At 36.7% G+C, this 72,089-nt stretch overlaps 2 pseudogenes; one reads left to right on the top strand and one right to left on the bottom strand.

Annotated features, from left to right (window-relative positions):
• Positions 1-25,646: 25,646 nt before the first annotated feature.
• On the top strand, positions 25,647-26,786 carry LOC124556504 (annotated as a pseudogene).
• An 88-nt stretch (positions 26,787-26,874) lies between these two features.
• LOC124556003 lies at positions 26,875-28,163 on the bottom strand (annotated as a pseudogene).
• Between the last annotated feature and the right edge of the window lie 43,926 nt (positions 28,164-72,089).

Genomic DNA, 72,089 nt, shown 5'->3' with positions numbered 1-72,089 from the left:
AATCTGTACTCGGGGCTTGTTTGTCGTGCGCCATCTTATATTATTTCACTGCCATCAGCCACGTAAAGCTACAGTTGGCTAAACGAGAGATTTTGCAGAATCACGAAACTTAAAAGTGTGTTAGAATTCTGTTATGAATAAGAACTCTGTACTCCAGAGCGGAGGCAACTGGCCCCTCTTGGAGCCTTCCACCTTCAGTCACCTATGATACAAATTTTCAATTTTTCGTAAGAACCGTATATCAAGCACAAACAAACGGTGAACGAGTGAAACAGAACGGTTCCCCAAAAAGAGTGATCACCAGTGAATTAGTTCCCAAGGATGAACGAGTTTGCCCATCTCTAATGTGAACCACCTATAAACGAAGAGGAATTAATGGATCGAATTCAACATGCCTCCAATCACATCAGGGCAATGCCAGGACTCTTTGAAAGAGTTAGACAAAACACCGTTCGACGTTACCAAGCTGGTGTCACGTCAGAGGGTAGCCAGTTCGAGCATCTGCTTTAAGTAAACAGCCCTTTTCAGGGCCGGCGCAATTTGTAAAAGACTTTCTGTACGCGAATTAACAGCTGTTGACGGGTTTGTTCCCAGTTCGTCTTATCATGAAACTACAATGGACGTATCGGGCCCCGGCGGATTAGCCCCCAGGCCCACAAAGTGGTAGGTTGGCGCGCTACCACCGAGCGTGCGGGCCGCATAGGATACATCGCTATCTCCGGCATGCGCGTCTAGAGCGTCCGGCAATAGGGCAATCCCACGGCGGCTGCCGACCTCTTAGGCTGTTGTTCTGCACCTGTTAACATTCTTCCCTACTAAGGTAAAGCACATAGATCTGAAATGTGTCTCGTGGTGCTGCCTGCACGCTTCTTGTACTGCATAAAGCAACTTCACGTCTCTATTAACTTTGCTTTTTCCCACCTACGTTCACTGACAGAAACTAATGAGCCGCACTTTGACTGATAAAACTCTCCGAGAAAGAAATTTCTGATCAATTCTTCTGGGATTTCGGTAGACCAGTACTTTTGCAAAAATTTTTCCTGAAATTCCTTTACAGATTTACAGGCATTTGTAATACCGTTCGCCGATAGAACGGCATCTTCTCGTAAGTATCCAATAATAAAATTGTTCATTTACTTTCCAAGGTTTTGGTAAAGCATTATCAGAACTTTGAACAAATACTTTTGGATGCACATTTCCCTTAGGAACAAGTAATCAAATTTTCTACATGTAATTAATGCCACGTCTCCGGATCCAGAAGTTGAATTATGCTCAACTTTATGAGAGAGTCTACCAACTTCCTCAGAAAGATCTGAGATGTGCTGATCTATCATTACATTGTGAGCTACCTGTGGGGCCTGAAACGATTCCCAGGTTTGGCGCTCCTTATCAGTCACGCGATTCGTTTCCGACGCTGCCCCCTTAAGCATTTTAGCACATTCTTTCGACATTGCAGTATGCGAAATTACTAATTTACCCTCAACAACTTGCCCATGGGCAGCTTGTTCAGATATAATTAATTGCTGAAATTCATCACATTCTTTTTTATGTGTACTAAAACCTTTCTGCACTGCCGATGTGGAAGCTGCAACCAGTTGTTCAAATCCCTCACTCTTACCTCTCCTCGTAAATCTTCACCAATTTCCGAAAATATTTACTCTTATTCTGTTTTCATTTGTTTAGAACGTTCTACAGAACGTTAATCTAAATCGATTCTTAAATTAACCATTTTACTTGAATGTTGGATTTCTACCTTTTCTCAACTCTGCCTTTATTGAGGCTTTAACAGATTCCACTTTTGACCCTACACCTGAATATACAAACTGTATTTTTGACTCTACGTTTGAAATTACAACTTCGACATTAGAAATTACTGACTTAATACTACTATTTGCGGCCAGTGTACTCAGAAATGACATAAGCTGGTTATTTCTATCCCCAGCAAACATTTGGTCCGAAAACTTAGGTTGTTCAGGCTATTGTAGAATTCCAGTACTTTCAGCTTGATAATATCCTGAATCATCTATTCTATATCTACATGGATACTCTGCAAATCACATTTAAGTGTCTGGCAGAAAGTTTATCGAACCATGTTCACAATTCTCTATTATTCCAATCTCGCATAGCGCGCGGAAAGAACGAACAGCTATACCTTTGCGTACGAGCTCCGATTTCCCTTATTTTATTACGATAATCGTTTCTCCCTATGTAGGTCGGTGTCAACAAAATATTTTCCCATTAGGAGGAGAAAACTGGTTGGTGGAATTTCGTGAGAAGATTGCTCCGCAACGAAAAACGCCTATGTTTTAATGATGTCCATCCCAAATCCAGTATCATTTCAGTGACACTATCTCCCCTCTTTCGCGATAATACTAAACGTGCTGCCCTTCTTCTAATTTTTTCGATGTACTCCGTCAATCCAATCTGGTAAGGACTCGACACGATGTAGCAGTATTCTAAGAGAGGATGGACAAGCGTAGTGTAGGCGGTCCCCTTAGTAGATCTGATACATTTTCTTAGTGTCCTGCCAATGAAACACAGTCTTTGGTTAGCCCTCCCCACAAAATTTTCTGTGTGTTCGTTCCAATTTAAGTTGTTCGTAATTGTATTTGCTAGGTATTTAGTTGAATTTATGGCCCTTAGATTTGACTAATTTTACGTGTAACCGAAGTTTAACGGATTCCTTTTAGCTCTCATGTGGATGACCTCACACTTTTTGTTATTTAGGGTCAACTGCCAATTTTCGCATCACACAGATATCTTTCGTAAATCATTTTTCAATTTGTTTTGATCTTCTGATTACTTTCCTACTCGATAAACGACAGCGTTATTTGCAAAGAACTTGAAATCGGTAATATACATAAGGAACAGCAAAGGGCCTATAACACAACCTTGGGGAACACCAGAAATCACTTCTGTTTTACTGGATGAGTTTCCGCCAATTACTACGAACTGTGACCTCTCTGACAGGAAATTATGAATTCAATCACATAGCTGGGCCGATATTCGATAAGCACGCAATTTCACTATAAGCCGCTTGTGTGGTATTGTGTCAAAAGCCTTCCGTAAATCCAGAAATACGGAATCAATTTGAAATTTCTTGTCAATAGCACTCAATACTTCATGCGAGTAAATAGCTAGTTGTGTTTCACATGAACGAAAAATAAGTGTGTTTTCACAAGAACCCGTGCTGACTGTGTGTCAGTAGACCATTTTCGTTGAGGTGATTCATAACGTTCGAACACAATATATGTTCCAAAATACTGTTGCATATCGGAAATGATATGGGCCTATAATTTAGTGGATTACTCCTACTACCTTTCGTGAATATTGGTGTGGCCTGTGCAACTTTCCAGTCTTTGGGTAAGGATCTTTCGTCCAACGAACAGTTGTATATGATTGTTTAGTATGGAGCTATTGCATCAGTATGCTCTGAAAGGAACCTAATTGGTGTACAGTCTGGATCTGAAGACGTGATTTTATTAAGTAATATAAGTTGCTTCACTACTCTGAGGGTATATATTTCTACGTTACTCATGTTGGCAGTTGTTCTTGATTCGAATTCTGGAGTATTTACTTCGTCTTCTTTTGTGAAGGCATTTCGGAAGGCTGTGTTTAGTACCTCTGATTTGGCAGCACTGTCTTCGATAGTATCTCCATTGTTATCGTGGAGAGAAGGCACTGATTGTATTTTGCCGCTAGCATACTTCACATACGACCAGAATCTCTTTGCATTTTCTGCCAGGTTTCCAGACAAAGTTTCGTTGTGGAAACTATTATAAGCATCTCGCATTGAAGTTCGCGCTAAACTTCGAGCTTCTGTAAAAGATCGCCAATCTCAGAGATTTTATGTTTGTTAAATTTAGCATGTCTTTTTCGTTGTTTCTGCAACAGTGTTCTGAACCGTTCTGTATACCAAGGGGGATCAGCACCGTCGTTTGCTGATTTATTTGGTATAAAACTCTCAATTGCTGCCGATACTATTTCTTTGAATTCAAGCCACGTCTGGTCTACACTTACATTGTTAATTTGGAAGAACTGGAGATTGTCTCTCAGGAAGGTGTCAAGTGAATTTTTATCTGCTTTATTGAATAGGTATATTTTCTCTTTATTTTTGGAGGATTAGGTGGTTACAATATCCAATATCACTATGGAAACCCTGTAATCACTAAATGCTGTATCTGTTTTGATGCTCGTTATTAGGTCAGGCTTATTTGTTGCTAAGTGGTCAAGTGTGTTTTCACAACCGTTTACTATTCGCGTGGGCTCATGAAATAACTGCTCGAAATAATTTTCAGAGACTGCGTTTAGCACAACTTCGGGTGATATTTTATGCGTACCTCCGGAATTAAACATGTATTTTCGCCAACATATCGAGGGTAAATTAAAGTCCCCAGCAACTAAAATCGTACGAGTTGTGTACGTGTTTGAAAACAAACTCAACTTTTCTTTGAATCAATCAGCAATTGTATCATCTGAATTGGGAGGTCGGTAAAAGGATCCAACGATTATTTTATTCCTGTTGCCAACAATGTCCTGCCGGCCGGTGTGGCCGTGCGGTTCTAGGCGGTGAGTCCGGAACCGCGCGACTGCTACGGTCGCAGGTTCGAATCCTGCCTGGGGCATGGATGTGTGTGATGTCCTTAGGTTAGTTAGGTTTAAGTAGTTCTAAGTTCTAGGGGACTGATGACCTCAGATGTTAAGTCCCATAGTGCTCAGAGCCATTTGAACCATTTTTGAACAATGTCCTCTACCCATACTAACTCACAGGAACTATCAACTTCAATTTCGCCTCAAGATAACTACTTCTAACAGCCACAAACACGTTACCGCTAACCTTGTTTAACCAATCCTTTCGGAACACCGGTACGTTCTTAAGAAAAATTTCGGCTGAGCTTACCTCCGGTTTTAGCCAGCTTTCAGCGCTTATAACAATTTCAGCAGCAGTGCTTTCTATTATCGCTTGGGGCTCTGGTACCTTCCCAACACAGCTACGACAATTTACAACTGTTATACCGAAAGTTCCTGTATCTACGTTCTTCCAGCGTTCAGCCTGCACCCATTGCGACTGAAGCCCTTTTTGTGTTTTCCCAAGACACTCTAACCTTAAAAGAACGCCCATTCTTCAATTCCTTCCTTCTTAATTTTTGTACTGGTGTCACCTATGCATACTCTCTCCATTTTTGCCGCACGATCTACACTACTGTCAAGCGGCTCTTGCTTAATCTTAATATTACTAAAACTATTGGAGGGTTCACATGACTCATCAAGAGCTGGAAATCTTTCCCTGTCTACTTGTTCAGCATTTTTCTATTCTTTACTAAGACAGATTTCAGGAAGCAAATCAGTTTTCCATCACTTAATTTTTTGTTGCATCGCCTCAAAAGCGATATGGTGGAGTGGCGTGTCGGTCGCCGTGTCTGTGCGCGTAGCTCGCACCACTCGACCTATTATGTGACATACATTAAATGAATTCGCAGTTGCGAATGAGAACAACCATCAGCTTTAGAATGGAATGACAACAGTCAAAATTTGAGCCCGACCAGGTATCGAACCCAGAAATCCCTCTTATCGCGAGCAGTCCCCTTACCATTTGGCTATCCGGGTTCAAGTGCCAGTCTAACACAAATTTTCACTGTCGTCATTCCATTCTACAGTTGATGGTTGTCATTCGCAATTGCGAACTCAAATGGCTCTAAGCAGAGTGAGACTTAAAATCTGAGGTCATCAGTCCCCTAGACTTAGAACTACTTAAACCTAACTAACCTAAGGACATCACACACATCCATGTCCGAGGCAGGATTCGAACCTGCGGCCATAGTAGCAGCGTGATTCCGTACTGAAGCTCCTAGAACAGCTCGGACACAGCGGCCGGCTAATTACGAATTCATTTAATGTATTTCATAACGGCTGTAGTCACCACAGTGCCTGTTCTTTTGGACATGCACGCATGTCCAAAGGGACTTTGCATCGTAATCAGAATAACAGAGGCACTGCAATATCATATTAGGTGACAGGAGGCTGGCTGCTCTGCTGCTGCTCTCTGCTGGTGACGGTGAGGTGAAGAACTGCTGGCTACCCGGTTTCACGCCGAACTTCGTAAGCCTCTGTTCTGCCCTCTGCTGGTCATCGTCGATGTGCTCCGCTACCGGCTGGCGATCGATGTTTTACGCTGACGGCTCCTGCTCAGTATTACGTCACACTATAGAATAATGATTCCACGCATTGGCTCGCACTGCGGAATTCTGATGCTTGTCTTTTCCTAATTACCGATAATTGCCATCAATGTTCCTTGTCTAACGTTAACCTATCTTTTTCGTACTTGAATCTATAATACGGGCTCTAATTTCCGCATATTGTTTTCCGACACGGCAAGTTGTACCATTCTGGAGCGTTTTCCCTACCGAATCCAGCATTTTAGAACTTAGCAGTCACGCTATAGGATTCTAAAATGCATTAATCAATCCCACATGACTAAGGGATTGATACTTACAGTAGTGGTTGGCACCTATTGTTTAAGCAGAGAGGACACGAAAGACAGCGGTGTTAGGCAATCGTCTTCCCTGAAGTGCCTTATATGATACCTCGATTGGTCATGTTAAATATAATTCTCCTCACAATTCAAGTATTCTCGACAAAGAGAAACTTTATCCACGGTTGCCATTCTTAGAACTCCAGAAACCAATCTCAAGCACTTAGTAATTTAACATAGTTACAACACGGAAAAACAGTATATCAAAAACTTTCACAAGCATTAATCAATTTTGAACTGCCACGTTGATCTTTAAGTAATGATTCTAAGCTGTACGCTTGCTCGTCTGCACACAATAAACAGAACAAAGAATCTAGCTTCAATACTTTCATCACGCGACAAGTAGGCCATTTGCGTGATTAAACCTTGAAGACACAAACATCAGAAATCTCACCAGTACCAAGTCATGAGGCGAAATCACCGTCCCATTATGTTGAGACAGCATAACGATTTGAGGACGTGGTCCTCTAATTATCGTCACAGTTGCAAATGATACTAGTAAACAATTCAAAGTCACTTCCTACTTGTAAACGTTACTGCGTGTATTATTAGCGGGATAACCTGTCGCTAATCACATACTATTTCGGACACTCGGAGCAGTGTCTGAAAAACGATGGTACTCCGGAAGTACTATATTACATCAGAAATGGTCATTTCTGCCGAATGTTCATCTACGTGTCCAGCTTCTCAGACAGCCCGCTAGCAACATAGGGTTTCGAAAATCAAAACACTTTAGCTGGTGGCCCCTCCACTGAACCTACGCTTCCGCACTCGTGAGTCGCAATAATGTATTCGCTTTTGAAAAATGGTTCAAATGGCTCTGAGCACTATGGGACTTAACTTCTGAGGTCATCAGTCCCCTACAACTTAGAACTACTTAAACCTAACTAACCTAAGGACATCACACACTTCCATGCCCGAGGCAGGATTCGAATCTGCGACCGTAGCAGTCGCGCAGTTCCAGACTGTAGCGTTTAGAACCGCTTGGCCACCCGGCCGCCTTCGCTTTTGAAAATTAATCTAAAAGTAGCTACTGAAACCGAGGAATCTGACCCATTAGTTATTTTCCTCAATTACCTTCTTTAGATATCAATTAAAATAAATAGTTCTTAACCTTCTTATATCTATATGCGATATCTCGATCTATTATTTAGCAGACCAGTGCAGGGATTACCTAATGGCATAGCCATTCCGAGCTCTTTTAAGCCTACGGAATGGTCTCCCTGCACGAAGATCCTTCTAGAACAATCGAGACGTTTTCTGTGTTCCCATATAAACGTCACGCCCATATATCTTCAGTCTACTTCACTCTCACTTTCTTGCTCCAAGCAACTCACTGCCTTCCGAACGCAGCTTACAGTCGTCCTCCGCCTAGTGTCATTTCAAGTGCTCCATCTTACTTTAATTAGAATGTGAAGTAAATAGTTTATTTCACATCGTTTTATGGCTACCGTGAAATTCTTGTCTTTAAATTAGTTATAACCATTATTATCAAATATACATAAGAAGAAAAATAGAGGAAACTATATTTATGCATTGGTACAATATGTAGGTGCTACATTACAATCCGACAGCGATAGCTTTGACACTACAGACCAGAATTCGGAGCGGGGCGCCGCTAATCCCACCACTGGTACCATCCAGCGCGGAGACAGCACGGTTAGCAATAGAAGCGGAGTGGTGGAGGGGGCTACAGCCAGCAAATATTGGACAACGGCAGGAGCGGAGCACCTGATAATCGCAACAAATCTGTTTGCTGAAATATTGTGGAGTAATTATGATGTGATCCGGCCGGACTCACGAGAATTCTACAAGTTAGAGAAACGTCGGGAAAACATCGGAACGCATTAACATTCTACCAACTTTATTCTTAATGTCTACGTATTTGCAGCCCTTGCCACAAGAGGTCTGTAGTGAGTAACATGACGGTGTGTGACGTAACTATGTTGGTGCATGAGAAACAGTGTGGTGTAATTGAGCTTCAGATTCGAAGAGTTCGTCCACACATGGAGGATCCTCTCCTTAGCACATGAGCGCTACGACATCAGCAACAGTCAAACATTTTAGATTCACTGTTATCGATCATCCTCCATACAGTTCCGACTTGGACCAATCCGATTTCCATTAGTTTCCAAATCTTTAAGAACACTTTCGAGGACTTTGCACTTTGACACTAATGAAGCGGTGCAAACAGGGATGAGGCTGTGGCTCCTTCAACAAAGTCAAACATTCTACAGTAGCAGTATCAACAAAGTGAACTCTCGTCGGGGAATGTATTCGTCGACAGCGCTACTATATTGAGAAATAAATATGTAAACGTGAATAATAAAGTTGTAGTATGTTAATAACATTTGTTTTCTTTGAAGATAATGTGTGTGTGAATTCCTTAGGGACCAAACTGCTGAGGTCATCGGTCCCTAGACTTACACACTACTTAAACTAACTTATGTTAAGAACGATACACACACACCTGCCGGAGTGTCTTGTGTGGATGGGAGTAGCCCTACTGAAAAATGGCACCACAATACTGTCACAGGATTTCAGTGGCGTACTAGCGTGTAATCAGGATTTCCTCAATCACTGCCAGCCATGACCTAAAGGAACACCCAATGGCTCTCTACACCATGACACCAGGAGTAACATTGCTTTGACTCTCCAAAACGTTGGAAGAGTCAGTTCTCTCCTCAGGTTGTCTCGATACCAAACAAAAACGTGCATCGGGTGTAGTGCAGAACTACGATTCATCACTGAATTCATTGTGATTCCATTGATTAGCAGTTCATGGTTCCCAGTCATCTGACTACAGCTAGTCTCTGACCAATGTTGTGGTATGACAAATTCTGTAAGGAGTTCTCAGATGGCACACACAGATGTAAAGGGGTTATGATGCACTTGGTGCCCAATACAGGTGTTTCTTCCTTGTGGCGATCAGAAGGAGACACGAGATGAACTCACGCTTTTAACAGTACAAGTCTATTTATTTTGTTGTTATGCAGTTTAATGCGGTGTATGCAGCACTGATAAACTGTATGAGCCTATGAATATTCTGAGATGTAGCAAAGTCAATTATTTCTGTGAGTGCATGAGATTTAATTAACAAGATAATACAGTTCATCACTTACACTTACAAAATGTTATGAAATCGCATTTGATATTCCTTATGGTGACAGTTGCACTTACATTCTAGCTATAGTGTAAAATTTTTGTAGGGTAGTTATTCTGTAGATTTCCTTGAAATGTAAATCATTTTATGAAAATGGCAGATCTGTATCAAGCAAGGTCGCTAGTCATTTTCAGCATAGTAGCAGTTTTTATAATTAGCACAGTAGAGCCTATAAGTCGTTGTAGCACAGATAAACACCCTGATTGACTAAACTAGTATTTCACCCAAGAGATATGGCCAGATATCAATTTAACTTGGTAAACATACACATCATCAGCTGGTATGTAAATGACTAGAGTTGGTAAATTTTCTGTGGCTTGTAGAATGGCCAGCAGAGTGCATTAGTGATGTTAACAAGCCTGGTAGGGTATAAGCGGTGCATGAACTGCAACAGATGTTGAGTGCTCACTGTGAAGGACACAGAAAGTACTGGTGGCAGCATCTCAATATGCTTCTCAGTGAGAAGTCTGAGTTGGAATAACAACACTATGTAAAGAATAGATTTCTATTCAACACACAGAGAAAATGTTGCAATTCAGACAGGGAAAACGAGAAAAAATACTGAATGTACTTCATCTTCTGGACAAAGTCCTTTAAATGTAGAAAACACACACACATTCACACAACCATAAATTATAAATGCGTGGCCATTGTCTCTGGACCTTAGGAGGCAGAGGCAGTGTCTGTGTGTGTGTCAGTTGTGCTTATGTAATTTGTGAAGAAGGACTTAGTCTAAAAGCCCACATATTTATAGTACTCTTTTTCACATTGTGTGTTTGTGGTTTAATGCCTTTCTTCTTCTTTTGTGTAACTGTTGATGAAACATGGAATTTGAAGTGAATCTGAAAGGAGACATAAATAACCTTTCACTGCATGACATGAATCTTTTTTGGCATCGAAAATGTTACTATGGTTATCTTTCTTTTCAGGTCAGGCATTGGAAACAGTAACGAAGAACTTGGGTCGGGTTGTTTGCGGGGGGGGGGGGGGGAGGGAGGGGAGGGGAGAAGAGACCAAACAGAGAGGTCATCGATCTCATCGGATTAGGGAGGGACGGGGAAGGAAGTCATAAACTGGGACATGATGACAAAAAAGTAAATTTTGCGAAGTACCTTTGGACCATCTGTTTAATGCGTTAATTGTAAGTAGTTTTGATTTCTATAGTTATTACTGTATCAAATGAATGTGATTATTTTACTCTGGAGTCTGTCTCAGAAACAGTGGTTTCATTAATTTTTTATTTCACTTATTCTCATTTGTCCCCCTAACAGGGAATCAATAAGTTATCAAGAGAACTGATAACTCACATCATCCCAACATATACCACAGGGATTTGATAAAACGTCCGTGGATCGCCGCGCAGATTGGCCATGCGGTTAGAGGCGCCATGTGACGGATTGTGTAGCCTCTCCTACCGGAGGATCAAATCCTCCCTCGGGCATGGGTGTGTGTGTTGTTCTTAGCAGAAGTTAGTAGAAGTAGTATGTAAGTCTAGGAACCAATGACCTCAGCAATTTGCTGCCCTAGGCATTCACACACATTTGAACATTTTTTGTCCATGGATCTGAATGTATTAACCACGTCTCAAATCATATTGATTACTTATGGAATTCTATTTAGAGGAACATGTACTATATTTTACTCATCTGGTTGTATACAGTCAGTGGAAGATTTATATCTATGATAATTATAGTGCCAAAGATAACTTCTTACATACAAGATTTCTCTCAGGAACAGAATACTAATTAACTCTCCTGCTGGCCTACAGTTAGAAGATAACTTCTAGTGACTGATTGTCTTCATAAGTGATATGACCTGATAGTTCACACTGGTACTAAAAAGTGATGCCTGGTTTCCTAACTATAATGAAGGTTTCTTGTGGAACAGAAAGAATTCACCAGTAAATAGTAAACACAGTCTTCTCACCCCCAGATATTTTAGTATGACTTATTTTCCATAGTATCTGACTGATACTGTTGTCAAATATTACTGGTACCCTTCTTGTTGTGTGTTTTTTTCTGTAGTAATTTTTGTCATTTTCAGGGAAAATGCAGTTATAAGCATCTTTGCCATTCTAGTTGCTGTGTCATATGGTTTAAATATAGGGATACAATACATTCTTGGGTGTAGCCCATCTACTTACTTCTACATCTACATTTATACTCAGCAAACCACTATGAATTGTGTAAAAGAGGGTACTTCCTTTTGAACCATGTATTAAGATTTTCCCGTGTTCCATTTTTGTGTCAAGAGCAGAAAGAATGAGTGCTTAAGTGCCTCTCTATGTGTTGTTATAAGTATAATATTGCCTTTGCAACCCCTGCGGTAGTGATATATTGGGCATTGACATATGTCCCTATATCCCTCAGTAAATACTGATTCTTGGAACACATAGGTTGGCTTCATGGTATAGTGGTATCTGCCATGAGATGTTTGTCAAAACCATAATTTGCAGACCACTTACATGACACAAAACTGGAACATATAACCCAGGCTTTCACAGCCTGCATTGTAGGCTATCTGTGATGGCTTTGGTTTTATGGGAATTAAGGTGTGGAAGTGTGGTATAAGGCCTCTTTCTGTGCCTAATGTTTTTTCACCTACCATGGGAGATATTTTCAGATGATACATAGACATATTTAGTTAAATTTTGACAAATTTGGCTGACAAAACATGTTTACATTACAAAATTAACTAACTACATCTTTATAGGTTCTTGGCCTGTAAGTCTTAGTAAGAGATGAAATGTTTGCCACAAAAACACTCTTTAGACCATGACCTAAATCCCACAAAGCAAATGTCACCAAGAATTTAAAACAAGTTGTCTTGTCTAGCAATTTCTCTTACTCTGAAATGAGGGGAGACCTGCTGGCAGTTACTTTTTTTTCGCTCTTATGTTTATATACAGTGTTACATGTGGATCACTACAATTATTATAAGACTTCACCACTCATTTTAGTACAGGATGACTTGTATGAGATCTCTAACTCATACTTGTTGTCACACAAACTCTATGATGCTTAATATTACTAGGACTTCCACCGAATCTCCAGTTTATTGCAGTGTCATACTCAAGATACCCGAATCTGAAGGATAAAGGAAGATGCAGCATGCTACCAATGAGATGCCTCCATTTTGTAAATATAGTAGAGGAAAGTACCCAAAAGCGGACCTCCATTTCGTTTTTATTTTTTTTAATGTATAATACCTCAAATTTACGCTTTATGAGCATTCTATATATACTTCATTTAGTTGTCAACTTGTTTAAGTGACATTTTTAACAGCTTGAAATCATTTTCTTACTCTAAAAAAAACACAAGTAAAGCTTACATTTTTTCTTTTTGGAAAATTGGTGCCTAATTCGGACCTCCTTTTAAGTATTTTAAATAGCAATGAAAATGAGTCACAGAGATGTCACAGAGATGTCACAGTGAAATAAAACACAATTAAGGTTAGATGTATTGCTTTAGTGAAACCAAGTACGTATTTTGAAGTAGAAAAAATTACTAAATGAAACAAAAATCGAACAGTTTATGAATACGTTGCCTTTAGCTGCAGAAGTCACAAATCTGTCTTTTTCAGCCTCTGCACACTCTGTATGTGCCCTCAAGCTACACATCAGGCACATGACCCACAACTCTCCTTTTGTTGTCTCTGAAAACTTCCTGGAACAGAAGATGCACTCAGCATCTTCATCATCTTGGAAAGACATAACTCCTGGAATGACTTCTAATTCAGACGTTCCACTAGGTATGCTGGCATGTTCGTCTTTATTGCTGTATTTATCGTCTCCTTTCTTGATATGAAGTCGCTTTTTTACTGGTGCTTTTCCTTTCCCTGAAGACCTGACTGATACAGAACTGTGACCATGACCACGTCTGCCTTTTTGTCCTTGACCACGTCTCTGTTGCTTTGTGGCTTGTGCTTCTTCTTTAGGTTTCTGAGTTTCCACGATTGTGTTTTGTAGGGCGAGGGAGTGATCGCAGTAGAACTATAGCCTTTTCGTCCCCTAGTAGAGGTCCGCGTTTTAAAACCACTGATAGCAATTTGAGCTGTTAGACGTTTGTCATAAGCTCTGCCAAATAGCTCCATGAAGTCATAAGCACAGGGAGTCCATTGATTTTGTCTCAGCCACTGCCTGACTTCTTCGCTGTTGTAGACTTTCAAAGGACTCATAAACGCCCTATCCAATGGCTGCAATTTATGCGAGCTATGAGGAGGCAATGACACTATGGTAACGTGGTTTGCTCTCACCAGATCATTTAAATCAATGTTCTGCGTATGGCTAAAGTGCCCATTCACGATTAGTAGCACAGGCTATTCCTTCGTAGTATTGATGTTTTCAATGAAGCGTTGGAACCATTCAGTGAATAGATTGGTTTGGATCCAAACAGAAGGATGCATTGCAAATATTGTGCCTGGGAGTGCCCCTTTCCTCAGTTGGTCACTCATACTTTTTTGCAGAAAAATTGCCAGAAGACGTACAAATGAACCAGCAGCATTCATACAGCAGATTATAGTTATAAGAGCTCTTCTTTCTGCTGATGTTAAAACAGCTATTTGTTTTTTCCCCTTCAGTCTGATTACTTTCGCTACTTTGGATTATATGACAGTGATTCCACTTTCGTCTACATTATAGATTTGATCTGGGGTGAACTTTCCTTTATCGTAAATTTCCTCTACAAGTTGATAGAACTTCTGTGTATTTTCTTTGGTGAAACCAAGGGCCCTGCTGTAAGATGTTCCAGAAGATTTTCTTTGTGATAATTTAGCATGACAACGTTTTAAAAAACGTCTAACTCACTTTCCTCCAGCGATGTCATTATTGAAAGGATCTTCAAGGCCATTGTTTTCTGCCAACTGAACAGTCATTCTACTGAGGTTACTACGAGTAATCCCGAAAAACGAAGCCTCCATTGCAAGACAATAATTGACAAGCTCCTTTTCAAAGGTACAGCAAAAAACTGTACGTCTGCCTCTTTTAACATTCGCTGTTTCCTCTGGAGTGCCGTATTTCATGTTAGATAATCTCATTAGTATAGTTCGTCCGCCCCCAATAGCTGGGTGGTCAGCGTGACTGAATGTCAATCCTAAGGGCCCAGGTTCGATTCCCGGCTGGGTCGGAGATTCTCTCCTTTCAGCGGCTGGGTGTTGTGTTGTCCTATTCATCATCATTTCTTCCCCATCGACGCGCGCAAGTAGCCGAAGTAGTGTCAAATCGAAAGACAAGCACCTGATAAATGGTCTATCCGAGGGGAGGCCCTAGTCACACGACATTTACATTAGCGTAGTTTTCGGGACATTATACTGCTTACTTGCTTTTTACCAGCCCATCATTTCACTTCCAATAGCATCTATAGCCACTTTAGGTTTGATTGGACTCCACCCCTTCTGCTTCGTTTTCACCATTTTATTCCCTTGGATTCTGGAGCAGAAATCCAAAAGAGTACATTAAAAAATAAGGGGTCCGATTTGGGAACCAGAAGGGGATCCGATTTGAGGCACCCATACTATCAGAGTTGTAATTAAATAACTTTTTAGATAAACGTTAAAATAACATAACTTGGATATAGACATGACTCCCAATCCTTCCCATTATAGAATGTGTATCGATATTATTGATCAACTTCCAGCATCCTAACGAAAAGTGGCAATAAGTAGCACTGTCTCAGTACTCAGATTTCATGAAAAACACGTGTTGTCATCTGACAAGCGGCAGCTTGAGCGGATGACGCGAGCGCTCCACTACATAGTGGCACAGGCCTAAACTAATGTTTAGAGGGATTTCCACCAGGGTTCAGCACAATGCAGAGTCTGGAGCCCTAGGGGTCCGCTTTTGGGCCGGGGTTCGGATTTAGATAATTTACTCTATTAATTAAAAAGAAAAAATTGAGCTACAAGTCCTGGTAGCAATAAAATGCGGGTAGAGCAGGGGTGTTTGTAATGACCTGCGCCATGTAAATTATACTACACCTCAATATTATAAATGTGAAAAGTATGACATTAAATTGTAACTCAGGGCCGGCCAGAAATTCTGCACGCGTGCTGTGCTCCTGCACATGTGCAACTTCCGGGTCACAGCGTGCACGCCGCAGCCGTCAGCGTTCATGAAGTGCATGTCTCTACGCACAGATGTCGCTTTATCCACTTGCTGGGATACTCTGTACCGGCACATTCTAGTGCTCTTTCCACAGCTCGCAAGCCAACCATGGGAAGGTATTTCGCGTATTAAACATTTAAAATACTGTCACAGTCTACTCATTGAGACATCTACTTTTATGTTAACAGTTTAACCCAGTAAGACAAGTAATACAGTTTACAACCGTGGGTTTTTATGAAGGCAGCTTGACTGATGGCACGTAAATACGCGTAATGTTTTTGATCTAGTATTTAAGAAAGAGAGCCCTTAGCGACTTCCAACGAACCTTATTCATGATTTCAAATAACTTTAAACTAATGCAAGATTTCCTGTAACTAATTCTCGGTGCCCTCAGTTACACCCACATAATTTCTGTCTCACTTACTTCTGAACAGAATGATAACCGCAGACCTCTCGATGATCACTTGTTATTTCAATACCATTATTGCTATATCTTTCATCAGTTCCGTCTGAAATCTGCATAATAACCGACAATTAGATGAATGTTATGTTTTATCGACTTCAGCTGGGTGTAGCCCTTCACACATTAAGAAAAACCCTAAATGTGAGAATACATTGGAACAATCGGTTTAATAACCAATTTTCCTGATAATAATGTAACATGGAGCAGAATGAGGCAATAATGCACAGTTAGTACACAATAATTTTTAATTATGAAAGGAATAAATCCAAACACGTCTATCACTGGTCATGAAAAATGATATAGTAAATACCGGGCACAAAAGCAAGGCTCCTTGATAAACGCAAGCAGTTGCGAAGATTTTCATCACTTATGCTTGATCGAAACCTTGATTTATTCATTTTCATCACCAAGAAAAATCTTTCACAAACATATGTCGACCCGAACATGGACATTCGCGGCTTCTCGGTGCAGGCGTGGATATTCTTGTTGTGAAAAATTTTCGTAGAATTCTTTTGTACTTCGCACTGCAAAGAACTTGTCCTCCAGTCTTGTATTGCACTGGAGGTCGATCAGTTCCATCTGCAGATCATCCGGAGCATCTTCAACTGACGAAGAGAACGGTCGAGCAAATAGGAGAATGACAGAAGACTAACTCGTAACATCTGCAAATCGTGCTCGAAATTGTTCCTTAATTTTTACAATTATTGACACGTATTCTTGAAATCTAGCACTTTCATGGACCAGTCCAAAAATCGGGAAATTTGCAGTGTTTTCTGTCAATAGCTGGCTCTCCCAAAGCGCAAGCTTCCTTTCAAAGGCATTTACTTTTTCCAACATGTCAGAAATTAAATTATTTTCACCTTGCTAGCTGTCGTTCAGGCTATTCATGTGAGACATAATGTCCACGAGAAATGTCCGATTTGGGAACCAGAAGGGGATCCGATTTGAGGCACCCATACTATCAGAGTTGTAATTAAATAACTTTTTAGATAAACGTTAAAATAACATAACTTGGATATAGACATGACTCCCAACCCTTTTTATGAAGGCAACTTGACTGACGGCACGTAAATACGCGTAATTGGTGTATTTGGTAATTGACTCGTACCATTAATAATTGGTGCACCAGATATAGCGTTCCCACGAATAAATAATATAAGTTTTTGATTACTGCCGCCTTCACTAACCCTTCTTCTTACATCTTCTATAGTAGATAACGGTGCTGGTACAGGATGAACAGTTTACCCTCCTCTTTCAGGAGCTATCGCACATGGAGGGGCATCTGTAGACCTAGCTATTTTTTCACTTCACTTAGCAGGTGTATCATCTATTCTTGGTGCAGTAAACTTCATTACAACAGCAATTAATATACGATCAGAAAGTATAACTCTAGATCAAACACCTTTATTTGTATGATCTGTAGCTATTACAGCCCTTCTCCTCCTTTTATCGCTTCCAGTATTAGCAGGGGCTATTACTATACTATTAACAGATCGAAATTTAAATACATCATTCTTTGACCCTGCAGGAGGAGGTGACCCAATTCTATATCAACACCTATTTTGATTCTTTGGGCACCCAGAAGTTTACATTTTAATTCTGCCAGGATTTGGAATTATTTCTCACATTGTATGTCAAGAAAGAGGAAAAATTGAATCATTTGGAACATTAGGTATAATTTATGCTATATTATCAATTGGACTAATAGGATTTATTGTATGAGCACATCACATATTTGCAGTAGGAATAGATGTTGACACACGAGCATACTTTATATCAACAACAATAATTATTGCTGTACCTACAGGAATTAAGGTATTCAGATGATTAGCTACACTATATGGAACTAAATTCAAATTCAATCCACCACTATTATGAGCTTTAGGATTTATTTTTCCATTCACAATTGGTGGGCTAACAGGACTGGTATTAGCAAATTCATCACTTGACATCGTATTACATGATACATATTATGTAGTAGCTCACTTCCATTATGTATTATCCATAGGAGCAGTATTTGCAATCATAGGAGGTGTTATTCAATGATACCCATTATTTACAGGATTAACTATAAATAATACATTAAAATTGACGCAACGCCAGGTCGACTAAACCAAGGAACATTTACAATAAACCGACCTGGACTGTTCTTTGGACAATGCTCAGAAATCTGTGGAGCAAACCACAGATTCATACCAATTGTAATTGAAAGAACTTCAGTAAACTTATTTATCAAGTGATTATCTAAGATAATCTAAGGAGTTAGTTAAAATATATAACATTAGAATGTCAATCTAAAATAACTAAATAATTAGTACACCTTGAAATACATCAGATGACTGAAAGTAAGTAATGGTCTCTTAAACCAAAAAAGAGTAAATTAATGACTACTTCTGATGGGGAAATTTAATCCAAATCCCTCAAATATCCCCTCTCTTACGATTCTCCCTATTCATTATAATTTCGACTACATTAATTTTATTTAATCAAATAAACTTTTTCTCATTTAAACCAAATCTTATTAAAAGAGCAGAAAAAGAACAATTCATATAAAAAACTTGAATTGAAAACGATAACAAACTAATTTTCAACATTTGATCCATCAACTAATATCTTCAATTTATCATTAAATTGAACTAGAACATTCTTAGGATTATTATTAATCCCATCAATGTTTTGACTTACACCATCACGGATTAATATTATTTGAAATAAACTAAACTTAACCTTACACAATGAATTTAAAACATTACTAGGACCAAAATCATTTAATGGAACAACATTCATCTTCATTTCAATCTTTATTATAATACTGTTTAATAATTTCATAGGATTATTCACTTACATCTTTACTAGAACAAGACATTTAGCATTAACATTTGCAATCGCTCTACCTATATGATTAAGATTTATGTTATTTGGATGAATTAATCTTACCAATCACATATTTACGCACCTTCTTCCTCAAGGAACACCACCTGCATTGATATCACTTATAGTATTAATTGCAACAATTAGAAATGTCATTCGACCAGGTATGCTAGCAGTACGACTAGCAGCAAATATAATTGCAGGACACTTACTATTAACATTACTAGCAAATACAGGACCATCTATAGCAATAAACTTAATTTCACTATTAATTATTGGACAAATACTTCTGTTAATTCTAGAATCAGCAGTAGCTTATGTTTTCTCAATTTTAAGAACTTTATATTCTAGAGAAGTATACTAAACCTATGTTAACAACTCACTCAAACCACCCATTCCACTCAGTAGATTTCAGACCTTGACCATTAACAGGAGCAATTGGAGCAATAGCTCTAGTATCAGGATTAGCAGAATGATTTCACCTATTTAACATCAACTTATTTATAATCGGATTTAGAATTATCCTACTAACTATAATCCAATGATGACGAGATGTAGTACGAGAAGGAACATACCAAGGACTACATACGGGATTTGTATCAATTGGATTACGATGAGGAATAATTTTATTTATTGCATCAGAAGTACTATTCTTTGTTTCATTTTTCTGAGCATTTTTTAGAAGAAGACTAGCACCTACTATTGAACTAGGGATATTATGACCCCCAATAGGAATCCAGCCTTTTAATCCTATACAAATTCCATTACTTAATACAGCTATTCTTTTGGCATCAGGAGTAACAGTAACATGAGCACATCATAGTTTAGTAGAATCTAATCATACTCAAGCATTACAAGGACTATTCTTCACAGTATTACTAGGAATATACTTCACTATACTTCAAGCATATGAATATTGAGAAGCACCCTTCACCATTGGAGACGCAGTTTATGGATCAACAATCTTTGTTGCAACAGGATTCCATGGTCTACGTGTAATTATCGGAACAATTTTCTTATCAACATGTCTACTTCGACATTCAATAAACCAATTCTCACCAAGGCACCACTTTAGATTTGAAGCAGCAGCATGATACTGACACTTTGTAGACGTAGTATGATTACTCTTATACATCTCTATTCATTGATGAGGTAGATAATTGTTTTTCTAGTATAAATAGTACATTTGACTTCCAATCAAAAAGCTTGATATAAATCAAGAAAAACAATCCTAATTTTATCTACAAGAATTTTTATTAGATTTATTATTCGAATAATTGTTATAATCCTTGCAACAACATTATCAAAAAAATTAATTAATGACCGAGAATAAAGATCACCATTTGAGTGTGGGTTTGACCCAAAAAGATCAGCACGAATACCATTCTCACTTCGATTCTTCTTAATTGCAGTAATTTTCTTAATTTTTCATGTAGAAATCGCACTAATCCTTCCAATTGTAATTATTTTTAAAACTTCAGACATTATAATCTGAACAGTATCAACAATATTTTTTATTATAGTATTACTAGGTGGACTATACCATGAATGGAATCAAGGAGCCTTACAATGAGCAGAATAAAGGGTTGTAGTTAACTATAACATTTGGGTTGCATTCAAAAAGTATTGATATAATCAATCAACCTTAAATAGAATAAGAAGCGAAATATTGCAGTCAGTTTCGACCTGGAAGGTTGGTAAATAAAATACCCTTATTCTTATTAATTGAAGCCAAAATGATCCGTATTACTGTTAATAATATAATTGAACTATAAAGTTCCAATTAAGGAAATGTAAAGCCAATATGAAAGCTGCTAACTTTTTATATTAGCGGTTAAACTCCGTTAACATTTCTAAAATTTATATAGTTTAAATAAAACATTACATTTTCACTGTAAAAATAATATATGTATATTTATAAATACCTAAAAGTAAAAATACTTCCTTAACATCTTCAGTGTCACGCTCTAATTATAAGCTATTTGAGTAAACGAAAAATAATACCACCAAAATAAATATTCAAAAAATAAAAGATAAATCTTAAAAATAGAATCATATCAACCTTGTATATAACTAATTAAGTAAATAAATAGTCTATACAAACCTTGACCACCAAATAATTCACCTCAACCATAATCAAATGATTTAGATGAATAATAACCCAATTTTAAAGGAACATATCTTATAAACTTAGTTGAAAGAAAAGGTATAAACCACATAGAACCAGCAAATCTGACAATAGGAAGTATACTTAAAGAAAATAAATTTTGAGAAAAATCAAAATTAGAAATAAGATAACCCAAATAAGCACCCAAAACAACTACATTAATAGTTAAAAACTTTAAATAATAAGGCAAGGCAATCACATGAGGAACAGGAAAAATTAACCAAGACAAAAGACTACCACCAAAAACAGCAACAAACAATAAACCAATTATACCAAACGAAATATAATAACGCTTATCATCAGAAGAAAATCTAGAATAAAAATTATTATCACCAGATATTGAATAATAAAAAAGACGAAAAGAATAAGAAGCAGTTAAACCAGTAGAAAAGAAATAAAGAAAAAAAATCAAACAATTAATTCATCTTAAACAAACCATTTCGAGAATTAAATCCTTTGAATAAAAACCAGCTAAAAATGATATACCACACAAAGACAAACTAGAAACATTAAAACAAACTTTAAGTATACTTAAAGAAAATAAATTCTGAGAAAAATCAAAATTAGAAATAAGATAACCCAAATAAGCACCCAAAACAACTACAGTAACAGTTAAAAACTTTAAATAATAAGGCAAGGCAATCACATGAGGATTAGGAAAAATTAACCAAGACAAAATACTGCCACCAAAAACAGCAACAAACAATAAACCAATTATACCAAACGAAATATAATAACGCTTATCATCAAAAGAAAATCTAGAATAAAAATTATTATCACCAGATATTGAATAATAAAAAAGACGAAAAGAATAAGAAGCAGTTAAACCAGTAGAAAAGAAATAAAGATAAAAATCAAACAATTAATTCATCTTAAACAAACCATTTCAAGAATTAAATCCTTTGAATAAAAACCTGCTAAAAATGGTATACCACACAAAGACAAGCTAGAAACATTAAAACAAACTGAAGTTAAAGGTATAAAATTAACAATTGAACCTATAAAACGAATATCCTGAGAATCCTTTAAATTATGAATTATTGAACCTGCACACATAAACAATAAAGCCTTAAATAAAGTATGAGATAATAAATGAAAAAATGCAAGTTTTCGGTTACCCATAGCCAAAATTTTTATTATTAAACCAAGTTGTCTTAAAGTAGAAAGAGCAATAATTTTCTTCAAATCAAATTCAAAATTTGCTCCCAAGCCAGCCATAAATATAGTTATACAACCAATTGAAAGTAAGAATTAACCACAATTATAAGAATCTAATATTGGTCTGAAACGAATTAATAAATAAACCCCAGCAGTAACAAGAGTAGAAGAATGAACCAGAGCAGAAACAGATGTAGGAGCAGCCATAGCAGCAGGAAGTCAAGAAGAAAAGGGAATTTGAGCTCTTTTAGTTATAGCCGCTAAAGCAATTAATATAGTAATAAGCTTTATTTCAGGAGAATTAGAAATAAAATCATAATAATAAATATAATTTCAACCACCAAAATTCAATATTCAAGCAATAGAAATTAAAATAGCAACATCACCAATACGATTAGAAAGTGCAGTTAACATACCCGCACTATAAGATTTCACATTTTGATAGTAAATAACTAAACAATAAGAAACTAAACCTAAACCATCCCATCCCAATAAAATTCTAATCAAATTAGGACTAATAATTAAAAAACCTATAGAAAGAATAAATTTTAAAACAATAACAATAAAACGATTTATATTTTTTTCTCCCGATATATAATCCTCTCCATAATAAATAACCAAAGAAGAAATATATATAACAAAAGACATAAAAGTAAGAGACATTCAATCCAAAATTAAAGTCATAACAACCATAGAACCATTTGAATTAAAAAGTTCTCATTCAACAATAACTCTATAATCAATTATTAAATAATTAATACCCAAAATAAAAATTATAGTTCTAGAAAAAAGAAAGTAAAAAATCTCAAAGAACAAATAGAAAACAAATTCCCGGCCTAAGATGAAAAATTCATATCGTTGATTCCACAAAACAACATTTTTAATTAAAATACTTGAGCAACCTAAACAAAAATATACTCCCCCTTTAAACAAAGAATATTTAAAGGCAATCAATGTAAAAGTAAAAGATGATATTCACGAAAATAACCAAGAGAACAAGTATAAACACCAGAATAATAATTACCATGCTGAGAATAAGAATACATGTATAAAGTATAAACATCTCTAAAAAAAGACAAAAGAATTAAAGCAAAAAATCTAAAAGAAGATCAAGACATAATTCTATTTAATAATCTAAGTTCACCTACCAAATTTAAAGAAGGAGGAGCAGCTATACTAGATGATCTCAAAAGGAATCATCATAAAGCCATTCTTGGTATCAAATTAATTATACCCTTGTTAATTAAAAAACTTTGTCTACCTAAACGCTCATAAATAATATTAGATAAACAAAATAAACCAGAAGAACACAAACCATGACCAAGCATTAAAGAAAGAGAACCTATACAACCTCATCAATTCATAGTCATCAATCCTCCAATAACCATTCTTATATGAGCAACAGAAGAATATGCAATTAAAGACTTTAAATCAACCTGACGAAAACAAATAAATCTAACAATAACCCCACCAGATAAACCTAAAGACAATCAAATATAATTAAACTTTAAACCCAAATAATAAATAAACTCCATAACACGAAAAATACCATAACCACCTAACTTTCATAAAACACCAGCAAGAATTATTCTACCTGAAATAAAGGGCCTCAACATGAGCCTCAGGAAGCCATAAATGAACCAAAAATATTGGCATCTTAACTAAAAAAGCAAGAATTATAAACACATAAAATATAAAATAATAAGAACCAAAATCAACCAATAAAGGAAAATATAAAGTATTAGAAAAATCATAAACCCTAAATAACACTAATAATAAAGGCAATCTAGCAACCAGGGTATAAAAAATTAAATAAACACCAGCCTGCAAACGTTCAAGTTGATAGCCTCAACCCAAAATCAAAAGTAAAGTAGGAACTAATATAGCCTCAAAAAAAATATAAAAAGAAAGAAGACTCAATCTAGCAAACGAACAATAAAGCATAATCATTAAAATTAAGACTATAAAGACAAAAAAATTAGAATGATAAGAACTTAAATAAACTGAACCTCTAGCAGTAATTATTAAAGAACAAATTCAAAAACTAAGCAAAATCAAACTAAAAGAAAAATAATCAATACCAAAATAATATCTAATCATACTCAAATCTGCATACGAATAAACACACATCACAAAAACAAAACTAGACAGAAACATTAAAGAATGAACTAACCATCAACAATTATTAACCAAACAAAGAGGGATCAAAAAAGTAGTTATAAATAAATACTTTAACATAAAGATAAACCAAAAGAATTAAAAAAATCATTCCCATGAGAACGAATTACTGAAACCAAAATAGAAAAACCTAGAGCACCTTCACAAACAGAGAAAACCAAAAAAAAACAGGAAAAAAATAATCATAATCAAACTCAATAAGAAAAACAATAACCAATATAAATAAAGAAAGAACAATATATTCTAATCTCAAAAGAACCATTAATAAATGCTTACGTTTAGAAGAAAAAACAGAAACACCAGCAAAATAAATCAATAAAGAAGTAGAGACAGAGAATAAAAACATTAGTTTTAATAGTTTAGAAAACACGCCGGTCTTGTAAACCGGAAATAAGTCCAGCCCCCACTTTTTAAACTTCAGAGGTGAAAAAGCTTTCCATCATCGGTCCCAAAAACCGGTATTTTTAATAAACTAACCTCTGAAATGATCAAAATAATAATTATAACACTATCAAACGTAATAAATAATAATTTTATTAAATTAAGACACCAAATATCAATAATGCTTCTCATTATCCTACAAACTTTTCTAGTTGGACTAATAACAGCAACAATAATGGAAAGATATTGATTATCATATATTTTATTTTTAACGTTTGTTGGTGGTATATCAGTTCTATTTATTTATATTACAAGAATTGCATGAAACGAAATATTGCAACCTAAATCAATTAGAATAATTATTACCTTAACAATATGAATATTTATCATATCAACATTAATTATTTTAGATATAACAATATTTATAGACTTTTTCAAAAATACTGAAACTATAAACATTGACAATTGAATCAATTATCAAGAAATAACAATATCTTTAGAAACACTATATAATAGACCAACATTCATTATCACAATAATAATTATAATTTATTTATTTTTAGCACTATTAGCAGTTGTTAAAAATCACCAATATTAATCAGGGGCCTATTCGTAAAATAAAATAATTTACTAATGAATAAACCCTTACGATTAAGACATCCTTTCATTAAAATCATTAATAACTCTTTAGTTGATTTACCTGCATCAACAAATATTTCATTTTGATGAAATTTTGGGTCCCTACTAGGGTTGTGTTTGGTAATTCAAATTGTAACTGGACTATTTTTAGCTATACATTATACATCAAATATTGAAATAGCATTTAGTAGTATAGTTCACATCTGCCGAGATGTAAATAATGGCTGAAATATTCGAACCTTACATGCAAATGGAGCTTCTGTATTTTTTATTTGTATTTATTTACATGTCGGACGAGGAATTTACTACGGATCTTACATATACATACACACCTGTGTAATTGGTACAGTAATCCTATTCTTAGTTATAGCAACTGCATTTATAGGATATGTTTTACCTTGAGGTCAAATATCATTCTGAGGTGAGACAGTAATTACTAATTTATTAACAGCAATTCCATATTTAGGAACAGATTTAGTTCAGTGAGTATGAGGAGGGTTGGCTGTTGATAATGCAACATTAAATCGACCCTTTACATTCCATTTTGTACTACCGTTAATTATTGCTGCAATGGCAGCAATTCATTTATTCTTCCTCCACCAAACAGGGTCTAATAACCCCTTAGGCCTAAATGGAGATATAGAAAAAATCCCATTTCACCAATACTTTACTTTCAAGGACTCTATTACATTTGTATCAATAACATCATTATTAATTATATTGCGCTTAATTAATCCTTACCTCCTAGGGGATCCAGATAATTTTGTACCTGCTAACCCGTTAGTAACCCCCGTCCATATTCAACCAGAATGATATTTCTTATTTGCATACACTATTCTACGATCAATCCCTAATAAGCTAGGAGGTGTTATTGCATTATTCTTATCAATTAGAATCTTAATAATTTTACCATTTTATAATAAAACACCATTCTGAGGTATTCAATTCTATCCTATTAATCAGATTTTATTCTGAATTATAGTAGTTGTTGTATGCTTATTAACATGAATTGGTAAACGACCTGTTGAAGAACCTTACATTATAACAGGACATATCTTAACAATTATCTACTTTACATACTTCTTAATTAATGTGCATGTTGCAAACGCATGAGATAAACTAATTAAGGAATAATAAGTTAATTAGCCTAGGAAAAGCATATGTTTTGAAAACATAAAACTAGAAGTTTAACTCTTCTATTAACTTTTCTTAAAAAATTTCACTAAATAAATGAAATAAATAAAATCTTTAAACCAACAAAGAAAATAGAAAATTTTAAGATGAAGGCAAAAATTTTTTCAAGCTAAGTCCATTAACTTATCATAACGAAAACGTGGTAATGTCCTCCGAACTCAAATAAAACCAAAGGACATAACAGCAAGCTTAATAAAAAATATAAAAGAATAAAAGTCACCACCCAAAAAAATTAAAGCTAATAATATTCTTATAAAAACAATTCTAGTGTACTCAGCTAAAAAAATTAAAGTAAACCCGCCTGCACCATATTCAATATTAAAACCTGAAACTAACTCACATTCACCTTTGGCAAAGTCAAAAGGAGTACGGTTAGTTTCAGCTAAACAAGAAGCAAAACAAGCTAAAGCTAAAGGAAAAGAAATAATAATAAATCAACAATAAAGCTGATAATTTATAAAATCAAACATGTTAAAACTACCAATTAAAATAATTAAAGATAATAAAATTAAAGCAAAACTAACTTCGTATGAAATTGTTTGAGCAACAGAACGAAGAGAACCTAGTAAAGAATAATTTGAATTAGAAGACCAACCAGCAATTATAACAGTATAAACACCTAATCTAGTACAACATATAGAAAACAAAAATCCATAACAAAAAGAACATATATAAGTTAAGTAAGGGAAAATCACTCAAACACCCAGGAAATTATTAAATTAAAAACAGGAGAAAAATAATAAAGTAAATAATTAGATATGATAGGAATTGGCTGCTCCTTACTAATTAACTTAATAGCATCACTAAAGGGTTGAGGAATTCCTGCAAAACCTACTTTATTTGGACCTTTTCGAATTTGGATGTAACCTAAAACCTTACGCTCTAATAAAGTTAAAAAAGCAACACTAATTAAAACACAAATAACTAATAAAAGAAAATTCAAAATAAACATAAATAAATCAAAAAGTATCAATACTATTTGTAGAAAAAATCTACATAAATGAATTCTAAATTCAACACATTAATCTGTCAAACTAGTAATTTAATTAGTATTAATCAATAAAATAAAAAATATTTCAACCATATGGTCCTTTCGTACTAATATGAATTAATAATCTTAGGATAGAAACCGACCTGGCTCACGCCGGTCTGAACTCAGATCATGTAAGAATTTAAAGGTCAAACAGACCTAATTACTGGGCTACTGCACCCAAAATTTTTCTTAATCCAACATCGAGGTCGCGATCTGCTTTGTCGATATGAGCTCTCAAAAACAATTATGCTGTTATCCCTAAGGTAACTTAATCTTATGATCATAAATTATGGATCAAAACAACAAACATAAGTAAATGATGTACTAATGAAGAGTTAATTTATTCTTCATGTCACCCCAACAAAACATCATCATTAAATATATAAAGACAAACAAAAAACTATATAAAAATAAAATGTTAAGCTCCATAGGGTCTTCTCGTCCTAAAGAAAAATTTTAAGCCTTTTGACTCAAAAGTTAAAGTCAAAAATTTATTAAGAGACTCTACAAAATATACGAAGAGAAAATTCGACAAAATTATTTTTATTAAATAATTAAATAAACAAAAAATAAATATAATAAATTAAATAATCAAGATATCCTGATTTGCACAGAAAATTTTTAAGTGTAAATGAAACACTTTACTAATAAGTTATATCTTGAAACTCTTCCTAGATACACTTTCCAGTACATCTACTATGTTACGACTTATCTCATCTAAATTGAAGCTAAACTAAAATAATAAAATAGAATAATCAATAATGAGAGCGACGGGCGATGTGTACACACCTCAGAGCCAATATCAGTTAAATTAAATAAATTAAATTACTATCAAATCCACCTTTATTTATGGTATTTCACCATCAAATCCGTTATAAACAAAAATCTATTGTAACCCACCCCCTCTTAACTATAAGCTGCACCTTGGCCGGAAATATTTTATAATTATAAATCTTGAGAATTATAACTCTAAAAAGATCCTCTTATAACGGAGATATACATACAAATAAATTAAGTAGAGTAAATCGTGTATTATCCATTACAGTGTAGGTTCCTCTGAATGGAATGAGATACTGCCAAATTCTTTGGGTTTAAAGACCTTAACTAATAGTACCCTGGTAAATATAATTAACATTTAAAATAATAGGGTATCTAATACTAGTTTATTATTTAAATTTCACAGATTCATAAAAAGAGCTATAAATAAATTTTTACATTTCACCTTACAAATTTATATTTTAACCCTTAAAATAACAACAACTGTTTTAACCAATAATATTCACTTGTATCAATCGTATAACCGCAGCTGCTGGCACGAATTATGTTGATACTAAATCAATTGCTAAATCCAAAATCACTTGATAAATAAATCAAAATACTGGAAAATAGAACATTTAGTTTAACAAAACTTACATATAATACAAAGAAAAAGTGAATAAATAAGCAAGAATAAAACTTTTGGAAACAAAATAAGAAATTTAAAAATTTATAAAACTAAGAAAAGATAAAAGATTCAAATATTTAAAAAAAAAAACAAACACAAAAAGTGACAAATATAAGAATTTCACCCTCGAATGACCACAACAACTTCTCTATTATATATAAATAAAGATTATTATGGAACATGTATACCAATAAATGTATTATATTATTTCTTATTTAATCTTTCTTTGCACTAATAATAAAGATAGATTAAATAATATAATAAATATATTTTATACAATTATGTAAAAAATTTTAATATATTTTTTAATTTTTTATGAATTATTTTGGTTATTTCTAATTAATTTATCTGGGTTCGGGTAATTTGAATAAATATTATATATAATAAATAATTTATATTAATGTATTACATTTAATTAAATTTAAATACCTATAATATTATTTCATTATTATTAAATTACTATTTTAATACATTTATTTACCTTAGATTAGAGCTACATAGGTTTTTAGCTTAAAATAGGATATTATATTATAAATTATATATTAATATGTAAATTAATATTAAATGTAATTATAATTGGGTATAATAAATATGATTAATATTATCAAATATAAAATATTATATTAATATAAATAATTATACTAATTGTAATAATATAATTTAATATATTTTCTATAATTAAATTATTTAACTAATTAATATTTAAGTTAACTTCATATAAAGTTAATTTATATTAATAATATATTACATTAATTTACAGAATTGTATGAAATATATTTATTAAATTATTTAATCTTCCTTTATTATTGGTGAAAAGAACGAATAAATAAGAAAGAATATTCCTGCACACGCTCCAAATAAGAAGTCTAAAGTACCAATATCCTTATGGTTTGTAGAAAATAATCATTTTTGCGGTAAGATGGCTGAATTTGAGGTGGTAGACTGTAAACCTACTTATGAGATGCTTCTATCTTACCGTGTTTTAGGCCTTATATTCAATTATGATTCTAGACTGCAATTCTAGAGGTGTAAAATTTTACTAAGGCCTAAAAGATTATTCATTTAATTATAACTTTGAAGGTTATTAGTTTAGTTAACTTAAGTCCTTAGTACAGTGAGATTAAGGTTGATGTTGAGATTAATCCTATTGTTGAAATTATTACTGTTATAGGAAGAATAATTTTTGATTTTTGAGACTTTATTTTTATAGATCATGAATTTTCTGTGTATGACATAATTAGGGCTGAGAATCTAATACGTATAAAATAATAAAGTGTAATTGTAGTTAATACAACCATAATGGTTATAATAGTTGCTATGTTATTTTCTATTAATGATTGTATTACAATTCAGTTTGGTAGAAATCCAAGGAATGGTGGTAAACCACCTAGGGATAAAAGAGATAAAAATATTATGAATTTAATTTCAGTTTTTATATATCTGGCTGAATAAATTTGGTTTATAAAAATTAGATTTATTTGCTTAAATAATACGACCATAATTAATCTTAATAGTGAGTAAATAATAAAGTATAGTTCTCAGATGCTTTCTCTAACTGTTAGGGATCTAATTATTCACCCTAAATGTCTAATTGAGGAATATGCTAGAAGTTGTCGTAGAGATGTTTGATTTAAACCACCTATGGCCCCAATTATAATTCTTAGAATGGTAATTGTTCAAATGAAAGTTCTTAGTTGAATACAATAAGATAATTCCATTATTGGGGCAATTTTTTGTCATGTTATTAGTGTTAAACAGTTGTTTCATCTTGAAGCTCCTAATACTTCTGGAAATCAGAAATGAAAGGGTGCAGCACCGATCTTTAATAATAATCTAGATCTCATTATTATTGATGGAATAAATTCTGTTTCTCATCCTATTGGATACTTTATTTGAATCAGCAAAATTGAAAATAATAGTATTGTCGATGCTATTGCTTGGACAACAAAATATTTAATTGATGATACATTTATTATTATATTTTTATATCTTGTTAGGAGAGGAATAAATGAAAGTAAGTTGATCTCAAGTCCTATTCAAACTCCAAATCAGGATTTTGAAGAAATGGACAGGATCGTTCCTATCATTAATGATGATAGGAAGAGAAGATTTGTAGAGTTGTTGGTCATTAAAAAGGAGAGGATTGATACCTCTATAAATGGGGTATGAACCCATTAGCTTGTTTAGCTTACCTTTTTACATTAAGGTGTATGATGCACGTTAGTTTTTGATACTAAAGGAAGTAGTATAAATCTGTCTTATGTAATTTTTAATGAAGGTAATTTCATTTACTTGATTTACCCTATCAAGGTAACCCTTTAATCAGGCACTTCATTAATATTTAATATATAAATTAAAAAATTTTTTTTTAAATTTTTTGTTTATGTATTATATTGGTAATTTATATTTAATTGATCTCGGTTCGGATAATTAGAAAGATATACTACATATAATAAATAATTTATATTAATATATTACTTTTAATTAAATTTAATTACCTATAATGTTATTTTATTATTATTAAATGATTATTTTAATACATTTACCTAGGACTATAGCTACATATGTTTTTAGCTTAAAATAGGTTATTATATTATAAATTATATAATAATATGTAAATTAATATTAAATATTATATAATTGGATATAATAAATATAACTAAGATTATTAAATATAGAATATTATATTAATATAAATAATTATATTAATTATAATAATATAATTTAATTTATTTTCTATAATTAAATTATTTAACTAATTAATATTTAAGTTAACTTAATATAAAGTTAATTTTATATTAATAACATATTACATTAATTTACATAATTGTATAAAATATATTTATTATACTATTTAATCTTTCTTTATTAATAGTGAAAAGAAAGATTAAATATGAAAGAATATAATACATTTATTGGTATACATGTTCCATATTAATCTTTATTTATATATAATAGAGAAGTTTTTGTGGTCATTTGATGGTGCGTTTCTTTTTTTTGTCACTTTTTGTGTTTTTTTTTTTTTTTAAATATTTGAATCTTTTATCTTTTCTTAGTTTTATAAATTTTTAAATTTCTTATTTTGTTTCCAAAAGTTTTATTCTTGCTTATTTATTCACTTTTTCTTTGTATTATATGTAAGTTTTGTTAAAGTAATGTTCTATTTTGCAGTAATTTGATTTAATTATCAAGTGATTTTGGATTTATCAATTGATTTAGTATCGGCATAATTCGTGACAGCAGCCGCAGTTATACGATTGATACAAGTGAATATTATTGGTTAAAACAGTTGTTGATATTTTAGGGTTAAAATATAAATTTGTAAGGTGAAATGTTAAAATTTATTTATAGCTCTTTTTATGAATATGTGAAATTGAAATAATAAACTAGGATTAGATACCCTATTATTTTAAATGTTAATTATATTTACCAGTGTACTATTAGTTAAGGTCTTTAAACCCAAAGAATTTTGCGGTATCTCACTCCATTCGGAGGAACCTACCCCGTAATTGATAATACACGATTTACTCTACTTAATTTATTTGTTTATCAGAGGATCTTTTTAGAGTTATAATTCTCAAGATTTATAATTATAAAATATTTCCAGCCAAGGTGCAGCTTATAGTTAAGAGGAGGTGGGTTACAATAGATTTTTGTTTATAACGGATTTTATGGTGAAATACTATTAATGAAGGTGGATTTGATGGCAATTTAATTTATTTAATTTAACTGATATTGGCTCTGAGGTGTGTACACATCGCCCGTCGCTCTCATTATTGATTATTCTATTTTATTATTTTAGTTTAGCTTCAATTTAGATGAGATAAGTCGTAACATAGTAGATGTACTGGAAAGTGTATCTAGGAAGAGTTTCAAGATATAACTTATTAGTAAAGTGTTTCATTTACACTGAAAATTTTTCTGTGCAAATCAGGATATTTTGATTATTTATTTTATTATATTTATTTTTTGTTTATTTAATTATTTAATAAAAATAATTTTGTCGAATTTTGTCTTAGTATATTTTATAGAATTGATTTTTTAGATTATAGTTTATTGGTAATGTAATTGTTTTATGAAATATAATTTTAAATTTTTAAAAGTAGATTTTATTTATTGTACCTTTTGTATCAGGGTTTATCAAAATTTTAGTATTTACTTTACTTGTCTCGATTTGGGTTGATTTATAAATAGTTTATAGTTAATGTGTCATAATTATTATTAAATTATTTTTAGAAATGAGATGTTAATCGTTTCCCAAGATCTCTAGTTACTTAAGAAAAAAATTAATTTTTTGAAGTTAATTGTTTTAATTTAATTTTTTAGGTATAAATATTAACTTATTTATTCTTTAAGGGATAAGCTTTGAAGTTAATAACCTATAATTTGTTTTATAAAATATAGTAGTAAGCTTTAAACCAGCTATCTCTAAGATGACGTTTTAGTTCATTACTTTTTATTTTGATTTTAAAAGTATTGAGTCAAAAGGCTTAAAATTCTCTTTAAACGAGAAGACCCTATAGAGCTTAACATTTTATTTTTATATAGTTTTTTGTTTGTCTTTCTGTATTTAATGATGATATTTTGTTGGGGTGACATGAAGAATAAATAAACTATTCATTATTATGTCATTTATTTATGTTTGTTGTTTTGATCCATAATTTATGATCATAAAAAACCTAAAATACTTTTAGAATCAAAATAAAAAATAATGAACTAAAACGTAATCTTAGAGATAGCTGGTTTAAAGCTTACTACTATATTTTATAAAACAAATTATAGGTTATTGACTTCAAAGGTTATCCCTTAAAGAATAAATAAGTTAATATTTATACCTAAAAAATTAAATTAAAACAAATAATTTCAAAAAATTAAGTTTTTTCTTAAGAAACTAGATATCTTGGGAAACGATTAACATCTCATTTCTATAAATAATTTAATAATAATTATGACTCACTAACTATAAATTATTTATAAATCAACCCAAATCGAGACAAGTAATGTAAATACTAAAATTTTGATAAACCCTGATACAAAAGGTACAATAAATAAAATCTACTTTTAAAAATTTGAAATAATATTTCATAAAACAATTACATTACCAATAAACTATAATCTAAAAAATCTATTCTACAAAATATACTAAGACAAAATTCGACAAATTAATTTTTATTAAATTATTAAATAAGCAGTAAATAAATATAATAAAATAAATAATCAAGATATCCTGATTTGCACAGAAAAATTTTCAGTGCAAATGAAACACTTTGCTAATTAGTTATATCTTGAAACTCTTCCTAGATACACTTTCCAGTACATCAACTATGTTACGACTTATCTCATCTAAATTGAAGCTAAATTAAAATAATAAAATAGAATAATCAATAATAAGAGTGACGGGCAATGTGTAGACACCTCAGAGCCAATATCAGTTAAATTAAATAACTTAAAATACTATCAAATCCACCTTCATTAATAGTATTTCACCATCAAATCCGTTATAAACAAAAATCTATTGTAACCCACCTCCTCTTAACTATAAGGTGCACCTTGACCTGAAATATTTTATAATTATAAATCTTGAGAATTATAACACTAAAAAGATCTTCTGATAACAGAGATATACAAACAAATAAATGAAGTAGAGTAAATCGTGTATTATCAATTACGGGGTAGGTTCCTCTAAATGGAATGAGATATCGCCAAATTCTTTGGGTTTGAAGACCCTAACTAATAGTACCCTGGTAAATATAATTAACATTTAAAATAATAGGGTATCTAATCCTAGTTTATTATTTAAATTTCACAGATTCATAAAAAGAGCTATAAATAAATTTTAACATTTCACCTTACAAATTTATATTTTAACCCAAAAAGTATAAACAAATGTTTTAACCAATAATATTCACTTGTATCAATCATATAACTGCGGCTGCTGGCACGAATTATGCCAATACTAAATCAGCTGCTAGATCCAACATCACTTGATAATTAAATCAAATTACTGCAAAATAGAACATTTAGTTTAACGAAACTTACATACAATACAAAGAAAAAGTGAATAAATAAGCAAGAATAAAACTTTTGGAAACAAGATAAGAAATTTAAAAAATTGTAATTCTAAGAAAAAATAAAAGATTCAAATATTTAAAGAAAAAAAAACACAAAAAGTGACAAAAAAAATGCACCCTCGAATGACCACAACAACTTCTATATTATATATAAATAAAAATTAATATGGAACATGTATACCAATAAATGTATTATATTCTTTCATATTTAATCTTTCTTTTCACTATTAATAAAGAAAGATTAAATAGTATAATAAATATATTTTATACAATTATGTAAATTAATGTAATACGTTATTAATATAAAATTAACTTTATATTAAGTTAACTTAAATATTAATTAGTTAAATAATTTAATTATAGAAAATAAATTAAATTATATTATTATAATTAATATAATTATTTATATTAATATAATATTTTATATTTAATAATCTTAGTTATATTTATTATATCCAATTATATAATATTTAATATTAATTTACATATTATTATATAATTTATAATATAATAACCTATTTTAAGCTAAAAACATATGTAGCTATAGTCCTAGGTAAATGTATTAAAATAATCATTTAATAATAATAAAATAACATTATAGGTAATTAAATTTAATTAAAAGTAATATATTAATATAAATTATTTATTATATGTAGTATATCTTTCTAATTATCCGAACCGAGATCAATTAAATATAAATTACCAATATAATACATAAACAAAAAATTTAAAAAAAAAATTTTTAATTTATATATTAAATATTAATGAAGTGCCTGATTAAAGGGTTACCTTGATAGGGTAAATCAAGTAAATGAAATTACCTTCATTAAAAATTACATAAGACAGATTTATACTACTTCCTTTAGTATCAAAAACTAACGTGCATCATACACCTTAATGTAAAAAGGTAAGCTAAACAAGCTAATGGGTTCATACCCCATTTATAGAGGTATCAATCCTCTCCTTTTTAATGACCAACAACTCTACAAATCTTCTCTTCCTATCATCATTAATGATAGGAACGATCCTGTCCATTTCTTCAAAATCCTGATTTGGAGTTTGAATAGGACTTGAGATCAACTTACTTTCATTTATTCCTCTCCTAACAAGATATAAAAATATAATAATAAATGTATCATCAATTAAATATTTTGTTGTCCAAGCAATAGCATCGACAATACTATTATTTTCAATTTTGCTGATTCAAATAAAGTATCCAATAGGATGAGAAACAGAATTTATTCCATCAATAATAATGAGATCTAGATTATTATTAAAGATCGGTGCTGCACCCTTTCATTTCTGATTTCCAGAAGTATTAGGAGCTTCAAGATGAAACAACTGTTTAACACTAATAACATGACAAAAAATTGCCCCAATAATGGAATTATCTTATTGTATTCAACTAAGAACTTTCATTTGAACAATTACCATTCTAAGAATTATAATTGGGGCCATAGGTGGTTTAAATCAAACATCTCTACGACAACTTCTAGCATATTCCTCAATTAGACATTTAGGGTGAATAATTAGATCCCTAACAGTTAGAGAAAGCATCTGAGAACTATACTTTATTATTTACTCACTATTAAGATTAGTTATGGTCGTATTATTTAAGCAAATAAATCTAATTTTTATAAACCAAATTTATTCAGCCAGATATATAAAAACTGAAATTAAATTCATAATATTTTTATCTCTTTTATCCCTAGGTGGTTTACCACCATTCCTTGGATTTCTACCAAACTGAATTGTAATACAATCATTAATAGAAAATAACATAGCAACTATTATAACCATTATGGTTGTATTAACTACAATTACACTTTATTATTTTATACGTATTAGATTCTCAGCCCTAATTATGTCATACACAGAAAATTCATGATCTATAAAAATAAAGTCTCAAAAATCAAAAATTATTCTTCCTATAACAGTAATAATTTCAACAATAGGATTAATCTCAACATCAACCTTAATCTCACTGTACTAAGGACTTAAGTTAACTAAACTAATAACCTTCAAAGTTATAATTAAATGAATAATCTTTTAGGCCTTAGTAAAATTTTACACCTCTAGAATTGCAGTCTAGAATCATAATTGAATATAAGGCCTAAAACATGGTAAGAAAGAAGCATCTCATAAGTAGATTTACAGTCTACCACCTCAAATTCAGCCATCTTACCGCAAAAATGATTATTTTCTACAAACCATAAGGATATTGGTACTTTAGACTTCTTATTTGGAGCGTGTGCAGGAATAGTAGGAACATCAATAAGAATACTTATTCGTGCTGAACTTGGTCAACCAGGATCTCTAATTGGGATAACCAAATTTATAATGTTATTATTACAGTCCACGCATTTGTAATAATTTTTTTGTAGTAATACCTATTATAATTGGTGGATTTGGTAATTGACTCGTACCATTAATAATTGGTGCACCAGATATAGCGTTCCCACGAATAAACAATATAAGTTTTTGATTACTACCGCCTTCACTAACCCTTCTTCTTTCATCTTCTATAGTAGGTAACGGTGCTGGTACAGGATGAACAGTTTACCCTCCTCTTGCAGGAGCTATCGCACATGGAGGTTCATCTGTAGACCTAGCTATTTTTTCACTTCACTTAGCAGGTGTATCATCTATTCTTGGTGCAGTAAACTTCATTGCAACAGCAATTAATATACGATCAGAAGGTATAACTCTAGATCAAACACCTTTATTTGTATGATCTGTTGCTATTACAGCCCTTCTCCTCCTTTTATCGCTTCCAGTATTAGCAGGGGCTTTACTATACTATTAACAGATCGAAATTTAAGTACATCATTCTTTGACCCTGCAGGCGGAGATGACCCAATTCTATATCAACACCTATTTTGATTCTTTGGGCACCCAGAAGTTTACATTTTAATTCTGCCAGGATTTGGAATTATATCTCACATTGTATGTCAAGAAAGAGGAAAAATTGAATCATTTGGAACATTAGGTATAATTCATGCTATATCATCAATTGGACTAATAGGATTTATTGTATGAGCACATCACATATTCACAGTAGGAATAGATGTTGACACACGAGCATACTTTACATCAGCAACAATAATTATTGCAGTACCTACAGGAATTAAGGTATTCAGATGATTAGCTACACTATATGGAACTAAATTCAAATTCAATCCACCACTATTATGAGCTTTAGGATTTATTTTTCTATTCACAATTGGTGGGCTATCAGGATTAGTATTAGCAAATTCATCACTTGACATCGTATTACATGACACATATTATGTAGTAGCTTACTTCCATTATGTATTATCCATAGGAGCAGTATTTGCAATCATAGTAGGTGTTATTCAATGATACCCATTATTTACAGGATTAACTATAAATAATACATGATTAAAAATCCAATTTACAATTATATTTAATGTGTAAACTTAACATTCTTCCCTCAACACTTCCTAGGACTAGCAGGAATACCACGACGATATTCAGACTATCCAGATGCATATACATCATGAAATGTAGAGTCAAGAATTGGGTCTACAATTTCTATTGTAGGAATCATTATATTCATTGTAATTATATGAGAAAGAATGGTTAAAAACCGAGCAATCATATTTAAAGCTAATATAAGAAGATCAACAGAATGACTACAAAATAACCCGCCTGCAGAACACAGTTACTCAGAACTACCATTAATTTCTAGATTCTAATATGGCAGATTAGTGCAGTAGATTTAAGCTCTACAAATAAAGGTTTGACCTTTTATTAGAAAAATTCATTAATAGCAACATGATCAAATTTATCCCTTCAAGATGGAGCTTCACCATTAATGGTGCAACTATCATTCTTCCATGATCATACTATGGTCGTATTATTATTAATTACAGTAATTGTAGGTTATGCCCTAAGTTATATATTATTCATTGCCTATACAAACCGAAACATACTTCACGGACATTTAATTGAAACAATCTGAACAGCACTACCAGCAATTACACTAACTTTTATTGCACTCCCATCATTACGTCTACTATATTTACTTGATGATTCAGTAGACGCAATAATCACAATTAAAACAATTGGACGACAATGATACTGAAGATATGAATAATCAGACTTTATAGACGTAGAATTTGACACTTATATAACACCATAACAAGACCTAGAAAACGACGGATTTCGACTTCTAGATGTAGATAACCGAACAATTCTACCAATAAATACGGAAGTACGAGTATTAACAAGAGCATCAGACGTTCTACACTCATGAGCAGTACCTGCATTAGGGGTTAAAATTGACGCAACGCCAGGTCGACTAAACCAAGGAACATTTACAATAAACCGACCTGGACTGTTCTTTGGACAATGCTCAGAAATCTGTGGAGCAAACCACAGATTCATACCAATTGTAATTGAAAGTACTTCAGTAAACGTATTTATCAAGTGATTATTTAAGATAATCTAAGGAGTTAGTTAAAATGTATAACATTAGAGTGTCAATCTAAACTAAGTAATTAGTACACCTTGAAATACATCAGATGACTGAGAGTAAGTAATGGTCTCTTAAACCAAAAAAGAGTAAATTAACGACTACTTCTGATGGGGAAATTTAATCCAAATCCCTCAAATATCCCCTCTCATATGATTCTCCCTAATCATTATATTTTCGACTACATTAATTTCATTTAATCAAATAAACTTTTTCTCACTTAAACCAAATCTTATTAAAAGAGCAGAAAAAAGAGCAATTGATATAAAAAACTTGATTTGAAAACGATAACAAACTAATTTTCAACATTTGATCCATCAACTAATATCTTCAATTTATCATTAAATTGAACTAGAACATTCTTAGGATTATTATTAATCCCATCAATGTTTTGACTTACACCATCACGGATTAATATTATTTGAAATAAACTAAACTTAACCTTACACAATGAATTTAAAACATTACTAGGACCAAAATCATTTAATGGAACAACATTCATCTTCATTTCAATCTTTATTATAATACTATTTAATAATTTCATAGGATTATTCCCTTACATCTTTACTAGAACAAGACATTTAGCATTAACATTTGCAATCGCTCTACCTATATGATTAAGATTTATGTTATTTGGATGAATTAATCTTACCAATCACATATTTACACACCTTCTTCCTCAAGGAACACCACCTGCATTAATATCATTTATAGTATTAATTGCAACAATTAGAAATGTCATTCGACCAGGTACGCTAGCAGTACGACCAGCAGCAAATATAATTGCAGGACACTTACTATTAACATTACTAGGAAATACAGGACCATCTATAGCAATATCCTTAATTTCACTATTAATTATTGGACAAATACTTCTGTTAATTCTAGAATCAGCAGTAGCAATAATTCAAGCTTATGTTTTCTCAATTTTAAGAACTCTATATTCTAGAGAAGTATACTAAACCTATGTTAACAACTCACTCAAACCACCCATTCCACTTAGTAGATTACAGACCTTGACCATTAACAGGAGCAATTGGAGCAATAGTTCTAGTATCAGGATTAGCAAAATTATTTCACCTATTTAACATCAACTTATTTATAATCGGATTTAGAATTACCCTACTAACTATAATCCAAAGATGACGAGATGTAGTATGAGAAGTAACATACCAAGGACTACATACGGGATTTGTATCAATTGGATTACGATGAGGAATAATTTTATTTATTGCATCAGAAGTACTATTCTTTGTTTCATTTTTCTGAGCATTTTTTAGAAGAAGACTAGCACCTACTATTGAACTAGGGATATTATGACCCCCAATAGGAATCCAGCCTTTTAATCCTATACAAATTCCATTACTTAATACAGCTATTCTTTTGGCATCAGGAGTAACAGTAACATGAGCACATCATAGTTTAATAGAATCTAATCATACTCAAGCATTACAAGGACTATTCTTCACAGTATTACTAGGAAATACTTCACTATACTTCAAGCATACGAATATTGAGAAGCACCCTTCACCATTGCAGACGCAGTTTATGGATCAACATTCTTTGTTGCAACAGGATTCCATGGTCTACATGTAATTATTGGAACAATTTTCTTATCAACATGTCTACTTCGACGTTCAATAAACCAATTCTCACCAAGACACCACTTTGGATTCGAAGCAGCAGCATGATACTGACACTTTGTAGACGTAGTATGATTATTCTTATACATCTCTATTTATTGATGAGGTAGATAATCGTTTTTCTAGTATAAGTAATACATTTGACTTCCAATCAAATAGCTTGGTATAAATCAAGAAAAACAATCCTACTTTTATCTACAAGAATTTTTATTAGATTTATTATTCCAATAATTGTTATAATCCTTGCAACAACATTATCAAAAAAATTAATTAATGACCGAGAAAAAAGATCACCATTTGAGTGTGGGTTTGACCCAAAAAGATCAGCACGAATACCATTCTCACTTCGATTCTTCTTAATTGCAGTAATTTTCTTAATTTTTCATGTAGAAATCGCACTAATCCTTCCAATTGTAATTATTTTTAAAACTTCAGACATTATAATCTGAACAGTATCAACAATATTTTTTATTATAGTATTACAAGGTGGACTATACCATGAATGAAATCAAGGAGCCTTACAATGAGCAGAACAAAGGGTTGTAGTTAACTATAACATTTGGGTTGCATCCAAAAAGTATTGATATAATCAGTCAACCTTAAATAGAATAAGAAGCGAAATATTGCAGTCAGTTTCGACCTGGAAGGTTGGTAAATAAAATACCCTTATTCTTATTAATTGAAGCCAAAAAGGGGCATATTACTGTTAATAATATAATTGAACTATAAAGTTCCAATTAAGTAAATGTAAAGCCAATATGAAAGCTGCTAACTTTTTATATTAGCGGTTAAACTCCGTTAACATTTCTAAAATTTATATAGTTTAAATAAAACATTACATTTTCACTGTAAAAATAATATATGTATATTTATAAATACCTAAAAGTAAAAATACTTCCTTAACATCTTCAGTGTCATGCTCTAATTATAAGCTATTTAAGTAATCGAAAAATAATACCACCAAAATAAATATTCAAAAAATAAAAGTTAAAAGATAAATCTTAAAATTAGAATCATATCAACCTTGTATATAACTAATTAAATAAATAAATAGTCTATACAAACCTTGACCACCAAATAATTCACCTCAATCATAATCAAATGATTTAGATGAATAATAACCCAATTTTAAAGGAACATATCTAATAAACTTAGTTGGAAGAAAAGATATAAACCACATAGAACCAGCAAATCTGACAAAAGAAAGTATACTTAAAGAAAATAAATTCTGAGAAAAATCAAAATTAGAAATAAGATAACCCAAATAAGCACCCAAAACAACTACAGTAATAGTTAAAAACTTTAAATAATAAGGCAAGGCAATCACATGAGGAACCGGAAAAATTAACCAAGACAAAAGGCTACCACCAAAAACAGCAACAAACAATAAACCTATTATACCAAACGAAATATAATAACCCTTATCATCAAAAGAAAATCTAGAATAAAAATTATTATCACCAGATATTGAATAATAAAAAAGACGAAAAGAATAAGAAGCAGTTAAACCAGTAGAATAGAAATAAAGAAAAAAAATCAAACAATTAATTCATCTTAAACAAACCATTTCAAGAATTAAATCCTTTGAATTAAAACCTGTTAAAAATGGTATACCACACAAAGACAAACTAGAAACATTAAAACAAACTGAAGTTAAAGGTATAAAATTAACAATTGAACCTATAAAACGAATATCCTGAGAATCCTTTAAATTATGAATTAATGAACCAGCACACAGTATGACCACAAGTCAATGGCTTACCTGTTAGAGTACATAAAAAAGTACTGCAGTGGACATCAGCAGTGACTAGTAGCTATAGGACCTTCAGCCTCATCTATTTGCACAATTTTCACAGTAACTGATGTCATATAGTACCAACTCAAATGGAAAGTAGACCAAATACAGTACATCCCTGCCAGCCATCAACCTGTGTGTTCAAACTAATTGTAACAGCACCAACCACAAGCAGTGTGATGAAGGACAATGTGCACTATGTAGAAAGATCTCTGTGTAGAGATAAGTTCTAGTGAGGTCAGGAAACTACTGTACAATATGACACCATAAGTGGAGGAAATAACCCAAACTGTACATAGGTGTAAATGATTAGTATTTCGATTTCAGTAAAATCTGAGGGTGAATTTCCTTCATGGCAGGGAGGAGTGTAAAGGGATAAAGGTATAAATGATTCTTGGTATTGGAAGAAGAGTGTCATGACAAAATCATGGCATCACCAAGTTAATCACAGCTGCATGGTCAGTGACTTCACAACAACATGGTGATGACAGATGATACTTGCTGCCGACTTGTGATGTAGCCTGCAGGAGTATTGACACTCAGTTATGACAGCCTGGAGGTGACCAACACCTTCCAAATGGTTTGTTATGACACACTAACTATGGTAAAAAGCAGAAATCGGCATGGAGAAGTAGTATTTAAAGACACTCAAACTATCTTGTCATCATTGAACAGCTGGGCTGTGACACAGCATTGAACCTGTGTTACTTAATGTCATGCCATTGACACAGATTGGACCCAAACCACAGCCTGTTGTCTAAGCCTCTGAGCACCAGGGGTAGCTCCACACTCTGCTACCATCCTGAGAGAGCTAGACCAGGGTCCAGTCATCTCTGCCCCAGCTGGGATACCAACAAATGACTGCTACCTTCAGAGCCAGGAAACATAATGCAATCTAACGTCTCTACAGCTGCCACTGCTGCCCTCACTCAATACACGCAGGAAACTCGTGAACCTGATGACATAGCACCAGCTGCCAAGCAGCAGAACATTCAGTCAGCAGCCAGAGGCTGTCACCTCTTGGGAGATGCTGTCATATTCTCCACTCCTCCAACTAATGATTGTAGTGAAACCTGAATAAAGACCTCATTGCAACTGTCATTGGACCTTGTTCAGCTGCTCATCATCGTCCCTCACCAGAGAATCCTAACCCACACTGAGCTATCAGGGACATCCTGTTATAGTAGCACTCTAATTAATCTAATGATGTGCACTTTATTCTGGTTTTGTCTTCACTGTATTGACAAAAGTCATTAAGTAGATCAGTCTTCACAGACATATTTCAGAGTAGAATGGTCTGAAGGCCCAACAAAACCTAACCACCTTTCAGCATAGACTATATTGGACTGAGTTAAGCTGCATGGCACGCTCTGCCACTCTATTATAAACAAGGTATAGCAATCGCAATGTCACACACCATAATTACTACATATGACTAACTAAACTTTTGAATAAAAATAATAATTTTGCACGAATCCAGGTGCACAAATATGTTCTACAGAAAATGAAAATAATCTTTAAATCAATTTAATCATTGTTAAATTTGTTTTCCTTGTAGAACTTTATCAGATGTGTTACCTCAACAGTTAATTTTAGAAAACTCTAATTTACTTTTAAATTGTGAAATAATTTTATTATTAACATTTACTCTAAATATTGATTTAGTCATGAACATTATTCATCTGACATTTCAAAAATAAACAATTTTGGAATGTGATTTCAGGAATTGACATCAATCCAATTTTCTGGAATTTTCTGTGAAAGTAGATTTATATAAAATTGTAAAAATTGAAACCATTGCCTCCACAGTCAAATGGCTAGCACTGCTACTTTCAGTCCACATGGATGCAGGTTGGATTCCGACTACCTATTCAGATTTTTACTGAGATAATGGAACCAAGAAAGGCCATATTAACAGCAATTTCCAAAATATTTATTTATGTATTTATTCATCCAGTGATAATTTAGAACGATATTGGACTTGCCATTATGATACAATGATAATAAATAGCTCAAAGTATACATACACACAGAATTTATACATAAACTTCATGAGGATAGGAGAGGTGGTTAGACATGGCATTCATCAAGAAACCATCCCACAATTTGCCAAAAACTATTTAGGAAAACCACATAAAACCTAAACCAGAGTGATCAAACAGAACAAACACCATCCTTCCGAATATGTTGACACTGCCTTAATCACTGCTCTGTCTCATATAGTAGCTCCCTAATATACAGTCAACATAACTAAACTGTTTGCATGGAAAATGGCTAAGTCCCACATCAGGAATTCTTAGCGTGTATAGCCATGTCACAAACTGTGGCAACACTTTTGTACCATTTGTGTCCATGATGGGATATAGTGACAACATGTTGTCATGAGTAATAATTTCACTAACCTAAAAAGTGCAGAACTTAATGTTTTACAGTAACTAAATGTTTTCACAATGAACCTTAGAATAAAAAGTTTTTAATTGTTTCATGTGATATCAACAAATGGTATCTTGCATCGTGTGATGTCAACAAATGGTATCTCAGATGACATCATTACACTGTAGCCATCATCCCTGAAAGTTGTATATTTGTGTGTATCTCATTTATTGATATATTAAGTTTTATATCTCTTTCTTTTTGTAACTGTTTGTCGGAATATCATATCTTCCACAATAACATAGAAGTTGAATGCAGCATAAATTTCTCATGCCTTTGCACACTTGTGTAGTTATTTAATAAATATTTTGCTAGTTTTGCCAGTACATTTATTTAAATTTTGATTGCATTAGATATATCATCCACGAAGCTTTGTATCTGTGTCTATTTTATTTATTCATTTATTATGTTTTCTATCTTTTTCTTTAGGCAAAATATTTGTCAGAACATCATATCATCCTCAATATCACAGCAACTGAATACAGCATGAATATCTCATATCTTGTCACACATGTCAAACCTGTGTAGTTATTTAATGAAAATTTTTCTAATCTTGCCAGTGCCTTGATTTAAACATTGATTACAACTGATATTAGAAAACCATAGTAATGTAAGAAGTGGTCAGACACATTTGTTAACGGACACCACTACTAAAAAGATCACCAAAAGGCACTTGTATCAAGTAGACTAGACATACACTGATCAGCCAGAACATTATGACCATCTACCTAATACCCAGTATGCCCAACTTTGACAAAGATAACAGCAGTAACACATAATGACAAGAAAACAGTGAGGCTTTGGTAGGTCACTAGAGGGAGTTGGCACCACATCTGCACCCACAGGTCACCTAATTCCTGTATATTCTGGGGAGAAGGAGGGGGCGATGAGCTCTGATGCCATGTTCAGTAACATCCAGATGTGTTCGATCAGGTTCAGATCTGGACCAGCACATTAACTCAAACTCACCAATGTGTTACTCAAACCACTCCATCACATTCCTGGCCTTGTGACATTGTGCATTATCTTGTTGAAAACTGCCACTGCTGCCTGGAAGCATGATTACCATGAAGAGGTGTACATGGTCTGCAACCAGTGTTTGATACTCCTTGGCCATCATGGCACCTTGCACAAGCTCCACTGGACCCATGGGTATCCAGGTGAATGTTCCACAGAGCATAATGCAGCCCCTGCTAGCTTGTCTCCGACCCACAGTACAGATGTCAAGGAGCTGCTCCCCTGGATGATGATGGATTTGTGCTCTCCCATCGACATGATGATGAAGGTATCAAGATTCATCAGACCATGTAATGTTCTGTCACTGAACCAATGTGTTAACTTTATTACAACCATGGATCATCATCTGCAGAGGCCCATTATTAGGAATGTTCAATGCAATCTGTGGTCAGACACACTTGTACTCTGCCCAGCATTGAAGGCTGATGTTACTTCCACCACGGTTCTATTTTCCCATTCTGCCCAGGTTACAACATCTGAAATCTGTAATGAAGTGCGGCCATCCAACCCCATGATGTCTGGATATGGTTTCACCATGGTTTTGTCACATGTTGAAGACACCCACCACAGAACTCCTCAAACAGCTGACAAGTCATACAGTTTCTGAAATTTTCATGCCAGTCCTCCAGTCCATCACACTCTGCCCTTGGTCAGACACAGGCAGATCATGTGCCTTCTCCATTCTACACACAGACAGCAGGCTCACTGATATAACATGCACCGTGCATGTATCTGACTTCCTGTCACTCCTCACCAGGTGATGCTGCTATTGACTGGACTGGTTTATATTGATAGTAGGTCAGTGCTCATAATACTGTGGCTGATCAGTGTAAATAATTGTTGAAACAATATTTAAATATGTTTTGTTCTTGTTTAACATGAGTGCACTTGCATTAGAATGGTAGCTTATTTATTTATGAATAAACCTTTATTTATATTGATTGTAAATAGTCTGCATATGATCTTATGTTTATAACATTTATTTTGTTTGAATATTGTTACAATGTATTAGTTTAATACAGAAAGTAGTCAAGTTGAGTCATAACAATGTCTGTAGAACATAAGAATAACATAGTTTTGGTGGTGATGGCCTTCAGTTAGTGGAGAAGTAGGCAGTGGTAGAACACTACTGGAGTCAAGTAGAGACAGATACTTTTTGAGTGACACACTCAAGGGAATGACTTTGCACACTTTCATGTGAGTCCTTGAAGAAGACAGAAGTGCCTGTGGTTTAGCAAGATATTCTGTCATGTGGATGATTGATTCCTGGGCAGCAAAGAGCCACTACAATGCTTTTGCACAGTCTGAATGTGCCCCATTGCTGAACTTAAACTTTTCCATTTACTTTTTGCTACTTAGAGTATGAGTTCAAACTCATTAATTCTCTTGGGTTATTGTGTAAATCATCATGCTGAACTCTGAAATAGTTTGAGCTGGTGAATAATTCTTGCATTGCGATCCCAAAACGGACATAGTTCTTCCTCCGTCACAGATGACAGTTTAGCCTGTTGGATTCAGCTGATATTTCCATCCATAATGCTCTCAACATGACTTTACTTGGTTTAATAATGTTATATTCAATCTGTGCTATAACTGGTCACCTTAGGAGCAGTTTCCATTTGTGCGAGGTTTTATTTATTTTTATTTTTTATTTTACGGCCTTCGTTGGACCATACTTAACAGTTATACATAGGCTTATACATGTTGTTGCTAATCAGTAATCCAGTTCAGTTCAGTAATAATTAACTAAGACAGTTCAGTAGTACAATTGTTATACAAGGATTATTTCAGTTTATTATAACATGAAGGTTGTTTTGTTCCTCTTTCTGCCAAATATTTCCTCATTCTTTTAGATTTTTTTTCTTCCCTCATCAGAGATCAATCTTCCTGCAGTCCTTTTACTGATCTTTGTTTGTTGTCAGGTTTGTGCAACTTGCAGTACTCATGTTTTCTCTGTCATGTTTTTTAGGTCATGTACTGTAATTTAGAGTTCTCTTATAACTTCTTTAATTTATGTGAGCCATATGACGTTGCTCTTACTATTTCACAATTTTTTATTATGCCGTTACTAATTCTGTTTTCTGATGTTGTCATCAGATGTTCAAAGAATGAGATATTTTTCTTCCTGATTTTTCTCATTATTGCATTTATTTTCTTGTATAATGTCTAATTTGAAACTATTCTCCAATACCCATGTACCTGACATTGTTTATTTATTCATGTTCTAATTTTCTCCTTTCTGTCTTTAGTATTTAGTCAATTTCTGCTGTATTAGTTGTTTTGAATATTGTTTCAGCTGTATATGTTATTTGTGGTTGTGTGGCAGTTTTGCAACATTTCAATTTTGCCCCTGTGGATAGTTTTTTTTTTGGATTTTTTGTAATAATTTGCTTTGTTCAGTTTTTATCCTGTTGTGCCATTTTGGTTTCTCATTTGGTCTGTACGTTACAATTTCACCTAATTATTTAAATTTATCAGTAGTCTTCATCTCCTGTTCTTCTGTTTTTTCAAATAATATTCTAAGGCCAATTTTCTGTGCTATTTCTTGTAGTGATTTAACTTGTTACCTGGTTTCTTCAATACTGTGGGCTAAGAGAGCAAGATCATCAACAAATCCCAGGCAATTTAAACTTACATCATTTTTTATATTTCCAATTCTTATGTTCTTTGAGTTATCATTGTACCATTTTCCCATTATGTATTCCAATGCACAGTTGCAGAACAGTGGTGACAGACAGTCAGCATGTCTTAAGCCTTTTTGTATGATGAATAGTTCATAAATTTCTTCTAAGCTTCACTTTCTATTTGGTATTGGTTAGAGTAAGTTCTATTAGTTGAATTAATTTTTGTGGAGTCCAAGATTCTTTGTTGTTTCTGGAAGTAAGCCATAATCAATTTTAAAGTAATGATATGCTCTGCACAGCTTTTCCATGGTCTGAAACCTCCCTGGTTTTTCCCTAACTCCTGTTCTAAATGTTCCTTGACTCTTCCATATAGGATCTTGGATAAAATTTTGTATGGGCAGTCTAGGACAGAATCCTCTGTAGTTGTCCGGATTGCTCTTATCCCCCTTCTCGTGTAGTGGGTGGATAATGACCATGGTCCAACTGCAACAACATGCCAGAGTTCACCTCAAAAGCTATCCTACCTACTCCTAAGCTACCTGAACAGTGGTATTTCCAATTCTGTCCCTCTGCAAATCCCAAAACAGCCACACCATCAACCACTACTCTTCTCCTACAAACTGAGCTTAGCCAAACTCCTTAACATCCCTCACCCTTCAACACTGCCTCCCAGACCAAGAATAACCCATAATCTCAAGACCCAGTCACAACAGTACAGTGTCCTTAACCTCTCATCTAAAGCATGCTCCCCTCCTGAATTAACTGTATTATCTAAGGGCCTCACTTTCAGCCCTAAACCAGTATTTGATCATGCTGCATTGGTGAACAACCTACTTTCCCTCACACGTAATATTCATTGGAAATATCACTTTGCAACCCAATCCCTAAATCTTTCCAACAGCAAACCTGACATTGATCCCTATCTTGAACAGTTCAGTCCATGATCCCAACTTGATCCACTGCCACTACCTCAAAATCATCCCTTACAAGCCTTCCAAGAATTCCTAACATCAAACATTGCTTCACAACCCTTCCTCAGGTCCCAACAACATGGCCCTGTCCTCTGAAGAAATCTGGGCTCTACATTCCCTAAAAGCTGATGACCCCATCATTATCCTCCCAGCAGACAAAGGATCTACCACTGTAGCACTTGACCAAAAGGAGTATGTTAGTGAAGGTCTACACCAGCTGTCTGACACCTCATCATATAGTGTCTGGCATCAATATCCTATCCCTGTGATTTTAACTGACCTGCAGTCCATTCTTAAAACCTCAGGCTCTTCACAAGGACTGACACCTCACTCCATGGAACTTCACTCCCTACCCAAACCACCCACGCCCTACTTTTACCTTATTCCTAATATCCAGAAATCCAAGCATCCTGGCTGTCCTATAGTTGCTGGCTTCAAAGCACCTACCAAACATATATCTGTCTTAGTTGATCAACACCTGCAACACACAGAGTACAAAGGCTGGCTGAGCTTGGTGATATCAACAACCTTCCCCGAGTCCTCGCTGACTTGTAGCGATGATACCAGCTCTAGGCTGCATCAGTCTTGCTAGCGCAGCACCGCGTGCTGTGACGTAGCGTTGGAAAGCCCTTACTTCAGCCGTGCGTGGATCGTGGTGTCCGGCTGGCCAGCCGGCTTGCTGGCAGACAGCAAGCCGCTGCGTGTAGGAGGCTCCGGGTAAGAGTCCCGGCGCTGCCGGCATGAGAGGCGTTCTCATAGTGTGGAGTGTACTCTATCCCACCCCGTCTTCTTCCCTGCTCCTCCTGGTGGCTCGTCCGTGGTGGACAGGCAGAACGGGCTGCAATCCCCCAGCGTCGCCGGCCCACCTGGTTGTGACGACGGATGCACAGGGCCTAGGCGCCGCACTATCTCGATGATGGCTCACTGATGTGGTCAGCATTGGCAGCGAGCGAGTCTGCCGCGATGTCTGCTAATCCTGGGTTGATGATTGACAGAGGCAGCAGAGAGGACCAGAGCTGGTACTGTCCCCTCACGTCTGCTGCTGGATGGGCCGCCCTTACTGCAACATCTCCTTAATAAAGATTAACATGTCGATCACCGAGCTGAGCGCTACACAGCGACCCAGTACACATCTAACTGCGAGTGCCTTGTTGCTATCAAATCTGGCGTATTTAAAGGCAGCACGAGTGACGTCCTGACGTCATGCTCGTTTGTAGTGAATGCATTCGCTCCACTTACACTGTTGATTCATCTGTCGTTGCGACAGAGTTACGTGTTATTATGGCAGACTGATGCGAAGTTGTGAAATGCAGTACAGCTGACGCTATACCTCTGTCTTACACTCTATGAAAGTCTCCATCTAACGCAAACCCACGTGCTAAGCAATTCTCTCCCACCTGTTGTGTGTAACCGGGCCATTGCCCCTGCGTAACGACACATTCTGGTACATGTGCAATCCTCTTACCTCTTGGTTAACCTACTGCCTCTGCCTCTGGCTCTCGGCATAGGCAACGAAACTTTGACAATATTCCACGTTTCCAACTCTTTACTATTCCGCGACACTACACATCCACCTCCTTTGAGAACATTCGTCCCGAATTTTAAAATTATGGACTTACTGGTTATGCACGCCATACTTCCTTATAGTCTACAGGTATCTTACAACTACTCCTTTAACACTGTCAAACTTTTCTTATCTGCTAATAATCTGTTTACACTTAATACTGATTCCAATCTTATCATAGGTTATCTATTTATATTACGTTCCACTATTCCCGATCCATCTCACAGGTATTTGATGTACAATTATTATTTCAGAAGGAGACATCTTTTTCCGTATACAAAAGTAAGTTGCACAAATAAATACTAGAACTAAGATTGTGCTAGTCGTTGACACACCAAATATAATTGTGTTTTGCTTACGTTTCTCCCGATATTGCTGCACGTGCTGCAGTAGTTGATTGACTGTGATCTGCTCTTTTTCTGAGATAATCAGGCTGTCTAAAGATTGTAGCAATGTGGGATCCAAGGATTCGTTAATAAACGTTAGGTTCTGGCGAGGCGATATGTGTGGTAGTTCCTCTGGATAATACGAGGTAGGTTGTGTCATGTTAATTATTGTTGTACCCGTGAAAGTAGCTGGTAGGTGAAAATACTTCCCCACTATTTCACATCCAGTGTCATTAATCAATAACCCACTACCCTGCAATTCAAGCTTTGATATATCTGTCAATCTACCATTTCTGTAACAAGTGGCAACTACGAACACAGAATAAATCTAATGTTCCCCCACTTTCTGAAATTTCGGTCTTGGATGTAACACCTTCTTTTCGCATTCTAAGGTTCCCATATTCCCCAAGAACAACTGCATCTCACGCGAATGATTGTGGGTTGCCACCTCCTTTGCTGGACAAATAAAAACGCTTCCCCTGAAACAGTCTGTCAAGTCTTCCTTAGACATTACCACATGAGCACTCCTCCGTCTTGACACTCACAACACTTCCCGTGTTTGCACTTGCACCCACTTCCCAAGTGCACCCCATCTAATTGGATATGGGTGTACTGTATGACACTGGTACCGCGAATTGATACCCATCACTGGTATTTGCACTTCTATGTGTATGCTCGCCTGATCCGTAATTACTCTCACTTTAGACATGCGATAGAATAACGGTAAATTTCGCTTCGCCGGACGCACGATATGACGCACTCCTTCCGAGAATTCTTTCTGCGCTTTTAGCAACGCCTTCAGCATCTGATCTGGACGTAACAAAGTGGCACTCAATTTCCCATGCACTGTGTGATGCATAGCTTCATATAACGCTTCCAATTCGACACACGATCATCCACCCTGTCTGCTAATGCCCTCAATAAAGCTGCTACTTGTATTTTCCAGTCTATTCTGCTCAATCTCGCCTGTATAGCCTCTATATCCCCATTCAACACTTTCCTGGTATTTGCTGCATACCGTTCTAGGTCTGACGTCAACTCCCGCACTGTTCTAGTGACATTCAATATCCCCTGCTGCATGTTACCTATACGTGTCGAGTGCCAATCCACTTTCGACTTTGTCTTCTCCGCCAACTCCTGCACCTCCCCCACCGTACTATTTAAGCTCCTTATATCTTCCTCGTCTGCGGTTCCAAACACTGTTTTCAGCAATTTTCCTCCTGCATCCAACCACCCTCGTTTCCTGCGAACGAGCGTTTGTGGGACCACTTCCGTTACTTGTTGCAGCTGCCTTCTCAGCTTTTCGTATGAGAGCTTCAATTCCTGATATTCGTCCCGTATGTCTTGAAACAACCCCTCCTTCCCCGTGGCTGCCGTAAACCTATCCTGTAGTGTCCGTAGATCATTCCTCACTCCCCATATATTATACGTGTACACAATTGTCCACCTGCAGCTTGACAATACCACATCTAATGGTCTTGCAAACAAAATTCCCTTATCTAGTTGTTGCACCAGCACCACCTCTCCTCTGCAACAGTGTAGCAGTACCAGACTGCCGAAAAGTTTCCCAGGCCACATCCTGGCACGGCACCTGAAGAAAAAGGAAGCCATGTCAATCACTCCCTTCCTTACTACGTCTAAAAGACACAACTGACAAGCAAAAACTACACATACCCTATTACCTAATAACAATAAATACATGTTCCTCCCCGAGCACACTTAATCTACTTATCCCTAAACCTAAGTGCGTAACGAACGTTCCTCTGCTGTTCTTTTAGCTTCGGTACCGTCACACCCTTTGCTACTGCTGGAGGAATCTGCGACAACGCATCCACTGCGCCCTTAAACGGCTTAATCCTACTCACATGAACTACTGACGACTTGGTTGGTAACTGTAACTTTACGTTCACTTGAGACACACTTTCATTTACCTGATACGGTCCAGAATATTTCGTCAGAAACTTCTTCATTTTACCCTTCGGAACATAAGGATTAGCCAACAACACCCATTGACCAATTCCGTATTGCGGCAGTTTACCTGTTCTTTGCTCAATACTCTCTTGTTCTCCAAAGCTTTACTATTAGCACGCTGTACCCTTTGCCAAATCTCTCTCAATTTCTTGGCGAAATTCTTCACTGATTCATCCTGTGAACCTACCTGAGGTTTGAGCACATCAAATGGTGATGGCATTTTCCGACCATAAATTACCTCATACGGAGAGAGCCCCGTTCCTGTATGAACTTTCGCGTTATATGCACTTGTCAACAGATTTAAATATACGTCCCAATCCGTGTGTTCTGAATTTACGTAATGACTAATCATATTAACAAACGTCCTATGAACCCGTTCTGTTCGTCCACTCCACTGAGGATGAAATGGGCTTGTCCGCAATTTCTTAGCTTTCAAAAAACGGCATAACTGCTTCATCAGCTCCGACATAAAGTTACTACTCTGATCTGTAATTATAGTATCAGCCACACCATACTTCAGCAACCAGTTATTTACTAAGGCTTACGCAACAGTGCTTGCCTTCTGATCTGGAATAGCTACCATTACCAGGTATCGGGAAAAATGATCTAATATTGTTAATATGCATTGATTACCCGCTTGGGTCTTGTTAAATGCTCCGATTACGTCTAATCTGATGAATGCGAACGGACGATCTGCTTCAGGTAGTCTCTGTAACTGATTTTTCTGATGACTTAAATCTGCTCTCTGCGCACACGGTATACAATTTTGCACATACTGCTCTACATCATTGTAACGTGTCTTCCACCAAAACCTTTCAGCTACCCGTCTATCAGTCGTTCTTTTACCACCATGACCCGACATTACATGGTCGTGCGCTTGTTTCAACACTTCTTCCCTCAGCGACTCCGGTATTACGACGCGTAATCCGCACTTCATCTTCCTGCAAAGCAACCCATCCTGCATTTCAAACTGCGGTTGCGTTCGGAACAATTGACACTCTGTCAGTGGCTTGCGCCTTTATCCACTCCTTCTCACTTATGCCCACAACTTGTACAGCTGCTATTTTTCTACTAAGCGCATCTGCATTCGTATGTTTTACCCTGGTTTGTGAATTACCTCATAGTCAAATTCACTTACGAGGGCAGTTCAATAAGTAATGCAACACATTTTTTTCTCGGCCAATTTTGGTTGAAAAAACCGGAAATTTCTTGTGGAATATTTTCAAACATTCCCGCTTCGTCTCGTATAGTTTCATTGACTTCCGACAGGTGGCAGCGCTGTACAGAGCTGTTAAAATGGCGTCTGTAACGGATGTGCGTTGCAAACAACGGGCAGTGGTCGAGTTTCTTTTGGCGGAAAACCAGGACATCTCAGATATTCATAGGCGCTTGCAGAATGTCTACGGTGTTCTGGCAGTGGACAAAAGCACGGTGAGTCGTTGGGCAAAGCGTGTGTCATCATCGCCGCAAGGTCAAGCAAGACTGTCTGATCTCTCGCGTGCGGGCCGGCCGTGCACAGCTGTGACTCCTGCAATGGCGGAGCGTGCGAACACACTCGTTCGAGATGATCGACGGATCACCATCAAACAACTCAGTGCTCAACTTGACATCTCTGTTGGCAGTGCTGTCACAATTGTTCACCAGTTGGGATATTCAAAGGTTTGTTCCCGCTGGGTCCCTCGTTGTCTAACCGAACACCATAAAGAGCAAAGGAGAACCATCTGTGCAGAACTGCTTGCTCGTCATGTGGCTGAGGGTGACAATTTCTTGTCAAAGATTGTTACAGGCGATGAAACATGGGTTCATCACTTCGAACCTGAAACAAAACGGCAATCAATGGAGTGGCGCCACACCCACTCCCCTAGCAAGAAAAAGTTTAAAGGCATACCCTCAGCCGGTAAAGTCATGGTTACAGTCTTCTGGGACGCTGAAGGGGTTATTCTGTTCGATGTCCTTCCCCATGGTCAAACGTTCAACTCTGAAGTGTATTGTGCTACTCTTCAGAAATTGAAGAAACGACTTCAGCCTGTTCGTAGGCAAAAAAATCTGAACGAACTTCTCCTTCATGACAATGCAAGACCTCACACAAGTCTTCGCACCCGAGAGGAGCTCACAAAACTCCAGTGGACTGTTCTTCCTCATGCACCCTACAGCCCCGATCTCGCACCGTCGGATGTCCATATGTTTGGACCAATGAAGGACGCAATCCGTGGGAGGCACTACGCGGATGATGAAGTTATTGATGCAGTACGACGTTGGCTCCGACATCGACCAGTGGAATGGTACCATGCAGGCATACAGGCCCTCATTTCAAGGTGGCGTAAGGCCGTAGCATTGAATGGAGATTACGTTGAAAAATAGTGTTGTGTAGCTAAAAGATTGGGGAATAACCTGGTGTATTTCAATGCTGAATAAAACAACCCCTGTTTCAGAAAAAAAAGTGTTGCATTACTTATTGAACTGCCCTCGTAGTTTCAGTGCCCATCTCGTTAAGCGACTCGAAGGATCTTTCAACCCCAACAACCACTTCAATGATGCGTGATCCGTAATCACCTTGAACATACGCCCATAGCGAAAATACGAGATACCGTAAATCACTGCTAACATTTTTTTCTCTGTAGTTGAATAATTCTTCTCTGCCTTATTCACTTGCCTGGAAGCATAAGCCACTGGATGTTCCTGTCCATTAACCTTCTGAGAAAGAATACAACCTACAGCAATATTACTAGCATCACAAGATAGTATGAACTCTTGTTCGAAATCAGGAAGTATCAACAGTAGGTCTGATGGTAGTATCTGTTTGAGCTTCTCGAATGCCTCCTGACACTGTGCTGTCCACACTTATATCCTGACATATTAAATGATTCATTTTGTAATATTACTTGCTTAGCTTGGCAACGGCCTTGCTGCAGTGTATACACTGATTCTCGTGAGATTACCGAAGTTAAGCGCTGTCGGGCGTGGTCAGCACATGGATGGGTGACCATCCAGGCCGCCATGCGCTATTGCCATTTTTGGGGGTGCACTCAGCCTCGTGATGCCAATTGAGAAGCTACTCGACCGAATAGTAGCAGCTTCGGTCAAGAATACCATCTTACGACCGGGAGAGCGGTGTGCTGACTCCCCGCCTCTCCTATCCGCATCCTCCACCGAGGATGACACGGCAGTCTGATGGTCCCGGTTGGCCGCTCGTGGCCAGAAGACGTAGTTCTTTCATATTTGTTTAGCTTGCCTAAAGTATTTATTTAAGAACATCATTTCAAAAGTCCTAAAGGCAACAGATGGCTTTGCATGCTGGTTTCCCATGATTGAGCTCCCCTTCAAATTGCCTCTTTACAAATTTAATGTTAGCCATGTTACTCATCCGAGAAAAAAATTATTTTCATGTGAAGCCAAGAAGTCCACTGCATGCTACCTACCCTCATTGATTTAAATGCTACTTTTGTTTGTAATTAATAATTTATACACTTCTGTTCTTGTACCTCAAGATTACTTTCCATGGTTTCCACTGTGCCTAAATCCCTTTTCGACCTCATAAACTCTGTTATTAACTCCCATGGCAATTTCAACGTTATTTTCAAATTTCTTTGTAAGCACTGTAAATTTAATATTTAGCTGATCAAACTTTCCGCTTGCTGCATTTACCATCAATTCCATTTCCCCTAATTATGAATCTATGTTCCCAGCTATTTCACTTTTTACACTTCCTATTGTACTCTCCCTGTTTCAATCTATGTCTCTAACTATCTGAGATCTTATGCTCCCCATTTGTATCTTTTTTAATTTCTTACTGAATGTTAAAAAATGCATTCAGATCCCTTCCTGGCACTCACCCTATTTCTTCCCTTGTCTTTGGCATGCTAATGTTACTATCACTCCCTGCACCACGTAACCCACAATCACTTTTTAAATTATTAAATTCATTGGCCATGGCTGATGATCAATCTACAAATTTACGATGCGGCTGCTGACTGCAGGCTGACTTATGCCAACTCTGTTGCTCTGCATTTGGTCTCATGCCAATACAATACCACCTGCAATGTGGACTTTCTATCTACCTCGTATGATGCTGTGTGAAACCATGATTTCAGCTGTTTCATAGCAATGTGATGCCAGCTGTGTGTGATGCCGTGTTAAGATGGCACCTCTGCAGCTCACAAGGAGAAGGCCATAGAACGGCCAACCGATTCGGCTCAGATTTGGCAGGTCGCTTGTGCACAACCTAAAACAAAGGACTCTAAGATATTTTGGGTCAAAACCCCCGCAATTTTGAGAAAATCACCCCTAAAGTTTATGACGAGCAATCGACTCAAAATTGGAGGAACCGATAGATAATTGTAAATAGAACATTTTTCATCATCAGGTCCGCAAACGCAAAGTTTTTCAGAAATCGAGGAAAGAAGCTTTTACAACTGCTGTTTCTGTACCCACATGGTAAACGCTTTTCGCCGACAGTGCCGATAGCGTAATGACCAAGGTAATTGGATGGCAATCGGAAAACCCGTGGTCGAATGTCGAAGAAACATAGCCGAGGTTATTCTTTTCGTTTGTATTTTTCCATATCTCAATTGATAGGGATCGGAGGGGTTAATGAGGTAAGTAAATCAATGAGGGATGATAACAATAAGATAGGCAAACTTATTTCCCAAACGCCGTGAGTTAGTAAAGTATTAAAGTTTTAAGCATTGTCACATGAAAACAACTCCGAGTAAGAGTGCTGCGAATTCCTCACGAGGGATCATAGATAGCCAAACGCGCGATGCTTGTTTACAGCGAGGCACGGGACAGAATGCACATGACGAGAATTAAGTTGTCCCGGTTGCCTCTTCGTCATATCATAGCCGTGAACCTGGAAGAATGAAGGTGTCCAGCACGAATCCTATGGAAGTCGACGGGAAGGAGTTGTTTTTCCATCATGAGGCTGCCGCGAACCTCGTGGATACATGTAGTGATTTTTGCATCGTTAATGCGCCGAATGAAAAAGGTTTTGTGAATGAATACAGTGTTCTTCTGTAAATAACATATGGCGAGTACTGTAAGCAGTTTGTAGTAATTAGGTCGTCTGTTTATGCCGTAGTAACTATTTACTGTTTGTTGTGCCATATCTTTCAGGTGCATAATCTGAATAATGGAGGATGTACACCCTTCAACTTGCGCTGTAATATATAGTTGAGAGCCTGCCACAGACGATGGCAAGCGGGAAGTTACCGACGCTGTGTTTTGGTTTGTAAAAGTGTTGTAAGAGAGATGCATTACTGCGTGCTGAAAAGAGCCGCCACTTTCTGTATATCTTCTATATTTTGTACCTCCTTATGAGAGACGTATTTAGTGACGTGCCATTGACGAATTTTATACTCTGATTTGAAATTTCTTGCCCAAGATAATGACGCAGCAAACGTAAAATCTTTTCAGCCTCATGATGGAAAACAACTCCTTCCCGTCGACTTCCATAGGATTCGTGCTGGACACCTTCATTCTTCCAGGTTCACGACTATGATATGACGAAGAAATCACTACCGGAAGCAGGCAGTTCTGTTTCTCGGCGTTCCAGATTGATAGAAGCGGCTATCGTCGAGGGATTTTTGGAGCTGAAGAACGAAGTAACAACGAGAATACCTTAGGAGTGGGCTGCAGGTGCAGCGCTTCAATATATGGCCAACAAGGATTTTACGTTTGCTGCGTCATTATCTTGGGCAAGAAATTTCAAATCAGAGTATAAAATTCGTCAATGGCACGTCACTAAATACGTCTCTCATAAGGAGGTACAAAATATAGAAGATATACAGAAAGTGGTGGCTCTTTTCAGCACGCAAACAGTGTCACTTATGACCGGTTTTAATTGTGATTACGTGATCAACACGGATCAAACAGGATGCGAGTATTGGGTGAATATTAGACGCACATTATCGCATAAGGGAGAAAAACGAACCCTTGTCGCAGTTGGTAGTAAAAACAAACTAACACATTCGTACACGGCGCAATATGCCATCACAGCCTCTAGAAAAGTGTTGCCTAAAGTTTTCCTGTGTTTACAAGAAACGAATGTTACATTTGGTCCTCAGGTTGTAGAAGAGGTCAATCGTTTAACCGACTCATTGATAAATGTTTCCATTACCTGCTCCAAATCCGGGAAACAGACGAATGAGATTTATAGAACATTTCTTGAGAATGTTTTAATCAATACGTTTCTGATAACAAGTTTTGTCCAATACTGGATTCCTGGAGTGGACAAATTAATACTACAATATATGATACAATGTTTATGGATGGCGATGGTTCAAATGGTTCTGAGCACTATGGGACTCAACTTTTGAGGTCCTCAGTCCTCTAGAACTTAGAACTACTTAAACCTAACTAACCTAAGGACATCACACACATCCATGCCCGAGGCAGGATTCGAGCCTACGACCATAGCGGTCTCGTGGGTCCAGACTGTAGCGCTTAGAACTGCACAGCTACTCTGGCTGGCATGAATGGTCAGGATCAGCCGCCGTGCACTAAAAGTAATACCGCCTAACTGCACATCTGTGTGCCAGCTGCGTGATGTTTATTTCTATCGCCAGGTTAAAAACTTTATTTCCAGGTTACAGAATGGCAGTGTGCTTCTGGAAACCCAGGGGAATTGCCACAACCGCACGGATGCAATAAATATTCACAGATTAATTCATAACCAACTTTCAGCACCGATGTTTCAGGCAATGATATCGTATGCGTGGTACGCATCAAAATTAATTCCCGAAAAATACATATTTTTAAACGTAAACCAAATTTGTATTCCGCCGGCTCTTCAGAAGGAACAGTGTAGCTGTCAAAAGATTGCATTCATTAGATGTTCTTGGTGCCGTAAGTATATTTGTTTCGAATGTTTATATGACAAGTACCATCCATCTAGTTGTTCAAAGAAAAGTGAGGACACGTAACAGTGCCTGGAACAGCCATTGTAAAGAGACCTGGAGTAATATTTTAGTTGTTTACTAGCCCAAGAGGTTTGAGAAATTTATTTGCCTACCTTCTTATTATCATTCCTGATTGATTTGCTCACCTTATTAATCCCTCCTATACCTATCAGTCGAGATATGGAAAAATGCAAACGAAAAGAATAACATCCGCTAGGGTTTTCCGATTCCCAGCCAGTTACCTTGGTAGTTGCGCTATTTAGTTGGTGCAATAATCTTTGTTGAACAAACTAACAGTACACATATATATATACACACAGTTCAACAGTTCTTCAAGGTAACATTTAAACATATACAAATGATTGTTAGTTAAACAAAAATATTAGAATACCAATGAATACGACACAATATAACATATACTGTCTTCTTACTCTTTTTTTTTTTCTTTGCTCGATGCATGAGAATGTGGATAAGGGTGTTGCATCATGTGACGGGTAGCCATGGCACACCCCATCTTTGAGGGGGGTCAAGGAAGATGCTGCGGAGATAACCGGCAAAACTTTGTTGGTAAGATGGTTTTCGGGTGAGGGTGCTATGCGTGGTCACAACTTTGTACCAGAAGTAAAGGACTGTATGCGAACGACTCTGATAGAGGTATCCTAAAGTCTGACCTCGAAACCAGATGAGTGTATGGTGCTTAGCAAGAGGGTAGTGAAATGTATGGGGCCACAACAAGAAATCTGGGGTTACCGTCGTTGGCAGGGCACGGAAGTAAAAGCCCACGATTCGTTGGATGAGAAGCCATATGTTTCGTTTCAGGGGGCACATAAGACGGTGTTCATCGGTGTCTTCGAGCTGACAGTCAGGGCAGAGTGGGGAGGTGGCCAGTCCTATGTGATAAAGTAGACTATTAGTCGGGATTTTGCCGTAGACTAAAACATACCAGAGTGCAGACACAGATGACGGTAAAAAGGGTGCATGCACACACCCTCAACCCGTTCGCCAGTTAATGTCAGGGCGCTGTAGCACCATGGGGTCGCAAGGGTTGGACAGCATAAACAAACGATAATAATCTTTTGTATTGGGAGGACGGGTGACTGGAAGATCGGTCCGAACGTAGCTGAGTTCTATGAAACAATTGGCGACGTGGTACAATAATGGAGAATTAGGTGCCACATTGAGTGGTGGATCGAGAGAAGCTGGTTAGAGGGTATCTAAGAGACTGTGGGTTAAGGACGGGACCGGCCCCTGCCAATGCCACAACATAGTATGGACAAAGAGTGCAGAGAATCATGCCCGCATGTTGACGAGTCTGAAGCTACCTTTTGCAGGAGGCAGTGTTAGTGTTGTAGCGGACTTTGAAAGGTGCCCCTACTGACACGAAATATCCAAAGGCTGAATGGATGCGGCGGCCAAGGAGTAACGGCATTGAGAGGATCTGGGCGACGTGTACCAGTTTAGGGGCGACATACATGATGACATAGGACACACCTTGGAGTTGGTTTAAGTTACAGTGCACTTGACAGACATGGTTCCGAATCGACCACAAAAGCTGCTGGTAAGCGAGGACCACTGTGCGGTATGTGGAGCTCATAAATTCGATTTCCAAATAACTGGGAGTGGGGTCGGCTCCATAGCCGAGAGGCCGCGCTCAATGTGCATCATAGTTGATTTATGGAAATTAAGAATGCTACCAGAAAGACGTCCATACTGGTAGATCTATTGAATGGCATCATTGAGTTCCGTGGAGGAGCAGGTGAGAAAGATGAGGTCGTCTGCATAAGCCCTGCAGTGAAAGGTGCAGTCATGTAAAGTGAGACCCTGCAGTCTAGAGGGTAAGACCAGTGATGAGCGGCTCAAGTGCAATGGCATATATTAAAATAGACATAGACACACAGAGTTGGCGTATAGGAATCGGTCCTACAAGCCTCCCATTGACTTGTACCATCAAGACTGCGGGAAGTAGTAACCGGCGAATGGCATAGACAAAAAGTAATGTGAACCCCATACGTGTCGCCAACATGAGGAGGAATGGGTGTGGAAAAGATCAAAGGCACTCATGAAATCGATGGATACCAGTGCTGCACGAAGACGACAAACTGCCACCAGAGCGATGAGGTAGCGGCATTCTCCTAGGGCTGTTTGTAAGGTGGCCCCACAACCAAATGCAGTCTGCTCCGGTGAAAGGACCGTAGGTAAGATGGTGCGTATACGCAATGCTAAGAGGCGTGTATAGATTTTATAGTCTGCATTCATCACTGAAAGGGGACGATATGCAGAGACATGAGACCCTCCCTTCAGCTTAGGCACAGGTAGAAGAATACCAGTGACGAATTCAGGTGGAATTGGGAAGGACGGAGTAAAGAGTTCCTGAATCATTTCCGTCCAGCGAGGAAGCATTGCCGGCCGGTGTGGCCAAGTGGTTCTAGGCGCGTCAGTCTGGAACCGCGCGACGGCTACGGTCGCAGGTTCGAATCCTGCCTCGGGCATGGATGTGTGTAATGTCCTTAGGTTAGTTAGGTTTAAGTAGTCCTAAGTTCTAGGGGACTGATGACCTCAGATGTTAAGTCCCACAGTGCTCAGAGCAATTTGAACCATTTGAATTTGAGGAAGCATTAACGTGGTGAACGCCCAGTAAAACTCCACAGGGAGACCATCTGGTCCTGTTGATTTTCTCTTGGCCTCCTTGTTTAGCTCATCTACCACCTCTTCTGCGGTGATTGCAGACATCATGGACGTTGACTCTGCTACGGTGACGGTCCGATCAGGAGAAGGACGAAGATCATCAGGAACTGTCATTGCCATCGGTTCATTATCATAAAATTGGCGATAATGTTCAGCAAAGGCAGACACCACTGCCACCTGTGTTGTGTAGTGAACACCATCGGAGGTTATGATGTTGGGGACGGTGTTTCATTGTGGAGGAGGTCCTGTCATAGGGAACGCACCACGACACCATGCAGTCATGCATGTTGGAGAGAGAGGAGTCGAGATTTAGCACGCTGTCATTCCCTATGGGTTTCAGGTGATAGAGGGAGTGCATCGAGCTCACAGAGGACGGCGTAGTTAAAATTTATGGTGTCTCGATGCCATGCTGCTGCTTTCTTGCCACAATGCATGAAGACCTTTCTGATCGCAGGTTTGGCATATTTGACCCACCAATGGAACATGGATGTGTACTGCGGAAGGCGTCTTTTGCAAGACGCCCATGTAGTGGCAAAACATTGTCAGCAGTGTGGATCATTAAGGCAGGAGGTATTTAGCTTCCAGTAACCTCTGCTGCGCCATACTGACTGAAGTGGAAAAGCCAGGGAGCAAATGACGGCGCAATGGTCCGAAAATGCAGGAGGCCATCGTTCAGCTTGGGCGACTTCGTTGCCAAGTTGGGCAGAGACATTAAAACCAGCCCAGTCTGCTCGCAGAATGTGCTGTATAGTGGGTAAAACCGGGGGTATTGCCATGAATTATCTTCTAAACATCCAGTAGATGAAAATCTTCGATTAAGGTGAGCAGTGCTGGGCATGGCGAATAACCAGGCATTTGGTGCTGCGGATGGAGGACGCAGTTGAAATCGCCTCCCATGATAAGGCGGTCATAGAGCCAGAAAACAGAGGCGCCACGTCATGTTCGAAAAAAGTGGACAGCTGCCGACGGTTTGTGGAGCCAGACGGATTGTAGATATTCATGACACGCGTGTCGAAGATGGTAACAGCCATGCCCCTTCTACAGGGAAGGATTGTCGTGTCCTTGAGTGGGATTCCTTCGTGTATGTAGAAAGCCACTCCACGCCCTGATTGATCACATGTAAATGTGTACAAGTCGTAGCCATAGACCGGTGGCAGTGTGGCAATGTGTACTTCCTGAAGAAGGCCGATGTCGACGTCAGAAGCCTGAAGCATGTCACATAGGAGCTGCAGCTTGCGTGCAGTGCCAATTATGTTGATGTTCAGTGTGGCCTACCGGTACGTTTGTTTCCATGGTGGTGGATTCGCATCTACCATCACCAAGGGAAGTATGAGGAGGGCACTGACAGGAAGTCCCGTCTCATCTGCTGCAGTGCCTCGCTTTTGATGTTAACAGGCAGCCTCGTCCAGCGGAGGCAATTCATCCGGAGGAGGGGGCGTACCTTCCTCAACGCCGTCGGCCCATGCTCCTGTACTGTGGGTCTGTCTAGTGTCCATGGGAACTGCGTCGTGGGGAGAGATATCGGAGCTGTTGGCGGGGATATAAGCGTTTCAAACTGTGCACCGATCATTACACTGTGCATGGCGAACTTCATGGTGGTGCTGACCTGCGAAACGTCTTGTTCATCGTGCAAGCCGTCCGCCGACCTCTGCGTGGAAATGTCGGCTGGTTGGGTGTCGTCTTCGTCGTCGCGGGTGGCGACGCTTTGAGAACCCGTGGGTGAACGGCGGCGGCATTTGCGCCTACGTGGCGTCGTTGGGTACAACGAAATTGTCAAACAGGTGTTGTGAAGAAGTAGTGGTCTACTCAGCGTCTGGTGCGGGAGACTGTTCGGCGGCAGGGTTGTCAGGTGGGACGTCTGCACCGTCCGTAGGTGACTGGGACGGTGGAACGTGCCGATCGGAAGGACCGGGCGACGGACTGGACGAAACTGTAGATGTGGCAAGAGCCGCTGCGTAAGTGACCGGTAGGGCGGTCATCATGGGTGTGGCGGATGCTTCCAACAACGGGAGCTGCGCGCCGCACCGTTGAATGCATTCAGATCGTAGATGACATTCGTTCCCGCAACTAGAACAGGTCCGAGGTTGGCCGTCGTACATTACAACGGCACGGCAGCCTCCGATACGTAGATAGGAAGGCACGTGTTTCTGCAACTCGATGCGGCCTGTCTAACACCGTTTAAAACGGGATAGGTTTGAAACTGTATCCATCGTTCGGCAATATATTCCAGAACGTTGCCATAGGGATGGAGAGCCTCGATGACGACATCTGCAGGTAGTTCGAAGGGCAGTTCGAAGATCCTTATTGTTCGTGTGCCGAGACCTGCGTGATCGACGGTAACGGGTCCGACGTTGCCGTCGGAATGACAGAAGCGCAGTCCACGTTTTGTGTCTAGAAGCACCTTGTCACACGCCGCACCGTTGATCATTTTGACGTAGACGGTACTGCTAACTATGGACAAGAGGATACCAATTAGATCCGTTGGAGGTATTTTAACTTCATCGCGAATAAATCGTTCTGCCTCCAGGGCCTTGGGTCGGGCTAAGTCGGAACAAAAGTTGAAACGTAATGTCTTCTTCCAATAGTTGTGCGCCATGGTGGTCTAGAAAGAAAACGGCATTTACAGCGGCCGAAGTAAACACAAAACACTGCGCACCTCGCCCGCAGCGCACTGGCGCGTGACCTCCTCTCAGCACTGCCGGCGGCAGACAGTGCTATCGGCGCAGTCGGCGAAAAGCGTTTATCATGTGGGTACGGAAGCCGCAGTTTTAAAGTTTCTCACCTCGATTTCTGGAAAAGTATGCGTTTCCGGACCTCATACCTGATGATGAAAAATGCTATATTTACAATATCTATCGAACCCGCCGATTCTGAGTATTTGCTCGTCATAACCTTTAGATGTGATTTTCCTTCCCCTTGTAAGACACGTATCGGTCACAGTGTAAGAAAAACGACGTACGAAACTTCATCACGTGTTGATACTACACGATAACGCACTCTGCTGGCTTTACTAACAAAACTATGCAGGAGTTTCAAAAGTTATCATTCACGCACTTATTCTTCTGACCTTACGCCCTCAAATGTTTACCTTCCTAGGGCCATATCGATAAACAGTTCTCTCTGGTTTGACAACATCTTTAACTCAGATCCATTAGGTTTTACAGGCAGGGAATCGATAAACTGCCTTAGCGTTTAAGACCGTTTTAAACAAAGCGAGAGAAGATACTATTGATGATTAATTTCGCTCTGATATTTACTACTGTGTTCAGTTAAGTAACGGAAAACGCTTATAAATATGCGCTGTGCTAACTCACATGAAATTCAGAATACCACGATATCTGTAGGATGAAAGTCTATTTCAATAAAACATAAGGTATCTGTAACACGAGCGTGCCTAATCAGCACAAATTAGGAAGATATTACTCATTCTGGATTTCGAAACAGTCTATATTTACCTGCTGTCTCGTGTCACAGTGAAGTAGTATGGAAATGTGGGGTTTCATAAATAAAACAAACGACATTTCCTTACTGATTACCGATCAGACTGCTTGTAGCTCTGTCAGGAAACGGCTAAAAATGTATTGTTCAGCGAGACTGGAAGTGGGGACAAATGCAGCTACTCTTTACAGACCAGGTTCCCTCAGGTACTGAAACGTTGAGCTTACCCTTTTTGTTCCAGTGCTGGCTAGGACAGATAAGCTAGCAACGAATGCTATGAGATTAACTATAATTTCGACGTCGAATGATTTAATTAACTATCACATCTATTGGTGTTTTCTGTCTTTAGCTACTGAAACTACAAAGATCATCGCCACTCTTGTTTCACATTTTTAGAACGTCTCCAGTAGTTACACTGTAAAATTTATGAGTAGGAAAGACACCTTTTTATAATAATTGACTTGGAAAACATTTTTTGAGATCGATTTCAATGACACTGTCCATGGAAGATAGGCGCACAAATGAAGAGACAACCACAGAGCATCGATTGCAAAACGCAATATCCACGATGAGCCTATGTATGCTACGAATAACGTGAAGTTCCAAATCAAGAAAGGCTTTTCATATTTTTCTTTTTTGCATCTTTATCAGAAGAGATAAATATTCTTGTAAATATACATTTTGATTACTCTGTGATATACTGGAATAATTTAAAGCTATGCCTGAAACAAACAGTTTTCTGTCATTTCATCAAAACTTTCGTCGTAAGATAGGTATCATAAGTGTGAAATTCAGTTGCATTTTCTGGTACATTTTAATGATGATGACAGAATATATGCTTAAGAGACTCTCAAACCATTTTCTGCACGAACAGTTTGAGCATGAGTAACGTTGCTATCACCGTGTCGAACTGTGTGGCATTTGCGTTGGCAGTTATTAAGTTTCTCACACTTTGCCGCACGCAACATCTCCAAATTAAGCAGCTCTCATAAAACCTAGCAGAATACCCTTCGTGTCACTCTGTTTGCTTATATTCTTCATAGTTCTATTCATAAAATTCAATGTCAGATGGACAGTCTGCATTTCCGTCGAAGACGCCCTGCGCCACTTTCACTCGTTGCTTCATTTCTTTTTCATGGAAAAGGTGTGATATCACAAACCATATTATACCATTTCGTAAGTGAAACGTAAGCTATTGGTAGAATGACATAGTGGTTTAGGCGGTCAGTTCCTACTATGCAGGTAAGTGCTTCGAATCCTGTTATTCTCTTGACTTTTAATTCGTGGTCAGAGTTATTAGTTTAGCTGGATAACGAGAATGATGAAGAATTCATAATTTTAAAGTATTATACATAATTTTAGAGTATTCATAAGCATATAACTGAGGATGTAGAGGACTGCTGTGCTCGACTTTACGTCTACCCGCTGGTCTTGCATCACTCTTTCTCCGCATGCATTGTTGTTTGAGTTTGGAGTTAAAAGAAAATGATATCACCTTTGTGATTTTGTCGTTTTGTTATTCTGCCTGCATGTAGATAAAGAGAACACAAATTAAAATGATGCTTTTTCTCGAAGAAAAAACCATTAAGTAATTTCTCTTTGATGCCTTCATCAACATTGACGTCATGTATCATGGGACAAAAAAAATAGTTTCATGCTTCTCTGAGTCATTTTTGTCAATGGTCGTAAAAAAAAAACATTGAAATCAAGAGTCTATTGAAGAAAAAGAGAGATACAGAGGGAGAGAGAGAGAGAGAGAGAGAGAGAGAGAGAGGGGGGGGGGGGGAGAAAGAAAGGCAGAGAAAGAGAGAGAGGGTGAGCTAAGACAAACGAATTTCCCTCTTCTTCGAGGGAATTCAAAACTTTCATTTTCCGTAAACAAAATTTTCTCGGTAGCAACACAATAATTCAGTACCGTGCGCAGTTTCCACCCTCCTCTACAACTGCATTTACCTGCCGGAGGATGGAGGCGAAAGTTTCCGTACGAGTCTGTCATTCTGTGACAACACTTCCCTCGCGTCATGAACTGTTTCGGACAGCTCCGGCACGGTAGTCGGTGCTGGTCTTCCGCTCCTAATGATTTTCTGCATCTTCGTCCATACATGCTACATGCGACTGAGGTCTGCACCTTTGGAGGCCAGTCCAACAGCTCAACGTCTACGTTCATTTGAAACCAGTGTTTTACACAGCTCGCCGCGTGAGCAGGAGAATGTTCATGTTGAAATATTATTCTGCCTCTGAAAATTTCTGACGAACTGAAGAAAGCATTACGTTATCCAGTATTGGCAGTAGTAATAACTAGAAAACGGACGGTCCAGTGGCCACAGAACGCCACAACCACTAGCTGATATCCAACCCCAAACTGTGACAGCAGTTTGGTCATACGTTCGCCGATTATCCTCCACACCTCCCTTTCTCGTTGAGACGACGACGAATGGTGACCTGCTCACACTTAGCTGGAGAATGTTCCTAATTTCTGTGCTAGTCGTGAAAGGGTTTTCATCACTGCAGTGGAGAACACTACTGTCTTGATCCTCTGTGGTAGCCCGTGGACGTCCAGGGCGGCAAAGATGGTTGACGTGTCTTTCTTCCGCCTCCCTGTTCACCAGCGATGTATCGTCGAATTGATGTATCCTACGGTACAGAAATGGTGCTGATACAGTATATATCTTGACAAAGCGCAAGAATGTGACGTTTATGAAATTCCTCGAACTGTAACGTTAAGCAGGTAAGAACCCATGGCAGTGCAGGAGGAAGCGAAGTGTAATAGAAGGCGGAGAGCACTTTATTCGATTAAGAAGTCAAATTCGATCCCGATTACATGCTTTGAAAAAATATTTAATAAATTAGTTTCTTGTGAGTATTGTTTAGAGGAAGATGTAAATGTATGTGTCTCTGCACATCATATGTAGGTATAATAATGACACCATTTCCAGAGATTAAAGGTAAAATTTAGATTCACGTTGTGGTGGAGATCATGCTACCTCGGCTGGAGTATTTTTTATTATTAATGGTTTTGTATTTTTAGCTGTGCAATATCTTAAGTGGTTAAGCTCAGATTCAACCAGTTTCAGGAACACAAAGTGTGATACCTCTTAGGCGAACTATAATGCAGTGTTATCAGACGGAAAGATCGACCTGGCCCAGACTGTGCAGATTTCCCAGCATGAGGAAGAGCACTAGCCCGCGAAAGGCAAATGTCCCGAGTTCCACTCTCGGTCTGGTACACAGTTTTAATCTGCCAGGAAGTTTCATGTGCAGACTTTGTTTTTCAAACCTTTCCCTAGCTGGACAATAATCTTTTTCATCCGGTAAATTTGCGAGAGTTCCTGATTAAGTTGTTTTAAGATTAAACTAAATTCTTTCACCTACAACAAAGTTAACATAAATCATCTTAACAGCACTAAATAGCAGTTTGTGAAGCGATTACTGGCCACATTTTGTTGCATTTCGCTGGTTAGAAGGGGAAAAGCTTACTACCCAGGATACTCATCTCCCAGAAGGAAATGAAACCTCTAATGTTCCGGTCATGCGACTTTTATTTCAGTAATTACAAAATCACATGAAACTAACTACGAATTTTATACTAAGCAAACCTATTGCTGTCAGTAAGAAGTTGCAGTACCTGGTGTTTGAAATGACGCAGAGCCAGTTTAGGTCAGGAATTTATGGAAATGGTAGCCACGGTGCAATTTAATACTGCAATTCTCAGGCATTGCTTGCACTCGAAATTACTGTTGCAGTATACCTATGGAGTCCAATAACTCAATTACGTATTTTCCGGTGAGAAAGACCAAAATTGGTTCAAATGGCTCTGAGCACTATGGGACTTAACATCTATGGTCATCAGTCCCCTAGAACTTAGAACTACTTAAACCTAACTAACCTAGAGACAGCACACAACACCCAGCCATAACGAGGCAGAGAAAATCCCTGACCCCGCCGGGAATCGAACCCGGGAACCCGGGCGTGGGAAGCGAGAACGCTACCGCACGACCACGAGATGCGGGCGTGAGAAAGACCAGTGCTGAACAGTCTTCGCAACAGCACTACACTGAAACTGGTGTTCCACAGAGCTAGAATTTCAGGTTGGCAACTCAGTATAAGGCCTCTGAGTCAGATGTGAGTTCTGCCACACTGAAATATTTTTCTGCAGTGTTGAAGTGATATTACGATTCGAGTAATACCGCGAAAATGTGAACTTGGGCCATGTAGAATGAGCGTATTACAACGAAAAACTGTTGATCTTCTGCAACATTTTGTTTCTTTCCACTATTTGAAATATGTGACATCGACCATATGGAGAGAATGAACCGAAGATATGAATTAACAGAAGATATGAAAATCCTCTGTTTTTGAAAGTGGCGGTTACTGCCGGCCTTAGCAATTTACAAGCGTCGCTTCTAAACGCAAGTTATTGAAGTAATGCAACGCAATTTGTCTTATGAAGTACCGTGTTCATCAGCTAATTTAATTTTAATGTTATCTAAGAATAATTGAAGATGTCCGATATTAACTTGAAAAGTCTTCACTACAGATGGAAGGAACTAAATAACTACTTGTTACGGTACAGTTGTCACAGAACGTCGCATCCATTTGCTGCGAACTAAGTATTCGCCAATTTCCTGAGATTTGCTTCTAAGAATGACAAAGACGCATTAAATTCTTTCTCAAGCAGATAGCAGCCCTCCCCCCATGAACCATGGACCTTGCCGTGGGTGGGGAGGCTTGCGTGCCTCAGTGATACAGATAGCCGTACCGTAGGTGCAATCAC

Source organism: Schistocerca americana, chromosome X (genome assembly GCF_021461395.2).
Source record: "Schistocerca americana isolate TAMUIC-IGC-003095 chromosome X, iqSchAmer2.1, whole genome shotgun sequence".
Taxonomy (NCBI): Eukaryota; Metazoa; Arthropoda; class Insecta; order Orthoptera; family Acrididae; genus Schistocerca; species Schistocerca americana.
The sequence above is the reverse complement of the archived record's forward strand: the minus strand, read 5'-3'. Positions and strand labels throughout refer to the sequence as shown.